This window comes from Notamacropus eugenii, chromosome 1 (genome assembly GCF_028372415.1).
Source record: "Notamacropus eugenii isolate mMacEug1 chromosome 1, mMacEug1.pri_v2, whole genome shotgun sequence".
Classification (NCBI taxonomy): domain Eukaryota; kingdom Metazoa; phylum Chordata; class Mammalia; order Diprotodontia; family Macropodidae; genus Notamacropus; species Notamacropus eugenii.
In genome coordinates this window covers 671,510,527-671,570,559 of record NC_092872.1, presented here as the reverse complement: position 1 = coordinate 671,570,559, position 60,033 = coordinate 671,510,527, and the positions used below count along the sequence as shown (strand labels likewise).

At 38.4% G+C, this 60,033-nt stretch overlaps 1 protein-coding gene across 3 annotated transcripts; it reads right to left on the bottom strand.

Moving 5' to 3' along the window:
* Positions 1-7,594: 7,594 nt before the first annotated feature.
* On the bottom strand, positions 7,595-56,229 carry THUMPD2 (THUMP domain 2 tRNA and snRNA guanosine methyltransferase). 3 transcript variants are annotated; one of them, XM_072635802.1, is made up of 10 exons: positions 55,990-56,229; positions 48,225-48,360; positions 35,836-36,206; positions 33,021-33,098; positions 31,254-31,306; positions 25,751-25,838; positions 23,522-23,593; positions 20,269-20,383; positions 10,771-10,879; positions 7,595-9,178 (listed from the first exon to the last, which is right to left on the bottom strand). In XM_072635802.1, exons 1-10 carry the CDS (start codon positions 56,137-56,139, stop codon positions 8,842-8,844), a joined length of 1,509 nt encoding a protein of 502 aa, XP_072491903.1. In that variant the 5' UTR covers positions 56,140-56,229; the 3' UTR covers positions 7,595-8,841. The 3 variants fall into 3 exon arrangements, with proteins under 3 accessions (XP_072491903.1, XP_072491901.1, XP_072491902.1); XM_072635800.1 differs by lacking the exon at positions 55,990-56,229 and adding an exon at positions 55,367-55,908; XM_072635801.1 differs by lacking the exon at positions 55,990-56,229 and adding an exon at positions 54,934-55,821.
* Positions 56,230-60,033: the final 3,804 nt, after the last annotated feature.

Below are 60,033 nucleotides of genomic sequence, written 5' to 3'. Positions count from 1 at the left end.
TCCTAGAGAGAGGTTGGGGCAAGAAGGGACCTATTTAAACAGGATGAGACAGGGTTATTGAAGATCGTTACATTTATTTATATTTGGCAGACTTGAGTCTCTTCACCTTAATTGGCTTTATTTCACTATCCCCTTGATTCCCTAGTAAAGTTTTCTAATACTTACTCTATCTCTGTTGAATTCCGGGAAGGAGGCATTTTGGTCCATGCCTGACCAAAGGGCATTGCCACATGTTGTTTGGGCCTAGACAAGTCATTCACTTCTCTCATCTTCAATTTCCTCATTTATTAGCAACCATTATAAAATGGTGGTGAGACTCAAATGAGATATTTGTAAAACACCTTGCAAACCTTAAAATGTGATATTGATGAGAGCTATCATCGTCATCATCATTTTAGATTGTCTAGTGCTCTGATCCGGGGCTCAGAGGAAGAGAAGGTGGCTAGTGCCATGCATTTGACCTCATTTGGTATGACTAGGGAAGCTTATTAACTTATTATTTGTATAAGAGGCTCAGGAGAGTTTTCACTTTTTTATTTAATTTATTTTTATTTTTATCATCATCTCCTCTTCCCCTATCACAAGAGTGAAGAGGGGGACAACTTGAATACTGGGGGCAGGAGAGGGAAGGATTAGTCCCAATTTCCTATACTTTGGGTTGTTGCTTGTCCTTTGTTTTAAAAGAGGATCATGACATCAGGGAGGTGATGTCATGACATGCAAGTGAATTGGATTTAAGTGAGGCAGGGCAATGCAAAGTCACTAACCTCACTTTCTCCTCTGGAGCCTTCTGGGTCCAGTGACAAGATGTAGATCAGGATGACTGGAGATGGCCCTAGATGCAGTGGGAGATCTTGGTCTTTTTAAGTTAAGGTCTTTAACAGGTCTCAGTTTGACTGAGGCAACACCCATTCAGTGATAAAGGCTAGATAAGAAATGAGGTAGAGAATATCTATACTATGGGAAATTCTACTGACCAAGGGAGCCGAAAGAAAAACAAAAAAATAAATAAATAATAGTATTAAGCAATAATAATTTGGAACTGTGAGAGGGATTCTCTGGTATGGAAAAATCTTCCTACGGCTGCAAGTCAGTAAATTGTCTGGTTGATCTTAGAGATTTGCAGGGAGAAGAAACATGGTTTCCCCACGATCACATTGCCAGCAGCCCTTGAATTCTGGTCTTCTTAACTCCAAGGCTGGTCCTCTGATCACCACACTCTAATGATTCCTAAACAATAATAAGAGCTGACAATAATATAGTATTTTAAGGTTTGAGCAAACTTTTAATTTGTTGATCTTTACAACAATTCAATGAGGCATTATAGGTATCACTATCCTCATTTTACACATGAGGGAACTGAGGCTCATGGATGTTAAAGTGACTCCTCATGGTTACACCTCTAATGAGTGTGGGAGTTAAGATTTAAAGCCAGAGTTTCCTGACATTTTTTCACTTTGTCTGTTTGAGACTCTCAGATGGCAAAAATAGATTCCAGAATTTCTGAATTTTCTGAGGGTAATGAATTTCTGGAACCTTAATTAAAAAAAATTCTTCACATAACAAAGTAACAAGAAGTACTTTGAAAGTTCAAACCCCCCCTTTTTTTTAACATTGCCCACTGATCAGTTGTTATTCTCACTGGTGGTGTCCATGGACTACATTTGCCTCCTCTTCTCAGTCTTTCTCTTTTACCCCAAGCCTCCTCATTTTCAGATTTCAGAGATGTGCCTTTCTTGTACCATTTGTCTTATATAACAGCATGGGTAGTTTTCTGACACCAGCAAAGGATATTTGTCTTTAGGCTTCTTATTGGTGTCTATCCTTGTCTCCCAAATTCTTCCTCCTACTAAATTATCATAATAATAACACAGGTTCAGATTGTCATGAATGCACTAAAAACTGCTCTATCACAGGTGAAGAAGATAAATTTAGCCATGATATATAGACAATTATGGTCACGTTACAATGAGTTTAGCTTTGTCTAGGTTAGCAGATGGTGGTTTTTAATTTCCCCAGTCTGTACTTACTTATCTAGTGTCTTTCAACTAATTTATCATCATCTCATAGGGTTTTAGAATTGCATGCAACCTTAGAGAAAACCTAGTCCAGTTATCTAATTTTGCAGATGAGAAAACCAAGGAGAAATGACTTGCCTAAGGTCACATGGATGGTAAGTGGCAAAGGGAGGATTCAAACCCCAGGTACTTTGAACTAGATAGAAACAAGGTAAATTATGTATCCTAATGAATGCAGGCAAATTTGAGTTTATAAATTTCACTGAGACTTGATGGAATGAGACCCAGATTGGAATATGGCTCGGAAAGAGTATACATGAATCATTCCAAAGGAACAAGATAATTAAAAGCTGGGAAAGAGCAGCATCACATAACAAGATGTTTTCTTGAGAGGAATCTAAGAAGTCAAAGGAGGAAAGCATAATGGAGAGAATTTAGATGAAGATATAGGAAGGCAGAAAAGAATGAATATTGTCATCTAAGTATACTATAGACCACCAGAAGAGAAAAAGGATACAGATGATGAATTCGGCAAACATCTCATAAATCTGATTCTGAGATGATATGTAGTACTAATAAGGGGTTTCACTTGTGTTAAAACTTGCTAAATCTCCTTCTTCTCAAAGCAGGATAGCTAAGAATTTCTTAACTTTGAATAAATGATTATTTTATCTGTCAAAATATGGAAGAACTGCTGAGGGAAATGCCACTTTTTCCAATAAAGAAGATTGTTGCTGGGAGGGAAGGAATGGGAACTGTGGGTTTAAATGTCTACTTCATCTTCGAATTTGTAGTAGATACTAGGAAAGTTGAGCATTGTTTGATGTGTACCCTAGACGGGGGAGAAGGTATTTCAAAGGGTTCAGACAAACACAGAAAGTCAGCCTTGGAGGAATTAGAATTCTGAAGAATGAAATTTTGAAGATACAAAGGGAGAGGAGGAGAAAAAAAGCATAGGTATTTGCTGGAGTTTATTGGGTAGGAGAGTGAATTTATAATAAAAATGGTGAGCCAAGTCATGCAGCAAGAGGGAAAGTAGGATAATCTTGCACTGGTACCTATGAAATAGAAAAAAAATCCAGAGGAAATAAGCTAGCATATTGGGTGAACAAGGACAAGAATTACATAGAATGATGAATGGATGGATTGTCCCCCTAATGGTAAGAAGTGCCCATATCATTGAGAGCATATCCATTCAAGTATGGTAGCAGAGATATATACAATGTAGATGAAAAGTAATTTCAGAAGGAAGGCACTACCAATGGAAGGGATTGGGACAGGCAACCTCCTGAAGGTGAGATTAGAGCTGAGTCAAGACAGGGAAGCTGGGAGTTAGAGATAAGGAGAAAGAGCATTCTAGGCATGGAGGACAGTCAAGAGATAGTGGGACATAACACAGTACATTGTGAGGTTGTTGATTACCAACCAGGGTGATCATAAAGGTGATGTAGATGGCATTTCAACTGGACTTTAAAAGATGGATAGGAATCTAGAAGGAAAAAAAGAGAAGCCATTACAACAACAGGGAACAATGTGAGTAAGAAGATGGAGACAAAAAAGCATAGGGTGTGTTCAGAAGACAGAGAGTCTAGCTCAGTTAGGCTGGAACATAGAGGGAGTGGGAGGAAATAAATAATGAGATAAGGCTGGAGAGGTAGAGTGGTGGCAGAATGTGAAGGGCCTTGAATGCCAGGCAAAGATGTTTTTGAGGTTCTTCTGAAGCTTTCTGAGAAGCTCTTGAGCACCATTCATGAGGCACTAGCCCTTGAATCCCATCTAACCTAAGATTCAAGGTGTTTTCTCATATGAAGAGCTACTGCACGTTAGAATGAATACATGATCAAGGCCTTGCCTTTGTCCAAATGTTTTCAGATTCCTGATGTTTTTTCTCTTTTAATCTTTTGAGATCATTGACTGTGTAGGTGGTCCATCTATTATCCGCCAGTCTTGTTATACCAACTTACTCCACTCCATCCCTCTGTCATCCTTGATCTGTACGACACTTCCACTTGCCATGCTATCCAACAGAGAGGTTTTGGATGTTGTTCTTTGCTAGCCAGGTGACCTTGAATTTTTGTTGTGGAGCAATAGTCTGATTCAAACATCACTGTGGGCATGCATACCTGCAGAGTGAAGTGTTTTTGCCCTGATTTTTATAGGCACCAGAAGCTTTTATGCTTTTATCCAGGCTTCTCTCTCCTGTCTATGTACCTAAAAATTCTGTTTCCCAATAATTGACATTTATGCAGGGCTTCACGAGGGTTTGATGATTCCAAAAGATTTTACGATTTTAAATATTCTCCTTCATTAATTAAAAACAAAAAGAAACTATTGATCAATTTCCTGCTATATTCAATAGATTGCCATATGCTGAAGGATATACAAGGCTTGCCTTTAAGGAGCTTATATTACCTTGATCTTCATATGGCCCCTGGGAGGGAGATGATAGTGTATTATTTCCCCCATTTTACAGATGAAGAAACTGAGGACTTAAACCCAGATCTCCTGACTCTTGAGTGCATTTCTTTTCTGCTTCTACTCCTGGTCCCGGGTGGGCTCTTAGCTGATTTCCCCAGGAAGACAAGACCTTCCCTATTGGCCAGGTTCTAGTAAACTCACACACATCCATCTATCCATCCATTCATCCATCCATCCATCCATCCATCCATCCATCCATCCATCCATCCATCCATCTATCTCTGTCTCTCTATCTCTATATCTCTGTTCTATAGCTCTCACCCACAGAGCTGTTAGGTTTGCCTTTGACTTACTGTTTTTATCTTTTCAGACTCAGAGCCTTTTGGTTCCTGCTGGAGGAGCCAAAGAAGCATCTTCAATTTATCTTTTAACCTTTACAATTTATCACTCTATTGTCAAATTCTGCATCTTCACAGGCGTTCAGTTCAATTATCATTAAGATATTACAGCTTGGGCCCACATGATCGTAGGAAATCCATCACAGCATGGGATAGAACTATTGTCAACTGCCCTGCCCCGCCAATCACCTACATTTAAGTATTTATTTTAAAAGTATTTGATGTATGTCAGGCTGATTAAAAAAATTAAATGGTCTTTCTAGTTATTTTAAATGAACATAAAATATTATTTCTTCATGTCAGGTTTGTGTAATATATATAAAATATATACTGTACCTATTCAAGCCAAGTATGAGCATACATGAAAAAAATAGTCAAAACCACAAAGGCAAAGGTAAGAGATCTGAAAATATATGTGCACTTTTAATTTCTAAGTAATGCTGTGTATATTATTCTGAAAGGTGAAAATGGGACACCAGCTTATAATTCTGAAATACTACAAAGAATCTAAAAAAAATTCTTTATTATAGGATTCAATAATATTTAAGATACAAGATGTTCCATTTCTGCAAAGTTTCAAAAGCACTTCTCATTCATTACATGTATAAGAAATGTTAGCACAAACTAAAAATGGGGCATTAGATGACAGAAGCATATTAAGATCCCTGGGACTGCTGTATTGGCTCTTGTCACTTACACTGATGCTAGCCAAGTCAGTGAAAAACACATTTTTCTACCTGCGGTTTGCTGCAACTTGGTTACACCCACACAGATGTCCACCCACACAAAATTGTTCCCCTAAAAATCAGACCTAGGAACAAATACATTGGAAAAAAAAGGATAGAACATATTGTCCAGAGTCTTTGGTTTGGGTGGTTTTTTTAAGTGACTAAAATTTGCAATTACAAAATGGGAGAGAGTAGAAAAATATAAATGCGAAATCAGAAGCAGGTATGTATGCCAGGGACATTGTGAAGAGAGTGCTTTGTAAAGGTTTAATGGAGCTAGGATTTTACTGGTGCGGGTATGCCCTCTGCTGATCACAGCCCATTTTTCCCTTAGTAGATGGTCAGACCATGACTGAAGAACCTATCAGTGTGCAGCCCACCTGGAGACTCAATTAAACTGTGAGGCAGCCTCTACAGTCTGGCAACTTGTCACAACTTTGAGAGGTAGTAGGGCCTGCTAGATTTTATGCATTGTTGACATAACATTTAAGAAGGGCCATTTTCCATGGCATGATAAGGCATTGGAGTAGAATTTTCTGGAAGTAAATTATATGCATGTGTGTGTATGTGTATGTATGTACACGTATATATTGTTGTTCATTCTTTGTTTTCAAAGAGGACCAATGATTATTATAGTGATTTCTTGACTTGCGTGTGAGTTAGATTTAAGTGAGATAGTTGTGCAAAGTTGTCAGCCTCACCCTCTCTTCCAGAGTAATCAAGGCCCTACGGCAAGACAAAAGTCAGGATGACCCATGATGGATGCAGCGGATGACCTTGGCATCTGACGTCTGACCAAGCTCTAAGCCCTCAACCACATCTGCTTCAGCTACTTTCATGGCCATTGGAACAAATTGTTCTCATCTGCCCATTCTGCTGGGGGAATTCTTCACATGCTTGGGATAGGCATTCCTCAAACTCACTGATGGATTTGAGGCCTGTTGGTTACCTGGTTAACCCACCTGCCAAGTTGGTTTTTACCAAAGTGTGGCTGCTTTGCATCTTGCAGCTTCTTGGAGCCACTGGTAAGAGCTGGGTGAAAGGTGGACACTGAAGGTGGATGGGTAGCCCTGAAAAGTGTTCTGCAAGTCTTCATGTTAGTCCTCTCTGAACACATCATACAGCTGGGTGGTACGGTGCATAGAACACTGGGTCTGGAGTAAGGAAGATCAGTGTTCAAATCCAACCTAGTTGTATGACCCTGGACAAGTCAATTAATATTTGCCTCTATTTCCTCATCTGTAAAATGGTGATAATAGCACCTACCTTGCAGGGTTGTTGTAAGGATCAAATGAGATAACTGCAAAGCACTTAGAATAGTACCTAGGACATAGTAGGTGCTACATAAAATGTTACATATTATATATATATATATATATATATATATATATATATATATATAACACATATACACACAAGTATGTACATATGCATATGTATATTTATTATATGTATGTATATGTGTATCTATGCACATAGATACATATATGTATCTACTTCTGGCAGCTGGGGGGCACAGTGGGTAGAATGCAGGGCCTGGAGTCAGGCACACTCATCTTCCTGAGTTCAAATCTGGCCTCAGATACTTATTAGCTCTGTGACCCTGGGCAAGTCACTTAACCCTATTTGTTTCAGTTTCCTCATCTGTAAAATGCGTTGAAGAAGGAAATGGCAAATCATCTCTGCCAAGAAAACCCCAAATAGGGTCGCAGAGCTAGACACAATTGAAAACAGCTCAACATTTACTTACACACGCATGTATATGAATTACTATTCTTTGACCTTAAATTGCTATATATAGGTGTGTCAAACCTTACAATGCTATTGTTGTTACCTGCACCACAACAGGGAAGGAAGAATTCGTCATTCTGCACGTGTTCCAGTAGTTAGACTACTGAACATATTCATGAATCAGGGAAAATTATTATCACTAAAAGCAAAATTTCCTCATTTCTCATAACTCCAGGTCTCCTCTGAAATGATGGGAAAGTGAGGAAATGGAGTTCTTTACATAAAAGAGGTGACAATTGCATGATGCTTTAAAAATAAGTTTTATTTTTTATTATCACAAACATGTTGATGCTGCTGACATTTGCATGATCAATTCACTGACATTATCCTTAATATCGGTGATACAATATACTGAAAATGAAAATAATTCTCATTCTTACAAAGAAGGAAAGTACAGAGTATATAAAAGACTAGATTCATATCAAAACAGTTTCACAGAATATTTTTCCATTTGAGAAAATAATTTCTGTATTTATAAAATGAGCTATAATACAAAATATCCACTGTGCTATATCATATTTGCTTGCAATATACTTAATGTGAACTACTAAAAATCTTTATTCTTTTTCTGATGAAATGCCTGCCTAATAAACACAGCTTAGGGTAGCTGTGCCTCCTATTTTGAGAGAGCACCAGTGCCATTTCTTTAAATTTTATCATTTATAATGCCATTTTAAGATGTTTTAGTAATACACAACACTAACTCTCTTTAATAAGCAAAGCAGTTTGAAAGCAGACATTTTAAAGTGAGGATCTATGAATGAATGAAAAAGCATTTATTAAGCATTTACTATGTGACACTCAAGTGTGTTCATCATGGGTGACTCATATACAAAAGTGAGATTGTCCCTGCTCTCAAAGAGCTCACACTCTTGTTGGGGAGGAGCATCAACAGGGCAGATGGCAAAGCCCAGCAGGTCCTTAAGTTACATTAACAGGTCAGATGCAGCAGGGGTGGTGTCAGGAGGTGTAAATGCAAAGAAGAGGGAAGATGAGAAGCGAGGGGAGAGAACAAGAATTATTAAGCACCTACTATATGCCAGGCACCCATGGTAAGTGCTTCACAAATATAACCTTAGGAGGTAGTGGTAGGGTAGATTGTAAAGCCTGGTTAGTGGTCCTCTAATTCATTTGGAAGAACAGAATTGTGATTCCTATCTCAGTGAAGTCATGGGAGCATTAAAGTATTATAGATTCTGGGTGACTAATTGGCGGAGGAGCTCAGGGAAAGCAAAAGGTAAAGATGCCCTGGTGATTGTGTTTTCTCGCTGACTGGCCATTTGGGTAAGTGCAAGGAAGCAGTGGAGGAGGCAAGGAGGGAAGAGAAAAGGAGAAGGTTATCTTCAGTGGTGGTAGGTCTTTCCACTGCACAGGTCTATAGAATAATTTTAATGAAATTCACTCATGTGGACTGTGTTAACAAAGATCATTGACTTTCTATCAATGTACATCTGAAATAAAACTGCTAAATTTATAACCTGAAACAAATTAGGAAGGCTGCTGTAGTCCAGAAGCATGAATTTTCTTATATTTTGATATGAATGCCCCGGTTCTTCCAAGGCTAACTTTGTGGCATTCCATCTGTACCAGGGTGCCAAAAAGTGGCCTTCTGCTCAAACAGTCATGTCTATGTTCTTGAAACGAAGATGAAACATTCTCTTGAATTCCATTTTTTTCTTCAGCATTCACAAACTCTACACTTTTGAATTCATTTGTGTTGTCCTTACTAGAAGTCCATATAGTGTTACTTTCCTTATAGTCTTGTAGGTACCTGTGGAGGCCTTCACTAAGCAGTAATACAATAGTCCCTCCAACACAAAGTACTCTGTAACAAGAAGATAGAATTGGTATGAACACTTCATTCTTATTTGGATAAATAAAACCTAGATGACTATATTTAAAGGATTATATGTACTCTCAAGTTAAAATTTAATTTTATCAACTTGAATCCTACGATGTAGCTAATTAGTTAAGATCTTTTGTAATGCAGAGTCATTAAAAAAGTTACCAAATTCACCAGCATGAAATCCACTTTAATTATCTATTTCCACTCTACAGAAAAGGCAAGTCAAATAATTAACCTGCATCCCAATAAATGCACATGCAAAGTACAAGGCAAGTCACATGATGCTAAAATACTATGCAGGAATACAACTGAAAAGATGATAGGATAATAGCATTAACTTAGCTCTCTTCCGTCTGACTTCCAATCAAATCACCCAAGTGTAATCACTCTCTCCACAGTCACCAGTGAACTCTCTGCAGCCTCAGACCCCCACCCTCTCTCCTTACAGGTTTCTGTAGCCCTGCTCTGCCTGGCGCTCCCATCATGCTGGGAATATCTTCCTCCTCTCCCTCATCCTACACATCCAATCAGTCAGCACATTTTTGTTTCTACCTCAGATATGTTTCTGAGCCCTTTTCTCTGCTCACACAGAGAAAGCTAGTTTGAGCCCTTTTCACTTCACCTAGATGACTTCAATAGCTTTCTAATTGGTTTTCCTGACTCATTTTCTCACCACTCTAGTCCAACCTCCTTAGTGTGGCCAAAGTGATTTCTGGCTCTCCATTCCCTGGAGCATCAAGGATAAACTGTGCAGGTTAACTTTTAGTTCTTTTGCCATGTAGCCCTTTACAGCATGGTCCTGGAGACCTTGGCCTCACTGGACATGGTCCTGGCCTTCTTTCTAATTCTCCCAGCTCCTGCCTCTGGGTTTTTGTGTTGGCAGTCCCCCAGGCCTGGAATGTGCTCCTCTACAACTCCACTTCGGAGAATCCCTTCAAAGATATCTCTCAAGAACCATCTTCTATGTGAAACCATTCCTGATTCCGTCTTCTCTACCCCCATGCTACTACCATACCCTCCAGTCTGCCCTGTATTGAACTACTTCATGTTTATTTTCTTCACATCTATTCAGTATATACCTAACCTGTTCTCTTCTTCATTAGAATGTAAGTTCCTTGTCAGCAGGAATTGTTTCATTCATCGTGTTTACATTCTGTTTACATGGCCCAGTGCCCAGCACATTGGTTGGTCAGCTGTTCAGTCATGTCTGACTATATATGAACCCCACAGACATTACGATCCGTAGGGTTCCTTTTCCTTCTCCAGCGGATGAAGGCAAAAAGGATCACACAGCTTAGTAGCCTGAGTGCCTGAGGCTGGAGTGAAACTCAGATCTTCCTGACTCCAGGCTCAGCATTCCATCTATTAAGCCATCGAGCTTTAGTTAAGTCATATTTAACTTCAAAATTCTAGAAAATGGCTATGGCAGACTTAACCTAGAACAAATAAGGAGACTACAGAATGAGAGATCATTTTGCTAAATCTTTTTAAATGATACACATTAAAATGACCATAAAGTCTAAACAGAGTCTCCAAACACAACACAAACAGTGAAAATATATTAAACTTGCCTTTCCATTTCATGAAGAATGCTTTTTATGTCTTTTCCCAATTTAAATTTTTTTCCAAATGGAACATCAGAAACGATAACATCAACACTTTCAGAAAGTAATGGCAATTCTGCAAAATAGAAATCAAAATAATTAATTCACAGGACATCACTGTTTATTTAGAATCCAAACAAAAATAAAATTCAAAGAAGAGACTTTTTTTTCAGTGTTCATGATTTTGTGAAAGGGAAAGATTCTTAAATGACTCCAGAATCATCAAAAAAAGATGATTTTGGAATATGATTTTATATGCTACTTGTACAGTTTCTGGTAGAAATGATATGAATATTGGGAGGAGATGGGAGAGTAACTATGTCATGATGGTATATATGAGACAGGGGAGAGGAAAGGCATACTCTGGCATGTATCTCCCTCCTTTCATAGGTCTATAATATTGCATTTACTGTGATGCAGTAATATAACATAATATAAAAAACAAAAGGCACCAACAAAATATAAAAATATAATGTCAGAAGTGCCAATGTTTAGAATGAATTAAGACTTAGAGGTAAAGCTGAGAGCACTAAAAAGTTTTTTGTTTTGTTTTTTAAGGTATATTAGGGAAGAACAGAGAATCAAAGCAAGGATAGGACTGTTGCTTGGGGAAGATAAAATGATGAAAATGGATGAATGAGCAAGAAGATGCTGCTCAATTATAATTTTTCTTTTGGCTGCCAAGGAGAATGCGCATTGGCCTAGAAAGGACAGAACAAATATGATTAATGGGAAAGTGATATCTGAGATAAGTAAGAGACCCCCCCCCCCCCACCTTGCTGCATAGGATGAATTCAATGACCAAGTCTAGTTAAAGAAGTGATATATAAAATTATGATTGTTGACCTGTTGTCAGTGATCTCTGAAAGACTATAAAAAACAAAAACACCACAGGACTAAAAACAATCATATATTTCAATTTTCTGAGAAAGAATGTATTCAAAATATGGACCAGTAAGCCTGACTTTGATTACTGGCAAAATTCTGCAGCATGTTTGCCTTTTTACCTCCAAAGTCTAGCACAGTACTTGACATATGGTAGCATTTAATAATTGCTTTCTGATTGACTGATCAGCAAGATATCTGAAGGGCTTTCAGGTGGAGGAGGGATTATATTAGTTCTGTGTGGTCCTAGAGGGTAGATCTAAGAGTCAATGGACAGAAGTTTCAGATTGCAGTTAAATATAGGAAAAAAAATTTCTAACAATTAGAATAATTTTAAAATGAATGAAATGTCTTGGGAGATAATTGAGTTCCTCCTCACTAGTGCCCTTCAAAGGAAGGCTGGATGGTCACTTTTACGAGTGCTACAGTGGGAATTCTTAGTCAAATTCAGGTTGGACTAGATGGCCACTGAAGCTCTTTCCAACTCAGATTTTGTTATTTTGCTTGAGCAAGGTAAAAGGTTCCACCACAAAAGAATTCTAAGACATGCTGCATCAGCTGCTAAAGCATGAACACTGGGATTCTACTGTTATTATTACTATTACTAGGCTCTTCTTCCATGATGACTGTAACTTGTCTCTAAACAGAACCTTGGTGACTCTTCGATCTCATTCTATTCAACTCAACAAAACTGAATAAGAAGGAGGCATTTAAACCCGATTTTACGTCCTACTTAAAATTCTAGATGACTAAGTCAGAAATCAGAGTAAAAGGAAAAATAACAGGCTTAGTGACTGCTCAGGTAAGTCCACCAATGCTTATCCTAGTAGAATAGAATAAGGTTATTACTTTATTCAACAACTGCTTAAGTCTTTGAGCACCTGAACCCATAAAGTGCAGAGCATACAGAAATCTCTCAGAACAAAAAGTGCTTTCGCTGTGAGGTCATAAATCACCTGTGCTGGATGATACACAGTTTGCTTGTAACTAAGGAGATACAAAGTTGAAACAGAAACACAGAGCCCCATATATAAACTAGCAGATAAGTAGGAAGCATAAGCTGAGTGAATTAAATTTCTGGGACGCAACAGGATCTACAAACTGTGAAATGTCAAACAAACGAGTAAAAAACGTCCTCTCTTTTCCATGACTGCACGATGATTCAGAGACAGGAAAAACATTTACATTTCAGAACGATGATACATGGGGTGTGGAGGGGAGGGACTTCATTCTTCTCCCTCTCTTGAAGGAAAAATAGACTAGCTAACTTCTGCAACCTTCAGATTAAGGCTTCTGATGAATGTCCAGACTCACCTTTATTCATTTAACATTCAAAATTCAACAAACATATGTGAAGCACCATGTTCTTCATGTGTATCATGTGATAAAAACAGAGAAAAAGGGCTTATGAGTCTTCAAAAGCTTACTCCTATCTAATTGGGAAAATAAGACGTACAAACAGAACCTAGGGGCTGAAGAGAGGTAGAACATGCTCCCAGAGTTCAGATGAAGAAAAAAGGACTGGCCAGGGGAGGGAAATCTGGGGAGGTTTCATGGCAATGACAGAATGACAGAAATCTCAGAACTGAAGGGATGTCTCATCTCTGGAGACCTCTACTACTGGGTGTCACCAATTACCTCCCAAGATTTTTCCTTAGATTTAAGCGTTGGGAAAATTTCTTATTCCTTACAATGAGCTTCAATTTTGCCTTCCTACAACTTCTAGTCACTGCCACGGCAATGGCTTTCTAATTGGTTTCTCTGTCTCTGCGCTTAAGTCTTTCAAAGTTGTTTGTCTTTATAATATTACTGTTAGTGTATAAACTGTTATGGTGCTGTTTACTCTGCCTCAGCAGGCACAACTTTTCAAAGGTTTCTTCACCATCTCTTATAGCACAAATAATACTGCCATTAATTTCACATCCCATAACTTGTTTAGCTATTTCCCATTTGATGGGTACCCCTCAGTTTCCAAAAAACAGTATAGCAAAAAACAAACAACTACATATTGTACATATTTATGTATATGCTTATTATCTTCCCAATTAGAATGCAAGCTCCTTCAGAGGAATGACTGTTTCATTCGCTACACTTATATCACCAGCACCTAACACACTGCTAGACACGTATTAAGCACTCAGCAGATGTTTGTTTGTTGACTGAATCCTGGATTATTCCTAGTTTGCCTTCTGGTGCCAAGTAGAGGCAAGAAAAATGGAATGAAGATAAACTAAGGTTTACAACATAGGAGACTAAGTGAATGGTGGTGCAGCAGACAAAAATGGTAAAATCAGTAGGGAGAGCGAGTTTAGCAGGAAAGATAATGAGTTTCATCTGAGATTCCTCAATTTTGATGTGCCAGAGGAATGCCCACGTGAGTGGAGTGAACTGACAGGGATGCAGGTCTGGAACATCTAAGAGGTCAAGGTTAAGGATTGAATTTTGGAAGCCATCTGCCTAGAAGCAGTAATTTATATGGTGGGAAAAAACTGGCAAATTAGAGAGTATAATGAAATAAGACAGCCAAGGACAGACCCTTGGGGAACAAACCCATTAACAAACCCAGCTCCATGAGCTGGTAAAGAAAAAAGAGAAAGAAGTTGTCAATAACAACTGAGCTGGGCCATAAAGGACGACAGGTAACATTTCAAAAGGCAAAGATGGGATTTTGGGGAAGGGAAAAAGGGGAGACTAGGATAAGGCAATACAAGGAATAGAAAAAAATGAAGGTCTGATATTTGGAATTAATAATAGCATTGACATAGCACTTTAGGGTTTACAAATCTCTTTACACAGGTTAGCTCATCTGATTTTCACAACAATCCTATGAGGTAGATGTTATTATCATACTTATTTTAGAAATAAGGAAACTGAGGCTGTGGGAGTTGAAGTGATTTGTCCAGGGTCATGCAGTTAGTATTTGAGGCAAGACTGGAACTCAGATCCGCCTAGTTCCAAGTCCAGTACTATATCCACCATGACACCTAGCTGATTTCCTGGGATGTGGCTGGGGGATAACAGCCATTTGATATCTGAAACTGAGACCAAAATACTGAGTCAGTTTTTAAAAGATGACACCTGTTTTTTTCCCCAAAATGCAATGTTCACAAAATTAATTTCCTGTGTGACATTGAAATATCCTACAGTTGTGGAAGGGGGAGGAATCATTTGACTTTTTAAATTAAATTTGATAGTTTATAGATCCTAAACCTTAGGTATCCCCAGTAGAATTAGTGTTACCTACATTTCTAGTTAATGAGTAAACTGTAGGTTGCGATAAAGATTATGTGAGGGGATACGTGTGGGATAAAGCTGGAGAGGCAGCCTAAGGTGACATTATGGAAAGATTTACTAAGGAATTTGCAATCTTTGATTTTTAGAGCTGGAAGAGGGACAGTAGGGATAAATTTGAAAAAGTAATTTCAGGTCTCTGGACCAACGGTCTCTCGATCTGTAAAATCTACCTCTAATACTCCTTCCAGGTCTAAATATCTTGAGTACACAAATTCCTCAGTAAAGTCCTGTATAACATGTCTTACTCTACTTTCTGAAGGGAAGAGCTAGGGCTCAAAACTACATCACTTATATGGCTGCCTCCATCCAGGGCTCCTTCCACATGGCAGTAAGCCTCAGGAGTTTGGGTTTTATCCCTTCCCAAAAGACTGTCCCTTGACAAAGGTGGTTTCACTTGAAATCAATCCAAGCCACCGAAAGCCCATGTCTTTCCTATTTACTTATTTAACTCAAAATACAGGTAGCCCTAATCACTCTAATTTCACTGAGGCTTAGAATCTATAAACAATTAAATATTTAATCTGTTAAACACCAAGAAATATATCAGTAAAAGCCTTCCTCTCCTTTTCATGATGAAAAGATAATTCAGTAACACAAAATATTGCAAATTTTGAAAACTTGTTGCATCATGGGGGAAAAAAAGCCAATCTAATATTTCAATAATTAATTCATTAACAATCCAGGTGTCAATTTCAAATGCCAAATTTTGTGTACATACATTAGATGCAGATTTAAATTTTCTTCAGTTCATCTCATCAAATCATCTGTGATACTACATAAACTTGAAGTCAGATCTAGCTCTTTCAATCACTCAATTAGGGCTTTATCAAGCACGTTGAAAGTGGATTTTTGGGAGAACATAACTGACTCTTATTTTGTCCTGTATTTGTTATTTTTCTTTTTCTTTCTGTGTGATGTCTCTTTGACACAAATGTCTCCTTCAACACCTCCCAAGAAGATAACAAAAAAATAATTCAGAGAATCTCAATAGTTCAAGGAAGTCATTCCTTTTCTTTATGTAGTAGGCCCTTACTATATGCAGTAGGCCCTTAACAAATGTGTATTGACTAAGAAGGTAATAGTTTTCTTTGGTCTACTGTAAATGGCTGTGCTAACAAGGACACATCTTTTCCTCAGTAACAATTTAAGCTTCGTCTTAAAGTTTTCATATGTACCTTCTCAGGCCTACATGCCCAACCTGATCCTACCAATTACTTTGTAAGAAATATGCCTCTTTTGCTACTCTTTCTCTGGGTTGTGTAGCTCAGGAGAATACATACACACATGTCATCTGCAGAGCTATCACCTACCGATGGTTTATAGGTGTCACACGTGAATGGATAACCTGTAGTCTATCCATCTATCTATAGCTTATGCTGACTTATTTGGGCAGCAGTGGGCAAGGACCCTGGACATTCCTGTGACATGCACTTGGTCTGTACCAAGAATTCAAAACAAGGGTAAAACATACATTTTTTGCTGTAGTTGACTTTTTGGAGAACTGTTTTTGTAGCTTTCATTGTTTCCCACTAGTGTTAATATGAGCTATATTTCTTACGTTGTGGGAGGAGTTCTCATGAGATTATCTTTAGTCACTTCCCAGAGCAGCCAAAATGATTGTTTTTTTGGTACTACCCAAGAAACTAAATAGTCTTCCCAGAGATGTAGGATGGACTTAGCTAGAATTTTAAGTCTGAGTTTTATATAATCAAATACTGATAAGTCTCTCTATCCCAGGCATCAATGCTTATGGTTTAGAACAGGAAAAGATCAATTAATATATATTTTGAAAATAATAAAGATAGGGATGTACCGTTTTGCATGATAAAACTGATAATGCCAATGAAAGGCATTTTGCTGAAAAGAATCACTAGCTGGTAATGTTTTCTGATATGTACAATTTGGTTCAGCTTTCAGAAGAAGAGACATCATAGACTACTTATAAGGTTCCTCTTACATATGGAAATATGTATTTATGTGTATATGTCAACATATACTTATACATATGTATATACACACCATATTTATATGTGTATATATATACATATACGTAAACATATATCTCTGTGTGTATATACACATATTTCCATTTGTAGGAGTGCTATAGCGTCTGGCCCACAGTAGGCACTTAATACATGTTGAAATTTGATTTATCCATCTTTTTATAATTTCCCATACAGAATCTGCCTAGTGAATTCTGAAGGCTGTCTGCTGGCTCTTTTTTATATTTTCTGGCCATTTATTTCAAAACAGTTGAACTGTTTTATCCCCTATTCTAATTAGATCTACGTCATGGCTTTCCAATACTATTTGAGTTAGATGATTATATTTGGCTTGTTCTTTCAAATTTCTGAGTTATTTTCTTCAAGCTAACAAGACATTCATATATACAGGGTGTGTCAAAAGTTTTAGTGCAATTTTCAGCTCACACACACACAAACATGTATGTACACAATGCACATGCACATGTGTCCCAAAAGTCTTAGTGTAGTTTTAAGGAAATTGTGCTAAATCTTTTGGGACACCCTGAATATATGTATAAATGCATGATTAGTCTGGGGAAAAAATGCAGGGGTTTGAAAGAGAAGACCAGATGTTATCACCTGTCTCAAATAGCAATGGAAAGACACAGAATAGATTTAAGTAGAACAGGGGATAAAAGATAAACAGCCTGATTATTTCAAAGTTTAAGTATCCAGAAAATATCAAAAAGAACTAGCAGACAGCCTTCATAGGGCACTGGGCAGAAGCTCTATGGAAGATCACTAAAAGTTATGTCAAACCAACAAGCGTCAATTGTCTCCTAAGCACTAGGCATACAAAGAAAAGCAAAAGACAGTCCCTGCTTTCAAGGACCTCACAGTCTAATGGGGAGACAACATACAAACCACCATGCGCAGAAAAGACCAACACGGGATAGCCTAGGGACAATCTCAGGGAGAAGGCACCAGCATTAAGAGGGAAAAAGAAAGGCTTCTTACAGAAAGTGGGATGTTAGCTGAGACTGGAAAGAAGCCAGGGAAGTCAGGTGTTGGAGATGAGGGACAGCATTCTAGGCATGGAGACAGTCAGAGAAAATGCACAGGTGAGAAAGTTGTAGGGATGCAATCTGGACAAGGAGACAGGGAAGATCTATTCATGTTGATGAAACCAGGAATCCATCCAAGTAGTGAAGTGATTAAATAAATCATGAATGTCTTTCTGGGCCAATATACTGCAATTATCACTCTTGTACTTATTATTATTATTAGGAACTTCTTTGTTTTGTAGATTCAGAGACAGCAGAACTGAAGTCAATAAACAGAAATCACAGAGAGGTGCCATGTCACTAACTATGTGCTGGACAGCTCCATCTGGAGGATGGGAGCTCTTAAAAAAAACAAAACAAAAAACAATAGTCTGAGGTATTCATAAGTGGAAAAGATTGTTTTGTGGATCAAAGAACTATGTGAAAGCTCAAGTCACTTCCTTTCATCCTTATCCAAAGCATGAATTTTGTTTACAAGATCCCTGAGAAGTGGTTATTTAGATTTTTTTGCTTGAAGACTTTCAGCTCTGGAAAATTTACTAATCCTGGAGGAATCTCATTTCATTTTTGACAGCTCTTAAAATAATAATAACAATGACAGTAATGACAATCAGTATTTATATAGCATTCTGAGGTTTGCAAACCATTGTAATAATATTATTTCATTTTATCCTCACAACAACCATTGGAAGTAGATACTGTTATCCTTATTTTACAGATGAAGGAACTGAAGCTGAGAGTGGCTGAGTTTAAGTGATTTGCCCTTAGTCATACAGCTAGCAAATGTCTGAAGCAGGATCTGAAATCAGTTCCTCCTAATTTAAGGTCCAGCATGCTATCTTCTGTACCATCTAGTTGTCTCTAATTGTTAAGTCATTTTCCCTTATATTGAATCAAAATCTACATTCCTGTAATTTCTACTTACTGGTCCTAGTTGACTTTATTGGGGTTTAATAGAATAAGTTTAATCACTTTTCTACATGAGAACCCTTCAAGTATTTGAAGACAGCTATCATGTCCTTTTAAAATCTTTTCTTCCCTTTCAATATATGATTCTCAAATTAACATCCCTAGTTCCCCCCACTAAATGTCTGTACTGCTTATTTCTGAGTCCCCTCAGCATCCTAAGCATCTGCCTCTCCATGGGATCTAGCTCATCAATTTTTCCTTTAAAAATGTGGTGCCCAGAACTGGACATAATACTTGCGATGTAGTCTGAGCAGAGCAAATTTCCTCTAGGACTATCAAATCAGCATTGGTTTGGTTGTCACAACACAATGATTCATACTGAGCTTGCAGGCCATTAAAAGCCTTATTTTTTCCCACATAAATTATTTTCCAACTAAACTATTCTCTTCCCATCTTGTGTTTGTATAGCTGATTTTAAAAATTCAAGCACAGAACATGGCAGTTATACCTATTAAATGTCATCATTGCCTTCCAGTCTTTCATGATGTTTATGGATCATGATTTCATCATCTAGCATATCATCTATCCCTCTTTGCTTTGTGTCATCCATAAAATTAAAAAGCGTGCCTATGATCTATAGCTTTATCCAAGTCAGTGATGAAAATGATCAAAAGGGAAGGGTGAGGGAGTGAAATCTCGCTTTACAGACAAGCAGTCAGGGACAAGGCTGAGGAGAAGTCTGACCTGGGGCGAGGCTCGAATAGCTAACCTCTACAGGCCCTTACGCCATTAACATTCCATGAAACCTCATTTCTAGCTCTGCTGCTGTCAAGTATTTTATTATTTATACGCTTGAATATGCAACTGGTTTGGAAATTTCTTTTTACCACAAAACTACTGTGAAAGGGGAAGAAAGATTAAATACATGAAATGTCCTAAAAAGACATTCAACGAATTATTGGCTTTTCCTTTTAAAATCATTTTAAGTGATGTGTGATTTTAAGAAAATATTTTCAAATCCACTCAATGTATTTTAAAACAGTGTTGGATATATGTAAGGGGCCTGAGCCTGCTCTTCTGAATAAGTGTGTAGGAAAAACTGCTGATCATTCAAATGATATTTCACAAGAATAAATCATCTGAAGAATATTATAATCTCTTTTCTTTTAATAATTATAATCAACACTGAGGTGAATAAGTATAAATTCCACTAATAAAATCCTTTTGATTCCTTAAGAAATATGCTTTCCTAATTATAGAAAATTAATTTTGCTTCACAATGTCCTGACACTAAACATGTACTAGGCTATATCCTAATTTTGATTATATTTGCATTTTAAATAGCTTACCTGTGACAGAGAACTTAAGTAATTCTATTGTGTCCATGAGATCAGCAAATTTCAGATTGTCACAAGCAGCCAGTAACTGTGAGTCACTTACATCAGCACCCAAAAAATAGGCATTCTGTGAAGGAAAACAGATTTTTGAAGAATAAGTAAAATTATGAAATATTTTGCTTATCTGGGCAATTCTATTTCCATTTTCTTAAACAATGAAAGAGGAAAACACATGTTTAGCCAAATTTAGGATGTTAAAAAAAAATCTGACGTTAATGTAAAGAAAAAACTCATTCTGATGTGTTAATGCTGCTATGTTAACAATATATTATAAAAATCTTCATTGGTCAAGTAGCGAATCTAGAAAAGGAAGCCATAGGCACAAAAGGCATCATGGCACCATCTTCAAGAACAGATCATGCCACAATAACTTCCTTTCCTTTTTTAATAGGGTTATTAGAATGGTAGATAGAGGTGTCAAATATGAAGCAGAGAGACCTAAACCAGATTAAAGTATAACTGGAAAACATTTAACAGAATAAAAATAATACAATGGAACACAGATAATGTTATTATGTGGTTTTATAAGTCAATATGTGGCTGTAGGGATATTTATGCAGGGTTTAGTGGCCCTGATTCTATTTGAATTTGATACCACTACTGTAGTATTAGTCTACCTAGACTTAGCAAATTATCAGACAAATTATCTGTTCCTGTGGACAAGATGGCAGTAGACTTGGCAGTAGACTGGTATGATTAAGTAGTTTCAGAACTAGTTGAATGACCAGACCCAAAGAACAGCCATAAATAGTCCCGTGTCAATAAAGAAGGTTTTTAATAGACTGCTCTGGTGACAGGGGCTTGGCAGGAGGGTATATGGCATTTTTATCAATTATTTGGGCAAAGACAAAGAAAGAATGCTCCTCAGATTTGTACATGACATAAGGCTGGGACAGATAAATACCAAACTGGACAGTTGGGGTTCAAAAATATGACAGGCTAGAATGTTAGGCTGAATCAAATAGAAGCAGTTTGTCTGAAAAAGACTGCAGGTAGAGAGGCCCTATTGTGTTGTGGGTAACATGCTCTGAAGTCAGAGGGGGCCTGGATTCCCATTTTCACTCTGCCATTTACTACCTGGGTGACTTTGGCTAAGTCACTTACCCTCACTTGGGCTTCAGGTTCCTCAGGAAAAGAAAGGAGCTGGACTAAATCAGGGATTCTTCATCTGAGGTCTGTTATCTAGGCTTTTTTTTTTTAATCTCCATTTCAATGAAATTGGTCTCCTCTGTAATCCTATGTATTTAACTATTTAAAAACATCTTTCTGAGAAGGGGTGGTGCATAGGATTCACTAGACTGTTGTCAAAGGGATCCATAACATAAAAGAGGTTAAGAACCCCTGGTTGATGGACCCTAAGTCCTTTTCTGCTCCAATTTTGAAATTCTATGGTTCTCAGGACAAGCCAGCAGTGTGACATGGTAGCCAAAAGGCAAATACGATGTTACTCTGCTTTAAAAAAGCCACTCTGCCAAAGACAAGGTGGGTTCATAGACTTGCTGTATTCTCATCTGCTCAGACCTCATCTGAGGTACTGTGTTTAGTTCTGGGCACCATATTTTAGGAAGCACATTGAAAAGCTGGAAAGAGTCAATAGCAGGTCAACCACGAAGGTGAAAAGCTTTGAGACAATGCTATTGTTTGAAGCAACGAGTGTTTAGCCTAGAAAACACAACTTAATTCATCTTCCACTAAACTGCCAAAGTGATATTCTTAAAGCACAGCTATGATCATATCACTTGCCTGCTCAGTAAACTCCAGTGGCTCCTTATTACATTTAAAACCAAATGTGAATTCCAACACTAAGTATTTAAATCCCTTCACGACCTGGTTCTAACTTACCTTTCCAGTCTTATGACCTCACTCCCTTTCTCACAATCATTACTCTAGACAAACTAGCATTCTTCCTGTGCATTACACAACAACATACCTTGTCTTGCAGCCTTTGCACTGACTGTCCCCTGTGTCTACAATACACACCCTTCTCCTTTCCACCTCAGAATATTTAGTTTCTTTCAAAACTCAATTCTGATGCCATCTCCTCCATGAGGCCTTTCCTGAACCCCCAGGAACCTCCTCTTCAAAGTACCTTGCAGTCATTTTGGGGGCACATTACTTCCCCTTCTAGAATGTAAGTTAGTTGACAGCAGGAGCTGATTCCTTTTTGTCTTTGTGTCTCCAGTGTCTAGCCCAACTCCTGGCACTTAATGGCCATTTAAAAAGCTGACTGACTGATCAACACGATAGTTATCTTTAAGTACTGTCATGTGGAAGGAAAAGTACCTTAATGCCACCATTACTTACATAAGTATCTTATCCTATAATATTATAAACTCCTGGAGGTAAGGAACTACTACTTAGAATAGTAGTATTTTTCACATAAGTGTTTAACAAAGGTTTGTTGAAATTAATTTTTGAAACATTTGTACATTTTTCTAAAACCATAAAAGGAATAGATAATCCAATAATTTATTGGTTTTGGGATGCATTCTATTCATGCCTTGCTTCCATAAGAACATGCTGTTGCACTATAATAGGTCCAATGAAAGGTACAAGAGAAGCAGAATACAGCAGCTGCCCAAGACACTTATAGCTGAGTGAGAGATAGGCTACACGTATGCAAAACAACCAAAGAATTACAGAGCAGCACCTACATGGGGTTACAATAACACGGCACATAATTGTTTTCCTAAGGTAATTCATCTAACTATTTATTCGTTTCTTTAGAGATAATATTCATTTCAGTTCGTATTCTACTGCAGGGAAGGGGAGGTACCTTAGGAATGACCAGTATGCTATAAGTACGAGCCGCGGATTTGGAGTGAGTAGACCTGGGTTCAGTTTTTGTCCTCTTGCATACCTGTGTCACCTTGGGCAAGCCAGCGAGCCTCTTTGGTGATGAGCTTCCTTATCTGTACAGTGAAGGTGTTAGATGAAATGACCTCTAAAGACCTCACTCTAAATCGAAAGTTCTATAATTTAAAACAAAGTGAGTAATTTACCTATAAACTGAGGAGAACTGTATTCACATAAATATCCTTGGTGTAATGGACAGAGGGCTGGCCTCAAAGTCAGTCAGGACTGGGTCTGAGTTCTGTCTCTGACATACATGCTGTGTGAGCCTAAGTCAATCATTTAACTTCTCAGTTCTCAGGCCCAGGTGGCTCTAGCTCTAGTCACAACCCCTCCCAGCTTTAGAACTTACAGGCCATTCTTTGGCAGCTTCCAACAGGATTGTTCCAAGTCCACACATTGGATCTAAAACTACTGCACCAACCTACAGAAAGAAAAAGTGATTTGTGACAGTCATAGTGGAGAAGCACCCATGTTTATGTCACTTGTGGCAGTATGCAGATAAATAGAAAGTAACTTTTGGGAAAAATACTAATAATGAGAAAGGCCTCAAGTAGGTAAGGGGCACTTTAACTAAGCTTTGAAAGGAGTCAGGCATTCCAATAGTAGAACTGAGGAGAGAGGGCATTCCAGGCATAGGGAACAGCCTATGCAAAAGCACAGAGTGGGGAGATGGAATAGCATGCATATGTAATAGCCAGCAGGCCAGTTTGACTACAATGTAGCTCAGGTGTGCATATCTGGGTGTGTGGAATAAAGTGAAATAAGTCCATAAACAGAGCAGAGCCAGACTACAAAGGGTTTTAGGAGGCAGCAAGGTGGTGCAATGGATAGAGTCCTAGGCAGGGAGTCAGGAATACATGAGTTCAATCTAGCCTCAGACACTTTCTAGCTGTGTGACCCTGGACAAGTCACTTAACCTCTGCCTGCCTCAGTTTCCTCATCTGTAAGATGAGGATAATAAGGGCACCTACCTTCCAAGGTTGTTGTGAGGATCAGATGAGATAAAATTATAAAGCAGTTACCACAGTGCCTAGCACACAGAAGGTACTATATAAACGCACGCTGTTATTGATTTTGACAGCTGTGTAGAAGATGGGTAAGGGAGGGTGGAGGATAAAGGCAGGCAGTCTAATTAGGCAGCTGTCATAGTGGTCTAGGTAACAAGTGGAGAGAATAGGAGAGATGCCTTTGCACTGGCAGCCAGTCCTCCATCACCTGGCCTCCTCATCTTCCCCTTTGGGTACTAATCCCCCTTCTGCATGAGGTCCTTTCTAATGTCCTCCCTCCTTCCACTGCTACGCCCCCCTCTGAGATGACCTCCCATTTACACTGGATTTATTTGAAAGCATAGAGTTATTTGCATGTTGTCTCCTCCATCATAGTCTGAGTGCCTTGAAGGCAGGGGCAATGTTTTTGCTCTTGCTGGTGTTTCCAGCTCTTAGAACACTATCTGATAGTGAGCACTGAATATGATGTGACTGACTTAGCAACTAACTGGATATGGGTTATGAAGGAAAAGGAAAAACGAAACCTCACAGAGGTGGAGAACATGGGTGGTTAGAAGGATGCAGAACCTTTGAAAGAAACAGAGAAGTAAAGAAAAAGGGTAGGTATTGAGGAAAAAAAAAGATAATGAACTCTGTTTTGGACATGCTGAATTTGAGATGCCTGTGGAAGGAAGGCCCAGCAGGAGATATTCAGCCTGCAGATGGTGGCAGACTGATGTTCATGAGAAAGATAAGGGTAGAAAGTTGTATGCAGTAGCTAGGTGGACCAGTACTAGAGCGCTAGACCTGGAGACAGGAAGACCTGGGTTCAGATCCCTCCTTAGACTTAACTTAAGTCATTTAATATCTGTTTACCTTAGTTTCCTAAAATGTAAATGGGGAATAATAGTACCCACCTAGCAGGGTTGTTGTGAGTACTAAATGAGATAATGTTTGTAAAGCACTTAGCACAGTGTATGGCACACAGTAGGTACTATACAAATGCTAGCCATTATTACATTTGAGGAAACTAAGGCAGACAGAGGTTAAGTGAGTTAATCAAGGAATTATAAAGGAGTTACCATGTAGCAATGAAGACCCAGTTGGGATTAGGTAATAAATTTGAAGTAGGCCCAGTCAGTACCATAGAATAATTTCCTCTGAGGGTGTTCAGTAGCATGAGAAATAGAGAAGAGAGATGGAGGAAAGGATGAAATAGGGAGGGAAATGATGTAGAACTGGTTAGTGTAAAGGAGGGTATTTCTTTTTATATCAGGAAAGTCAAGGAACATAATAGAGTATATAATTTCAGATACTAAATATTAATATTTTTGAGAAATAACAGATGACATGAGAAAGTCTGAAATTGTCTTTACTCTTGCCTGCATAATAATAGGAATGAATATTTTAAATGAGTTTGCTAAAATCTACAACCAAAATGATTTTTAATTAGGTGGCAGAGATGAGGACCAATGTGGTAAATTTTATTTCCCCATTAAGTATCAAGGTATATTTCTTGTGCCCACTTTTGAAATTTTTAATTTTCAAATCAATGACAATTCTCATTTACAACGAAGACATTTTTTCCTTACCTTGATTTCAGCAAGAGATGCCATTGTCCAAGCTATAGTAGAACGAAGTCCTGCCATCTTGATGTAAGCTCTGCTTGCCAAAGGAAGCCTATAAAAAAATATGGTCATATGGTCAACAAGACTAGATGTCAAATTAATACACACTAATGAAAATGTGAAGGAAAAATGATGTATTCTCATATATTCACAGACATGCAATAAAATGTTTAAGATAGTACACTGTTTTTAACTTTAAACACATTTGTTACCTGGCAGAGTCAGTCTTGAGGCATTCTAGATAAGTGAGTTTTCTAGGCAACTGAAATTAATTAGATAGGCAGTATGGCAGAGTAGAGAGAATATTGAACTAGGAGTCAGTAGCCCTGCCTGGTTTCTTGTTCCAGAACAACCACTTAAAAGTCATAGAACCCTGGGCATTCACTTGCCTTTTCTGCAGATAAGTTTCTATGACTGTTTTGAGGATCACAGAATCTTAAAGTCTGAAGGGCCATCTGACACCATCTACTCCAGTACCCACACATATGAATAGGAATCTCCATTCATATAATAAAGGAGGTTTCTAAAGACTTTGCTTGAGGACTTCCAATGAGGCTCAGAGAATCATAGACTTATCCAACTCCTTCATTTTTCAGAAGAAACTGAAGCCTAGAGAGGTTAGGAGACTTGCCCAAGGGCATATAGTGTCCCCAGGAGCTGGAATGTGAACCCAGGCCTCTGACTCCAAATCTAGAGCTCTTCTTATACCCCCATCCCTCCTGGGACTGTGCCTTGTACTTCTGAATGGCACTAAACATCACAAAGTCTTTCTTTTTATCAAGCCTGATTTTGCATCTGCAAATTCAACTTGCAATTCCTACTTCAGCCCTCTGGACCAAGCAGAAGGAGTCTAAACCCTCTTCCATGGGACACCCCTATCTTGGAGTCAGTTATTGTGTCTTCACTAAGTATATCATCTGGGCTGACGTCCCATGGTTACTATTTAGGTTCAGCCACTTGATCAAGTCCAATGCTTCCCAGCCGTGCTGCCATCTCTCTCCCATCTGCCCACTTTTCCCGCAAAAGGGCCTACTCTCTGGGACACAGTACTGCCCCGGCCTCTTCTCTCTCATCTCCATGTCTTTAACACCTCAGAGCCTCTCGCAGACTCCCTGGTTTCCTTCAAAGCTTACTTCAAGTGCTGCTTTCTGTATGAAGACTTTCCTGATCTCCCCGGAAGCTTTGCCTTCATCTCAAAAATGACCTTTCATTTTTTTGGATACATGTCTATATGTTCATGTTGTTGCACTGATAGAACATAAGCTTCTTGGGGGCAGTGACAGCTTCATTTTTGTCTCTGTATCTTGAGGACCTAGCGCAGCACCTGACCAGAGGAGTTATTTAACGCTTATGTCTTGATTGATTATTCCTGACAAAGTCATTCTGGCTCTCTTTAGTCACCACTTCCTTTTCTGGATTTCCATGAATTAATCCTTTAATAATGAATTCTAGAGTGTTTTCAGGTGTAAAATTCTTAGCCACAGAGTTAGCCATTATTATTATTATCATCTTAAAATAAAGTCTGAGGCAGAATTCAAACTCAGGCCTTCCTGATTCTAAGTCCAGCACTCTATTACGCCACCAAGCTGCAAAACACTTGAGAGTAATAAAGCAATTATGTCGCTTTGTATTACCTTATAAAGTCCTGCACAATCTAAGATATTATTATTGTTTTTTCTTTCAATAAACTCTATTTTTAAAATTTAAAAATTTTTGGAGGAAATCTAGAATTATACATCTTCCTGTCTTCCTATGCAGGACTCACTTCACCTAATTTGACTTTTTTTGGATAACTTGGTATAATAATTGTGAACATATGACATTGTCCTGTCCCAGAGATGAACTGGGACATCTGACTGAGTAAGTACTGAACTCTAGGAGTTGCTCTGAAACTTGTTTTCTTGAAAACATGCTCCATGCATCAACTTGTTTATATTTTTATCAAAAAGAAAAATGAAGGCTATGGAGCTGTATAGCTTTAAGGTATATCATGGATTTCTGCAAAATAAATTCATGACCCTAATAGAGTAATCTCCTAAATGAAGTTACTATTGCCCAGAAAAATCATCATTTTCCCCTTTCCTCCTCCTCACTGTTATCAGTGTCTGCTGGATTATCATATTCAAAACCTGATCTACTCCTTCTGCATCACCAAGATGGAAAACCAACAGTACCTGTATGTCAGTTTTAATTCATTCTTCTATGTCACTTAAAATAAGTTTGTTGATTTAATGTGAAGAAATAGTCCTCACTATTCCAGCAACTGGTGCAAGACTGTTTTCGGGAGGGTTTACTGCAATGTCCATTAATTCTTCATTAGAAGAAAAAAGATAACTCTGTAAATACAGATACTAGGATACAATTTGCTCCAAGCTTTTCTTAATGTTTAGGATTCAAAACAGGGAAGAAATAGGATTACATAAACTACAGTCCAAAGGATTTGATATCTCTCTCTGGCAAAGTTCTAGAATAAATTAGTAAATGACTGGCTTGGGAACTTTTTATAAAACGAAGTGGTTGCCCCTGGGAGTAGCATGTTCAACACATCATGCTGTCTCTTTTCTCTTTTAAATGGGTTGTTACAAGAATGATGCTGATAACATATTTTATTGATTTAAACACAGGTTATAATTGAACATGGGCTTCACTCCCCCAAATGAGATCTTTTAAAGGAAAATATATATAGCAGCAAAAGATAATCATACAAAATTAGTGAATAAAAATCACATATTTACTATAAAAAATATAAAATTAATGAAGGGCACGGAAGCCCCAGGCATGACTTAAAACTACCCAACACAGGCCCAAGGGGAGGCTCCTGGCATCTCAGCTGGCAGGAAGTAGGGGTTGCTGGTAAATGGAGAGACCCTCGCAGAAGTGAGAAACATTTTTTAAAAAGACTTGTTGTTACCATTCAGTTGTGTCCAACTCTTTGTTACCCTCTGTGACAAAGATACTGGGGTGCTTTGTCACTTCCTTCTCCAGTAGATCAGGCAAACAGAGGTTGATTTGCCCATGGTCACACAGCTAAGTGAGTGCCTGAGGCTGAATGTGAATGCAGGTCCTGCTGAGTACAGGCCCAGTGCTCTATCCACTAAGCTAACTACCTGTCTTCAAGGCAAACAGAGATTAAGTGACTTGCCCAGGGTCACACAGCTAGTGTCTGAGGCCACATCTGAATTCAGCTCTTCCTGCCCCTATGTTCAGTGCTCTATCCACTCAGCCATCAAGCTGCCTCTTTTAAAAGATTAATAGCGACTAACAGAAATTGTAAATTTCTTGAGAGTGTAATTAAAAAAAAAACTTATGTGCCTAGCATCTGCATGGATGGCAGATAGTAGCTGACAAACATTTGCTGAATTTAACCAAATTAATTCTACACACAATATCTCTGTTTGAGCACAAAAAACTACAGACAGGGTAGACAAAAACACAATTGGAGCATAACTGTAAACCGTTCTCAGGTTTTCTACAAGTTTGATTTGGTTTGATTTGGGAGAAAACATGAGGCCTATATCAAGACCAATGAGGTAATATACCTACAGTGAATTAAAAATATCTGGGAACTCTGCATGACTATTTGCTGTGGATACTATAGGCAGACTTCAGCTACCAGGAAGGAGACTTAGCTAGGTCACAAGTCTCAAAGTCTACTATGTGACCCAGTTTTTCTGATCAGATGAAGACATATTTGAATGAATAAACCCTTGTGAAAAGAAACAAAGATTTAGACAGCAATAGTAAAAATAGATGAGCTCTATAAATTGAAGTCAAACATGAAATGCGAGTTTGGGAACACTGGATTTTATGCAATTGTTGAAAAGAACCTCAGAGATAGACGAGACCTTTGAAGTCATTAAGTCCAACACAATAAACCTCCTCTATAGCATACCCAGCAAGACATCATTTGGCTTCTATTTGATCTTTTTTGGTTGAAAGGAACTCAGTATGTATTTGATTTTTAAAAGATTCTAATTTGGGGGAATTCTTCCAAAGACTAGGTCTCCTGAGAACTTCTATCCCAGGGGTGGGGAACCTGAGGCCTCGAGGTCACATGTGGCCCTCTAGGTCCTCAAGTGTAGCCCTTTCACTGAATCCAAACTTCATAGAACAAATCCTTTTAATAAAAGGATCTGTTTTGTAAAACTTAGACTTAGTCAAAAGGCTACACCCACGGACCTAGAAGGTCACATGTGGCTTCCAAGCTGCAGATTCCCCACCCTGTTCTATATAAAATAATCTAATACTTCCTCATATGCTAATAACAGCCATAATATCTTTCCAAGTTTTCTCCCCAGTTAACTTAATCAGTCTGCAATATAACATGGTTTAGGAATTTCCTCATTATTCTGGTCACACTTCTTTGGAAAAAGCATACCCTGTTAACCTTCTAAAGAGTGGTGCCCCAAACAGAATCCAGTGCTCCAGGTGACAATCTGACAAGTACACTTGGATGACCACCTTTCCGGTTTTGAATATTATTTCTATTAATATAGCTAAAGATTCCCGTGACTTTTTTTGGCAGCCAAGTCACATAGCTAACTTTAGAAAGAAGTAAAATTTAAAATTCATCTTTGATGTTATGAGATTGTTCTGTATGGTGCCTATGAAATCAAATTTTTCACGAAATTTTCCTGTAACCATATCTTGTGTTCTGCGTATCATTTTAATCCATAAGTTGAATCAATGAGTAACTGTGGGTGGCAGGGCAAAACCATTCTTCCACACCAGCCCCACTTTCTCTGGATGAGTTCTGTAGCTGTCCAACAACAGAGTGGGCGTGTCCTCTTCCAGAGAGCCCTCGGCTCTTCACCCACCCTGACTTCACTCTGGTGGCGTCAGGTATAGGACAATACAAATGACTGGAAGAACTTTCCAATTACTTGTACTACAAGTTATTATTATCCTTGTTTACATTTATAGTAGCATGACGGTTTTCTACTATATGACTAGAGAAACATTATATTTAGATTTTCTAAAGAGCTAAAAATTTTCTCCAGACTTTCCAAAGAATTATAATGCATCAGATTTGGCATTAAGGGTCCCAAGAATTGCAATATATGCTCCATTTTAATAAATGCTTGCTATCTCTGTAAGCATAGGTATATATATGTATATATATATATATTTCTATATATATATATATATTTCTTACCTAGCCTGAGTCTATAATTCTCTAAATTAATGAATTTGAAATACTTTAGACTCTAGTTATAATTTGTCAGTGTCATCAATGTAATTCATAGCTTTCTATTATCCAAATTTTTATACTCTAAAATAACAGACAAAATAAAAACTATGTTACCAGAGTATTTTAGAGGCATATACAAAAAAAGAAATAGAAAGCTGTAAGTTCCATCTAATCAAATTAGTCTTCCTTGCTAAAAACAAAACACATGGAGTTGTTGACTTTAAAAATGTTCATTAACTTACAAAAATCCTGAAGCACAAAAACATAAGCATCTACCTGAAAACTGGAATCCCCACCACGGAGTAAATGTCATTTAGATGTATAAATATCTGAAAGAGCAAACACAGAAATTAGACTGAAAAACAAAACTCCACTATTTGGGCTTTGGGGTAGCAACCTGAATGCTTTAGTTTTGTGCCCATGAGACCTATATTTTACGAGGAAGGTCTCAGGTCTTCACAGTATAATGAAATATCTTATTCACAATTTTTTTCTTAAGTAAAAGTTTCAGTTACATTACACAGCCATTTTATAGGTAAAAAGTATATGCTGTTAGAAATTCATATATTAGTGTAGGTGGCAGCAATTCAATATAACAAACATTTAAAAGGCACCTACTGAATGCAAGGTACCTGGGACATGGCTTAGATCGAGTTCTTAAGGAGCTCACTCTCTAATGGAATAGGGCAACACACATAGAAAGCTTTCTCTTTCCCCTGTACAAAATGTAGTTAAGTGCAAAGTGGAGGTCTAGGCAAACGCTATGAGAAATCAGTGAAGGGAGACATCCCAGTAGACTGGATCAGGCAAGGCTTCATGGGTAAGACAGCAACTATGTTGAGCCTTAATGTGAGGGACAAATGAAACGGAGGAAAGTAAGGTCCATTCCAGATGAGGGGTGGAGAGAAATAGCATGAGAATAGAGTGAGAAGAAGATAAGGTGAGAAAAAGGAAGGGAGCTTCATTTCCTTTAGCTGGAACAGAGTATGTGAAGGTGAATTGCATGAGATAAAGCTGGGAAACGAGGCTGGAATTAAGATTACACAGAAAGAGTCTAAAATGCCCAGGCAGTTTCTTTTTCTTTTTCTTTTGGTAGGCAGTGCAGAATCACGGATGGTAATTTAGTAAAGGAGTAATAGGATCAGGTTATGTGAGTAATATAAATAGCGTGAAGTTATACGCCCACCCAAGTCTCAATAAATGTTTAGTGAACGAATGTGGGGTGCTTGAGGGCTTAGGTCTACTTGAGGAGATCTCTGCATAACTGAGATGGACATTCCTAAGTAAGAGGTCCTAAAAGGCTAAAGTGGCTCCTCAGAGCCTAGCACAAGCTTGGTGTAAATCCCCAGGTCACTATGAGGTTTCTCCATAGTTGCTGGATAATCAACAATCTCTTTGAAACTCAATGGGTACAACATTCTTTTCAATGTCAGCTTCCCTTTATCCTTACCCTATTCTTATACTCTGTTTAGGTTCTCTTTCTGAGCTGAAGTGGATAATCTCTCTAGCTCTTACATTCTTTCCTTCCAAACTATCACCAAACAGGATTCTTCTTTATAACCAGTAGTCTACACCCTGGCTTGGTCCAAAGGATAAGTTTTTAGTTGAGTGAGACATCACTCCATTTTAAGCTGGGTGTGTCAAATAACCCTTTGGATTAATGAAACATAAAAAAATTACCTGATCGTGATAATTTTATTTGATAATGTCACAACAACACAAAAAGGTTTTTCCTATAGCTAGCATTTTTTAATGTCTATTGGGGGTGCTGAGTGCTCCAAATGGTCTCTACTGTTATAGTACCAGTCCCCAACTTTGAAAAACAGATCAAGTCCATATCTTATTGGGGCACTTTTACAATGAAAACCACCAAAGTTAACCACATTCTCTGTTGCTAATGAAAACAATTTTTTGCTTCTCTATAGCTGTGCTTTTTAAAAAAATATGTCCTAAAGTACAGAAAATAAAATTATGAAACTACCCAAGTGTCAGTTTAAAAATAAAATCTAAAATGTAGCAAAAAAAATTTTAAATGTTAATTACCTCTAAACTGGGGTTTCTCAAATCTGCTTTCCAGCCAAACTGTTTTATAAGAGCAATTCCAATTACTCTTCCCACCTCCTAGAAAAGTAGTAGTTAAAGAAAAGATTTAACTTTTAAAAATGAAGATAATAGCTTAAAGATATAGCCAACAACTAATGGGAGGTGTAAGAAAGGTTGGAATATGTGATGAAAATATATGCCAAAACATTTCCTATCTTAAATAAGAGTTGCATAAGAACACACACACACACACACACACACACACACACACACACACACACACACACCCCTACATGAAACTGCTATTATCTAACAAGCCATAATCAAAATTAATTTTGTTCACCTAACAAATTAATCATTTGATAAATTCACTAGCAACTTTTACAATTCCTTCAAAAAATGATTTTAAAAGGTACTTCCTTTAAAAAGCACAGAAATATAAATCCTTACAAATCTGTTTATTTTGATGCAACAGCCTTGTCTTTTGGCTTAGTAGAAAGGTGTGCACACAAGGTACCACAGTTCACAAAAAGAAAACTTTTTCACAGATGAGATCTCAAGATTTTGAGCTATAAAGGACCTGGACGTCATCTAGTTTACCTCCTCATTTGATATATTAGGAAACTGGAGCCTTGAAAGTACCATAAGAGGCCAAGATTGCACAGAGAGTTACAGAAGCTGAATTCTAATCCAGGTCTCCTGACTCCAAATCTTATCCTCTTTCCATTACAGAATATAAAAAGGAGCTGTGAATGTATCACTTAGTGAATAAATGATGGGGGCAGCATGAAGGAATGGAATGAGCGCTGCATTAGAGCTGGAGAACCTGAGTTCCAGTCCTAGCTTGGCTACTTACTACTTGGGTGACCATTTAAACTCTTGGGGCCACATAGCTTTTCTATCTGGAAAACAAGTGGGTTGAACTAGGTGATATCCGAAGTTCCTTCTAATTCTAAATCTATGGTGTTTTCCATACTGGCAGTTTGCTTCCAAATACATGAAAGACTAAATCATAGTATGGCAAATCTGATTAACTCTGGATGTCTAAAAAATTGATGGGATTGGCCCATGCCTGGTTCAGCTCTAACACTTTGTGTCCACCATGGATGTGCTTAGTGGTGCCACTGATCCAATTTGATGGTCATACATATAAAACATTGTCCGGTTGCCTGCTAGGCCCCAAACTATACCCTCTCTCCCACTGATTCTTGTAAGAACTCAAGGTATGGAAAGGTGACACTATTTTGTGTCTTCTCAGTAGTACTAGCGTTAGGCAGCTAACATTAACATCTGGCATGTCATTTAGCTTTAAGATTCAGATAGCACAGCATCACTTACCAGGTGTCTTCAGGCCTCTCACAATACAACACCAGTGTATACATTCCACTCTAATTATAATACCTGGCAAATATGTCAAAAAGGCCTTCAAAAGATCACAATTAATGGGAGGAGACCAGTACATTAAAAAGATCATACAAGGTGCTTTTCCCATCATCAGGGTATTGAGAGCCAGCACTAATATAGTGTTTTAAGATTTGCAAAGCATAATTAATTTTATCCTCACAACAACCCTGTTATATAGATACTATTATTAACCCCATTTTACAGATGAGGAAACTGAGGTTGAGAAAGGTTAAGTGACTTGCCTAGGATCAGAAAACAAGGAAACATCTGAAGTAGGATTTGAATTCAGATTATCCTGACTCTAAGTTCAGTGTTCTATCCACTATGCCACCCAGCTACTAAATTATTGTATAAATAATTTATGTGTTGTATAAATACATATAACTTTACAGCAAAAAATTGCTAGGAGTAATCAAGAGTGCATATTTTATTGTAAAGAGAAAGAGGGTAATTAGAACGGAGGTTTTGGGGGAGCATGCTAAAGGAGAACTGATAGAAGAGTTCTATGGTTCAGAGGATATTCCTGGGGGAAAATCTGAGTATCTCAGGATGTAGAAAAGTCAGCAAGACTGTGAGATGTTTGTGCTATTAATAGTTGCTAAATACTATCTGAAATGGTGTCTGTCTGTCAGAGATCTTGGTCCTGTCTCTGAGGATATAGAAGGTTTAACACTTCTAGCTATTTCCTCCTTAGCCTTGCAAAAAGATAGGCAACAATGCCTTGGAAGACTTAATCCTTTCATCTCTGGAACTGAGGTCCTTGGGCACTCACTGGGAGACTGCTATACTAACTGCTGAATGAATGCTTCATGTGGCTCATTGCATCAGGTCAGGGCAGCTCCCACTTCCATCTCCTCACAAATTGCCTTACTATACACACCATTCTCATATGCTCCTCCTCTCCACATTCCATATTCTAGTTCTGGAATCATAATTCATCCTAGAAAAGATGAATCAATCTACACTATCACTCTACTCAGCATCTTAGGAATTTCTATTATCTTCCTCTATTGGAACATAAGCCCTTTGAACAGAGCAGGGGCTTTCTTCTCTTCTGTATTTTGTACCCCCAGAACTTAGCACAGTGCTTGGCTTAATATACACTTTTTTCATTCAAATTGTATGAAGCTGAGCTTCTAAAACCAAGATTCTCAAATACTAAGGATATCCTTAAATTAAAGGTAAGTAACACAGGCTTTGAAAAAAAAAGTTTAACTACTTAGGATATATAAATTTCCCACCCTTTAAACAAAGGGGGAGGGGAGGGAAGCTAAGCAATTTAATGCAAAGAATTAAATATGTGTATATACATATAAACATATATGTGTGTGTATTTAACCTTATCTTCAAATCTAATTTAACTTTTTCCTCAAAAAGGAAACTCTGAGAAGGAGGGGAAATGAAGACCTACCTCTGTGGTAAATGTTTTTGCAATTGTTCCACTACAGCGACAAGAAACTCTGAAAGTGAATTTGCCCAGGTGATGTTCAACTTCTTTCTCCCCATGATTTTCAGTTGTCAGATCTTTAAGCTCCTCTATCTTGTCATTTTTTTGCTTTTCCAGCTGACATTCTGTATCCCCTGGCATTGTTAGTGTTTGTTCTATCTTTAACTTCTTGGTAATGATGTTTTCATTTCCTTCTGTCTTCCTTTTGGAAAGTTTGGACACTTCAGGTGGAAGTTTTTCTTCCAGTTCAAGAAGATGTTTCCAAATTGAAATAGCACGTATCCAACACATGGGATCCCCAGTTACAAGTCTTTGAATTTCATTAAATATTTTCCCTAAATACAAATATCTTATTTTAACTCATATTCACACTTTAAAGATAGCACAAAACACTAACAAATATGGTACAAATCAATTTCTTGAAGCCAGATATACCACTGACATGGTTAACCATCTTATTTTTTTCTGGGATTCATATTTTGCCATTAGGACATAGTACAGGATCAAGATCTAAAATGCTGTTAACTTTTGGGATACGTGACTTAGGTTAAATGACAGATTCTCTGACATTAGTTCACTCATGAATTAGGTTGTTTGATATAAAAAGTATTGACATTTTTTTAATCAAATATTTAGATTCTACAGCACAAGTTGATTATACCAAAATATTTTAAGAATAATGAAGGAGTTTAGGAACTCTATGGCTACACTAGGAATCTTTCACCTAAAACAATTCAATAAAGAAAGTGAAAGTTTTCATAAAAGTACAGAGAAAAATCTAGAGAACACGTGTGAAGTTTTAAAATGTTGACAGTGCCATAACACTTCAGTAGGATAATTTATTCTTGTTAAAAAAATTTATTTTCAGTTCCAAATTCTCTCCTCTTCATCTCCTCTCTCACCCACTGAGAAGGCAAGAAATGCAGTATCCACTGTACACATGAAGGCATGCAAAACATATTCCTGCATAGTCATGATCTGAATTTTTTAAAAGCAAGAAAAATAAAGGAAAAAATATGCTTCAATCTGCACTCAGAGCTCATCAGTTCTCTCTCTGGAAGTAGACAGAATTTCCTATCAGGAGTCCTTTGAAATTTTGGTGGATCTTTGTATTGATTAGTGTTACCAAGTCTTTCACAGTTGATTATTGTTACAATATTGCTATCACTGTGCAGAACGTTCTGCTGGTTTAGCTCACTTCACTGTGCAACAGTTCACATTAAGTCTTTCTTGGTTTTTATGACACCATATCCTTCATCATTTTTACAAACATAATAATAGTATTCCATCACATTTATATACCAAAACTTGTTTGTTCAACCATTCTCCAACTGATGGCTATCCCCTTAGCTTCTAATTCTTTGCCACCACAAAAAGAACTGTTGTAAATATTTTTGTGCATATGAGTCTTTTTCGTTTTTTTTTTTTTTAAATCTCCTTGGGGTATAGACAATATCAAAGTTTTATAGCCCTTGGGGCATAGTTGCAAACTGTTCTCCAGAATGGTTGGGTTATTTTACAATTACAACAAGAATGCATTTGTGTATCTTTTTTCCCCTCCAGTGTTATTTTCTTTTTCTGGCATCTTAGCCAATCTGATGGGTATGAGACAGTACCTCGGAATTATTTTAATTTTTATTTCTCTACTTATTAGTGATCTAGAGCATTTTTATATGATCATTGATACTTTTGATTTTTCCTTTGAAAACTGCTTGTTCTTATCTCTTCACCATGCACCAACTGGGGAATGGCTCCTATTTTTTATAAATTTGGTTCAGTTCTCTACATGTTTGAGAACTGAGGCCTTCAACAGAAATTTCTTGTATTTTCCCCCCTTTTCCTGCCCCCCCTCCCTGTTTTGGCTATATTGATTTTGTTTGAGTAAAAAAATTTTTAATTTTATGTAATCAAATTATCTCTTTTACCAACTACAAACTTTATCTCCCAGTCATGACCTTTTCTCCATGCATGGAATTTCTTCCACGATCCCTTAATTGCTTATATCACCTTCTATGTCTAAAATATGTACCCATTTTGAGCTTGATACATGGTGTGAGATGCTCTAGGCCTAGTTTCTGTCAGACTATCCAAGTTTTCCCAACAGTTTTTATGCCCTAATAAGGTTGGTTTTTGTGAAGATGCTATGCACAACAGAGAAAAAGTTATGCTTCTTTCTATTCCCATTCAATATTCTCCAGGGTTCTATCATATCTAACTTTTCTAAAATTCTATTCATCTCAACTTCTTTCTTATTATTTTATGGTTAGCTTTATCTCAGGATCAGAGGGGACTAGAGATTCCCCACTAGTATAGCTTTACTACTTCCTCTTGTAACTCATTTAAGTTTCCCTTCAGGTATTTCGATGCAATGTTATTTGTTTCATATATGTTTACTACTGAAATTAATTCACTGTCTAATCTACCTTTTAGCAAAACGTTGTTTCCCCAATTATCTTTAATTAGGTGTTTCTGCTTTTGTTTAACCTGAGATCATGATTGCTAACCCTGCCTTTTGTACTTCAGTTTAAACATGACAGATTCTGCTCCAGCACCTTATTTTGACTATGCGTCCTGTCTTGAGTGTGTGGCTTATAAACAACATGTCAGATTCTGGTTTCCAATCCATTTTGCTTCCTTTTCCATTTTATGGGCGAGTTCATCCCATTTATATACACAGTTATGATTGAGGTGTATTTCCCTCCATTCTTTTCTCTTTTATTTATCCATCTTTTATTTATTTGTTATTTATTCTAATTAAATATTTTATCTATTTATTTTTTATCCACCTTTTAAAGTCCTCAAAAGTCTGTTTTGCGTCTGACCAATTCTTCCTAATCTACCCTCCTTCTTATTACCACTCCTCTTTCTCTTCCCTTTTCCCTCCTATTTCCCTGTTGAGTAAGATAAATTTCTGTGCCCAGCTTTGTGTAACATATATTCTTCCCTCTTTGAATCAGTTCTGATGAGAGTGAAGTTCAAGTGCTGCATATTCCTCCTCCACTGTAAAAATTCTTCCTTATACGTTTCTTTTATGTCAAATAATTTTCCCTATTCTTCCTCTTCCTTCCCCCCTACTCCTTGTGCATCCCTCTTTCTCAATCTTCCACTTCTTTTGAGTTTGTCTCAACATAGAAGACTTACTTATACTGATATCCTCTAAGGAGACATCTTAAAACTAATGATGATAATAATGTTCCCAGAAATTACATGCATCATCTCCCAATATAGAAATGTACAGAATTTAACCTTAGTAAGTCCTTTATGATTTCTCACTTATGTTGTGTGTGAATCTCAAATATTCTATTCAGTTCTGGACTTTTCCTCAACAATACCTGAAGTCCTTTTCTTCATTAAATATCCATTTCCCCCTGCTGTTAAGATTATAATCAGTTTTCCTCAGTAAGTTATTCTTGGTTGCCATCCTAGCTCCTTTGTCTTCCAGAATATCATACTCTAAGCTCTCTGTTCCTTTAACATGGAAGTTGCTAAATCTTTTGTTAAACTGACTGTGACTCCATGACATTTGAATGATTTCTTTCTGCTGCTTGAAATACTTTTCCTTTACCTGGGAACTCTGGGATTTGGCTCTAACATTCCTGGGAGTTTTCATTTTGGGTTTCTTTCAGGAAGTGATTAGTGTGTTCTTTCTGTTTCTAGTTTACTCTCCAGATCCAAGATATCAGAGCAGTTTTCCTTGATAATTTCTTGAAATATGATGTCTAGGTTCTTTTTTTGATCATGGTTTTTGGGTAGCCTAATAATTCTTAAATTATCTCTCTGTGATCTACTTTTCATATCAGTTGTTTTTCCTATGAGATATTTCACATTTTCTTCTATTTTTTTCAGGCTTTTGATTTTGTTTTATTGGTTCTTAATTTCTCCTGGTGTCATTGGTTTCCACTTGACCAATTCTGATTTTTAAAGTTACTTTCTGCAGTGAGTTTTTTTAATCATTTGGTCAATTCTTATTTTTAAGGAGTCATTTTTTTCATCATTTTTCTTTTTTTACTAATGCTCATTTCACAAATTTTAAAATAGTCTTTGCCAATCTAGTTGCATTATTTTAATTCAAATTCAATTCTATTTTCATAATTTTCTCACATTGCTCTCATTTCTTTCTCCAATTTTTCTTCTACCATGCTTATTTGATTAAAAACATTATTTTTTCTCTTTTAAAATATTTTTCTTTTGTACTTGGTGGTGCACTGGATAGAATGTCAGATCAGGAGTTCAAATCTAGCCTCAGATACTTACTAGCTATTTGACCCTGAGTAAGTCAATTAACCTTGCTTGCCTCAGTTTCCTCATCTGCAAAATGAGATGGGAAAGGAAATGGTAAGCCACTCCAATGTCTTTGCCAAGAAAACCCCAAATAGAGTCACAAAGAGTTGGACACAACAAGATGAATAACTACAAAAATAATTTTCTTTAGCTTTTCTAGGAATTCTTGTTAGGCTTGTGCCCAATTTGCATTTTTCTTTGAGGTGTGCTTGCAGATGTTTTCAAGTCATTGTCTCATCTGAGTCTGTCACCAGAGTAGATTTTTATGGTTAGATTCTTTTTTTATTGTTATTGCTTCCTTATTTTTCCAGCCTATTTCTAGACTTTGGACTTTATGTCAGAGTTGGGCTCTCCTTGCATCTGGGTTAAGGGACATGTGTGGCCTGATCGCCTGACTTTCACGGTCTCTTGCTCTCATAGTTAAGTCTTGAGACTTTTAAGTTTTTGCTGCTTCCAAGGTGGTGTGAGTTTAGGGAGAGTTCTAGTTACTAGTCTCCTGGTTTGCATTCTGGTCTTTACCCAGGTAGACTAAGGACTCACAACTTCTATCATGCTACATTACTGGTCAAACCCCACTCCATCATCAAGGACCTTTTTGTGTCTTCTTAAGTTTTCCTGGGCTGGAAAAATGACTCATTGTGACGTTGGTTGGTTTTCCCACCCAGAATTTGCTTTAATAGGCTTTTAAAAAGTTGTTTAGAGGAATATGAATGAATAGCTGAGCAAAAACTCCACCATGTTGGCCCCACTCTCCAAGAAGCCTTGTTCTTAACAATAACAAAGAACTCCTACTCTCACTCAGAGAGGTCCTAAGTTTCACAGAGAAGGTATCTGTTCATCTTTAAAAAGAAATGCTGAGGAGTTCTGCACAGGCAAAGAGACATATGCAGCAAGATTCAATTTTATAAATACTAGAAACTTTTCCCATTATTAAAATTAACAATCAGATTGGATAATTAAACTATACCAACACCTTTGTATTGAAGTTTATTTTCCTGGATGGTGGTGGGGAAGAGGTTCTAGGTAAGTGAAGGTTAATGTTTCAAGGGTCCAAACTTTTTATGTTAGCCCTTTTTGTCAGCTCACATTTCTCTACTTTTGTAAACAGATTTCTTCGATTTGGAGATGACTATCTATATGAATGTCAACTGCCATCAGAACTCTGGCCAACTAGTACTCTTTCTTAACATAAACTGAGTTTAATATCTTTTCTTTTTAACTAACAAGCACTTATTTTTCTTTCCCTCCCTTCTCCTCCTCTTCCACATCGCCCTAAAAAAAATAAAAAAGAGAACAAAACGAAACAGCTCTGGGTTTGCTTCCTCATCTACAAAATGGGATAATAATACATTCTCTCTATCTTGTAAGGGGTTACGAAGAGCCAGGGAGATCAAGTATAAAGGGAGTTTGTAACTTTTAAAATAAGTGCAGGTTATTATTATGGACTAATGGGCTGGAGAATCAAACCATTTAGAATGATGTTTCTATGGGAAAATATGCCAGGAATTCCAAACAACTGTTTTACAAACAAACTTAGCAATTGGAACTATTCATAAACTACTGTTAAAGTTAATAATCTTGAGAGAAGGCAAATAACTCTGCAGGGAGGATACAGTGTTCCTGCAAGGGTCAGCAAATGTTAATTATCCTTTCTGAGGCTGTTTAAAGTTAATTCTTTCTTTTAATACTGATCATCAAGCCCTGGTATCATCAGGACCTGGAGCCTGGATATATTTGTGAACAGGTTTAGAGAAATGTTTGAGTGGAGGCAGTGGAAGAGAAGAACAAGAGAGAGAAAAGAGAAAATTGATCAGTTCATGTCCAAGAAGAGTGAAAAGGGGCATATGATGTGTGAAATGTGGAAGCCTGGGCACCTCCAGTGGAGGGTACTTGCACAGGAATTTGTGGTAGTGTGGGAAAAGTGAGTTTTGGGACCAAAAGAGCCAGTGCTGACCTCATGGACCTCTGGGTTCTGTGGTCCTTCCTTGCAGGAGTATTAGCATCTGGGGAGGCAGAGAAGACACTCTGGAAGGTGTAGTTAACTCAATGCCTGGAAGTAATCTTCAGACTCAAAGTCTGGATGTGAGAGTGTACAGGCATCATTCTTTGCCAGCTGGTGGCTATCTGGATATGAAACATAATTTCAGTTTTCTTGATGACTTGGGGTAACCATTATGATCAATGGAGGGAAGTATGGTACAATGGAAAGAATGTGGAGTTGGAAGCAAAGAACCTGTGTTCAAATCCCCAAATTATCACTTTATACTTTGTGACCTTGGGTCAGGTTTTGGTTTCTTCATTTGTAAAATGTGGGAGGTTAGACTAGATGACCTCTAAGTCCATTCCAGGTCTAAATCTAGGATCCTATTGTTGGGGCTGAAAACATACTTACACTGAGGTTCCCTATCTTTGATAGCTTTATTTCTTGCCATTTGAATCATTCCTGATATAGCCAAGTAAACTTACTAGCTTTGTGAATGAGTAAGTCACTTATTTTCTGGGTCTCAGGTATCTTATTTGCAAAACAGGGATGATAATAATATATGTATTACTTCTCTCACACGGCTGTTATGAAGATCAAATGAGATAAGGTATGTAAAATGATTGGTAATTAGAGAATGGAATTAATACAGTGTTTAAGCACAATTAATTACTGAGTTAAAAGTCTTGGAAGTAATTTTCTCATACCTTTAATTTAAAAAAACACATTTTAAAGAATATTTATTAACACCCTTTTGATTTTCTAAAAATATGATATTCAGGGGGCAGAGACAAGATGGCAGAGTAAGAGTAGGGATTTGCTTGAGATCTCCCAAACCCCTCCAAATAACTGTAAAAAATGACTCTAAACTAATTCTACAGCAGCAGAACCCACAAAATAACAGAGTGAAACAAATCTCCAGCCCAAGGCATCCTCGAAGGTTATCAGGAAGAGTGTATCACACCAGTCTAGGAGCAGAGTGTACTCCAGTGTGGGCCATGCTGGCATAGACAGGGCTGGAGCAGGCCTCAGGGATTGAATCACTGGGAGTTGTGGTAGTTTCCAGAATTCTTGGCCCACAAAAGCCAAAGACGGCATAGAAAGTCAGTGGGAAAACTCTGCTGGACCTGGATGAGAGAGGAGCACAATCTGGCCCCAGCCCTGGGACAATGGAGGTGGAAGCAAGCGGTGCAGCAGTGGTAGCAACAGTAGTGGTAGCTGCTTCCAGAGCTCCTGGCCCACAGACTGTGTGGAGATCTTGTAGCTGATCAGAGGGGGAATGCAGGGATCTCTTTGCTGGTGCTGAGGTAAGATTCTCTTGCTTTGCCCATGCCTGGATCTGAGTCACAGTCCTGGGGTGAGGTGGACTGCTGGTGTGGCAGACTTGGTGGCTGTAGTGGAGAGGGAATTCTCACAGTTCCAAGTTAGAAAAGAGTGCTTGTCTTCACTCAGAGACCAGAATACAGGGAAGGAAAGAGGTAAACACCTTTCCTTAGATGAACTGAAAATTTATAGGCCCCTAGAAGTATCTCTGAAAACAGGTGCACAAAACCCCTGAAGTTTGGGACAGGATAACCTACACATTGGAAGCAGAGTCTTACCTTGACAAAGAGTTAGAGAGTCACGTATTTGGCTGGGAAAATGACAGCATAAAAAAAACTCAGACTATAGAACCTTACTTTGGTGACAAAGAAGATCAACATAAAACCAGGCATAAGGTGGAGTTGAATATAAAGGGATGGTATCTAAAAAATAAAATTGAGGGGTGAGAGAGGAATATATTAGGAGGAGAAAGGGAGAGATAGAAGGGGGTAAGTTATCTCATATAAAAGAGGCAAAAAAGAGTTTTTACAATGGAGGTGACGAGGTGGTAGGTGAGAGGGAATGAATGAACCTTACTCTCATAGTATTTACTTAAGGAGGAAATAACATGCACACTCAATTAGGTATCTCACCCTATAGGAAAGCAGGAGGAAGGGGATGGGGGCGGTGATAGAAGGAAAGGCAGATTGTGGGAGGGGGTAATTGGAAGCAAACACTTTTGAAAAGGGACGGAATCAAAGGAGAAGATAGAATAAATGTGGGGCAGGAGAGAATGGGGGAAATATAGTTAGTCTTTCAAAACATGACTATTATGGAAGTGTTTTGCATAACTACACATGTATAACCTATATTGAATTGCTTGCTTCTCAATGAAAGTGGTTGGGGAGGGAAGAAGGGAGAGAATTTGGAACTCAAAGTTTTAAAAACAAATGTTAAAAAATTGTTTTTACATGCAACTGGGAAATAAGATGTACAGGCAATGGGGTACAGAAAGTAAGAGAAAAGAAGGGGTAAGAGAAAGTGAGGGGGAGGGGAGTAGAAGGGGGAGGGTGTGGGATGATAGAGGGGAGGGCAAACTGGAGGAAGAGGTAATCAGAATGCATGCCATACTGGGGTGGGGGTAGGGGAAAGATGGGGAGAAAATTTGGAACTCAAAATCTTGTGGAAATGAATGTTGAAGACTGAAGTAAATAAAATTTTAAAAACAGAAAAAAAAATGTGATATTCAAATTATTTTCTTATTTCTGCAATATTAACCACTTCAACCTCCTATGGCTTCACCATACTTTTACCTTTTTGTTTCAACTTTATGAAGAATTTTGGGGGAGAAATCATACAGTTTTAAGTAGTTTGAGGAGAGTGCATTTAAATAGTCAAATTGTATTTTGCAAGTACTAGCTTAAGTGAAATTTCACTGTGGTTATCCATTTACCTTTAGATCACTACGGCTTTAATTACTTGAGAGCATCAGCCTTCTGGATGTTGTTCATCCACTGTTTTCAAAGAGGACCAATGATATCATGGATGATGTCTACACTTGCAGTGAACTGGATTTAAGTGACGGAGACACAAGGCAGCCTCTTTCTTCCAGTCATCAAAGTCCAGTGACAAGACAAAAGTCAGGATGACTGGCAATGGCCTGGAATGCAGTGGATGGTGTCCTCAACATCTGATTAAGCTCTAAGTGCCCTATGGTCGTGCTTCAGCTACCAGACTTCTGGGTACCAGATAAGTGAAGTTTACTGTCCTGCATTTTATTCAGTTATTTCATTCACTAATTAAAATCTGCTCAGCTGAGTTCAATGGAACTGTTCTAGGCATTAGGTTAATAGGATTTAGAGCTGGAAGGACCCTTAGGGGATTATCTAATCCATTCACCTCATTTTACAGATGATGGAACTAAGACTCAGAGAACTAAGTGAAGTCATGGAGGTGAGAGAGTCAGAATCTGAATAAAGTTTTCTGACTCCAAATCCAATGTTCTTTTCATTTCACTCTGGTACCAGCAGTTTTAGGATATAATATACAAATATCTTTCACATATTTCTAAATATAGTCAGGTGACCATATATATATTTTTTAAAGCAGTGGTTCTCAAAATGTAATCCAGGAATCCTTGGTGATCCCCAAGATCCTTTCAGGAATTCAGTAGCATCAAAACTATTTTTATAACAACACAAAGACATCTTAACTTCTAATACAATAAATACTGATAGACAAAACCCACATAAAAAAACTCTTTGGGGGTACCCCAAAATTTCAAGAGCATAAAGGGGTCCTGTGATCAGAAAGTTTGAGAACCACTTATTTAGAAAATATCAGATTTTAATATGAAAGATAACAATTTCATAATATGGAATGAGACACTGGTCAATCTTTGAGGATCGATAGGGAACACAGTGCAAAAAGAAGATACAAACATATAATAATTAGGTTAAAACTCATAGATACTAAATGATTAATATGCCCACAGAAATGAACTCATGAATCTTAAAAATGTAGGGAAAAACAGATTTGACATAATGTCTGTTAATAAACTATCTCCAGAAATGTATTTTGTAGTAGGCATTTAAAAATGGAATATCTTTTAATATTTTGCATATCTATGACTTTGTCAGTATGCATATATAAGGGTATAACAGCTCTACACCTTAGTAGATGACTTTCAAGACTTGCTGTGGCCAAAAATCACATTGCACTGCTTCTGAACTGCTGATAATTCTCTCTAAAATGAGGTGTAGAATATATAGGCGGGAAAAAGTCTTTGGGAATGATAGATGTTTTTAAGCGATTCATCACCCTCTTGTCTAGACTGCCTAAACTCCTTCCTAACTCATCTCCTTGCACAAGATTCTCCCCTCTTCTAATCCATCATCCACATAACTGCCAAAGTAATATTCATAAAGCACAGGTCTGATCATGTCACCCCACTTCGTGCCTTGCATATAGCGGGCACCTAATAAACTTTCAATGAATTCCACTGGTTTCCTATTTCCCCTAGAATCAAATGCAAATCCTCTGTTTGGCATTTAAAACCTTCACAACCTGATTCCAATCTAACTTTCAGGATTATTACATACTCCCCTTCAGGCATATATGCAAAATTATGCTGATAAGCCAATGCTATGAAAAAGGAAATTAAATTAGGTTGGTAAGACTTTACTCCTCTTCATGTCCTTTATGGTCCTACCAAACTGGCCTTCTTGCCATTCTTCACCCACGGCACTACATTTCCAATCCTGGTGCTTGTGGATCCAGTTCTATATAGATCCATACGCCCACAGTGCTCTCCCTCCTCATCCCTCCTCCCAGGCACCCTAGTTAGTTTCCCTCATAACTCAGTTCACATGCCACTTCCTATGTTAAGCCTTTTCTCATCTCCCCCAGTTGCTAACGCTTCTCTCACCCTACGCTATATTTGTTTTTTGTATAGTTCATACATACTTATATAATCAACATTTATTGTATGAGAGTGACTGCGCTAAATGTTGTATGTGTCCATGCTGCCTCCTTTAATGAAATGTAATATTCTTGAGGGTAGTGACAGTTTCATTTTGACCTTTGTATTCTTAGTGCCTAGCATACTGCCTGGCACATAGTAGGCACTTAGTAAATGCCTAATGATTGACCAAAAAGCTTTCAGCTAAAGGAAGGATCAGAATTTTATCAGCTTTGTTCTAGAGAGAAGCAACAGTATCCATGAGTAGAACCTGAAGAGAGGAATGTAGTCTTCAGACAAGTTAAATCTTAATTGTGAAAGAAAAAAGTTACCAACAAAATAGAAATGGCTACCTTGGGAGGGAGTAGATTCTTCTTGAATAAAGATCTTTAAGCAAAGGAGAGTGACTCTCTGTTGGCTTATGATGCAGAGGGAATTCTTTACTGAGGCATGGAATGGACTAGATGGACTCCAAGGCTCCTGTAACCCATCTTCAGTGAATTCAAAATTCTGAAAACATCTGACCTCAAACTGGAAGCCTCCTCTAAACTAGTGCCACATTAGTTCTTAGGCAGAGGCCTCTTGGCACCCATCTCTTGTGCTCCTTCTTTCATCCTGAATACACTTGCTGCTTAACCTGTGCCCTATCAGTAAAAAAACCTGTGGCAACTGGATGGATCCCTCTGATCTGTGTCTTATGGATGAGGTCTAGTAATTACAAAAGAACAGTGAAGAAAGCACTAATGTCTGTATTCTCTGAAGTGGAAATGGATAGTTGTGGCTGACCCTGAGGTTTCTGACCATCTGCTTCTGTAAAAATAAATTTGATCATACATCTCAGTGACAAAAGTGACTGGGTTATCTGGGCAAGGGCTCCTATGATTTTTATAGCAGGGATAGCTTCCCACCTTCTCCTTCCACCTTTCCCCTTAATCCTCCCAATAATATTGAAGAGGTCTCAGAGTCACAGAATCTAAAAGCTGGGACTTCAGAAACCACTGGGTTTAACTCACACCTTCCCAAGAGTTCCCTCAACAACCCACCCAGATGACAGTTATCCAGCCTTTGTTGAAAGACCTTCAGGGAAGGGGAATCCACTCCTGGGATTCTGATCTCTCAATTCCCAGGGGCCTAGTTGGGGGAAAGAGGAGGATGGACCAGCTAGAAAGAATGACCTCATAGGGTCACTATGGGAAAAGAGCTATACAAATAACAAAAGTTAGCATTCACAAGTCAGAGGAGTTATACGTTGGAGGTGAGGCATTGTTTTAAAACAAAAATCTTCAAGCACAGTAGATATGTGAAAATAAAAGTCTAAATATTTCATACCTTTACTTCCAGAAGAAATGATAAGTGGAGGTTGTCTTTTAAGCAGCAAGAACAGTCTTTCAGCAGATTTTAGTTCCTTCAGCATTGTTATACCAGAATCAGTAGTGAAAAAGACCTTCCCTGAAAGATACTCAACCTAAAGAAAAAGAAAAATACAGATGTTATTACTCTGGTACTTGAAATTTTGCTTTTTTTCTTAGGTACACATACAGCATCAAGGGGAAAAATTAATGACAGACAATTAAACAATATATTTTAAGAGAGAAAAATAACATGTAATTCACCTTTATATAGTGTTTTAAGCTTTGTAAAGCACTTTCCTCACAATAATTCTGCCAAATAAGTAGTACCAATATCGTTATCCTCATTTCAAATATAAGGCAACTGAGGCTTTGAGAGTTTAAGAGACTTCTAGTAATACAGGCAGCATTTACATAGTGGTTTGAAATTTGCAAAACGATTTACAAACATCATCTCATCTCATCCTTACGAGGTACTGTTATTTTTTAGTTCTGTCATTTTTCAGTCATGTCTGATTTCTCTGTGGCCCCATTTAAGGTTTTCTTAGCAAAGGTACTAGAGTGGTTTGCCATTTCCTTCTCCAGATCATTTTACAGATGAGAAAAACCAGGCAAAGAGAACTAAGTGACTTGCCCAGGGTCACACAGCTGGTGTCTGAGACCACGTAAGACACCAGGAAGATGAGTCTTCCTGACTCCAAGTCCTGCCCTTTGCACTATGGCACCACCTAGAGGCCAAAAAATGCATCCCCCCCACCCCTACACTTTAACTCTTTGTGATCTGGGCACTTAAGTTTGGGGAGCATTAGTTTCCTCTTCTGTAAAGTAAGTGTTTTAACATCCATAGCACAGTGAAGGATCACATGAGAAAAGAGACATGAAATACTTTACAAACTATGAAGTGCTATATGTCAGTTATTACTATTAACAGCTTTCAAACTCATGGCATATATTGCCGATTTAAAAATATTTAGAGGGACCATATTAAATATTTTACTAGAAATAAGCTGATTAAAGATTTGCTGGTTCTGTAAAACACTGTAAAACATCTATTTTGTTAGTTAATATATTTAATTATACAAAATTCTGAAACATTTTCATACATTCTAAAAGAAACTGATCATCATCATAATAGCATTTAAATAATACTTTAAGGTTTGTACACATTTCTTTTGATCCTCATGTTATTAATATCTCATTTTACAGATGAGGAAACTGAGGCATACGGAGACTAAGTGACTTGTCCTGGATCACACAGTTAGCGTCTGAAGTTTCAAACTCAGACTTCCTGACTCCAAGTCAGGAATATTTACAATTTTCTCATTTGATCCTCACAACCAAGCCTGGGAGGTAGATACTATTATTATCCCCATTTTATAGCCGAGGAAGCTAAGACAGACAGAGAAGAAGTAACTTGTCCTGGGTCATATGGCTAGTAAGTGCCTTCGGTGGGGTATGAACTCAGTTCATCCTGACAACAGGCCTAACACCTGCCTCAAAACACTTCTCAGATGGAAGAAGAACAGAAGTTATTCCAGAAGTCCTCAAAGGGATTGTTTGGAAGAAACAGATAAAGGTTCCAAAACAAAAAGAACAATATGAGGGTAGACTTAGAAATGTGGAATACATTCTTATAAAAAACAAAAATGCCAGAAAAATGACTTCCTTCGGTCAATGTCAGGTCTATGATCTGAGCCTCTTCTCTTTGGCAGCTGGAAAAACTAAACCAAGTGGTGGCAGGAATGCATCGATGGCAATAGAAAGCAGCTGCTAAGCTTAAAGCTTCCGAACTGATCATTTATTTTGAGTTACAAGACTTAAGTAAAAGGTGCCAGTTTAGTGTATTTTCATCCTAATATTTGCTGCTTGAAAATTTATTTATGTAGATAGAATTTGTTTTCCTCCATTTGGGAATACAGCCAATAACCATCAAAGCCCAAGCCAAGCTGATTTTCTGTCTAGCACTTTCAAAGATGATGTAACAATCCTGTTATCCAAGTGCTACCACTATGAGACAGCTGGCATTTTTGCTTTTATCCTGAAAATCACAGATTGAAGTCCAACACAGAAAATCAAATGGAGATACCTGGGTATTCATGGTCAGGACTTGTGACTTCATAGGTATAATGAACTCTGGTGTGGAATCTGCCTCCCTTGATACAGAAATGAAGCCTGTTTTCACTGAATGTCCTAAAGAGGTGACTGGGGTGCCAAATTACATGGCTTGCTGAAGGTCACAAAGTCATTATGAATCAGAGGCAGGACCTCCACTGTAAGGCAAGTCCTCTACTGCTTTCAAAGTTTCATAAATGAAAAGGTACAACATGGTCTGAAGAGGTTTAATATGGAAATGTTTTGCATGATTGCACATATGTAACCTATATCAAATTGCTTATCATCTTGGCGGGGAAGAGAAAGATGGCAGGAAAAAATCTGGAATTCAAAATTGTTTTTATTTTTATTTTTTTTTAACAGAGAATTTTATTTTTAATTTTCAGTGTTCTACAATCACTACCATATAACTTAAGATTTTTTCCCTCCCCCCCCTCCCTCCCAGAGACGGCATACAATTTTATATAGGTTCTACACATACATTCCTATTAAATACATTTTCACCATAGTCATGTTGCATAGAAGAATCAAAATGAATGGGAGAAATTACATAACAAAACAAAACGTAACACAAAAGGAGATGATCTGCTACATTCTGTGATTGAATTTCATAGCTCTTTCTCTAGATGTGGAGGGGATTTTGCCTTAAAAGACCATTGGAAATTTTTTAGGTCCTTGCATTGCAATGAAGTTCCAGGTCTACTGGAAAATGCTCTAGCATGCTGTGGTCGTTGCTGTGCACAAAGTTCTCCTCATTCTGCTCCTTTCATTTAGTATCAGTTCATATATGTCTTTCCAGGTCTCTCTGAAGTCTTCTTTTTCATCATTTCTTACAGCACAATTGTATTCTATTACATTCATATACCATAATTTATTCATAAATTATAATAATGTATTTATTATTAATAAATAATAATATTTATTATTATCAACCCAATTGATGGGCATCCCCTTGATTTCCAGTTTTGGGCCACCACAAAGAGTGCTGCTAAAAATATTTTTGTACAAGTGGGACCCTTTTCCATTTTTATGATCTCTTGGGGATATAGTCCTAGAAGAGATATTGCTGGGTCAAAGGGTACGCACATTTTTGTAGCCCTTTGGGTATAGTTACAAATTGCTCTCCAGAATGGTTGGATCAGCGCACATCTCTATCAACAATGAATTAATGTTCCAACTCTCCCACTTCTTCTCCAACATTCATTGTCTTCTTGTTCTGTCATGTTAGCCAGTCTAATAGGTGTGATGTGGTATCTCAGAGTTGTTTTGATTTGCATCTCTCTAATCAATAGTGATTTAGAGCACTTTTTCATATGACTATCTTTAATTTTATCTGTAATTTCTTCTCTGAAAACTGCCTGTTCATATCCTTTGACCATTTATCAACTGGGGAATGGCTTGTATTCTTGTACATTCAACTCAGTTCTCTATATATTTTAGAAATGAGGCCTTTATCACAGACACTAGTTGCAAAAATTCTTTTCCAGTTTTCTACTTTCCTCCTAATCTTGGTTGCATTGGGTTTGGTTGTGCAAAAACTTTGCAATTTAATGTAATCAAAATTATCCATTTTGTACTTCATAATGCTTTCTATCTCTTGTTTAGTCAAAAAATCTTCCCTTCTCCATAAATCTGATAAATACACTATCCTCTGCTCCACCAATTTCTTTATAGCATCAGTCTTTATGCCTAGATCAAGTACCCATTTGGACTTTATTCTTGTGTATGGTGTCAGGCATTGGTCTATGCCTAGTTTCTGCCACATGGTTATCCAGTTTTCCCAGCAATTATTGTCGAACAGCGAGTTCTTATCCCAGCTTTGAGTTTAGAGCAGAATATGTTGTACTTCAACTGATATAAGAAAAGCAGGGGTTGTAATCCTAATCTCAGACACAGCAAAAGCAGAAATAGATCTAATCAAAAGAGATGAGGAAGGAAACTATACCCTGCTAAAAGGCACTATAGACAACGAAGCAATATCATTACTAAACATATGTGCTCCAAGTGGTATAGCATTCAAATTCTTAGAGGAGAAGTTAAGGGAGTTACAGGAAAAACAGACAGCAAAACTATACTAGTGGAGGACCCCAACCTCCCCCTCTCTGAACTTGATAAATCTAATCTTAAAATAAACAAGAAAGAAGTTAAGGAGGTGAATAAAACTATGGTTAAGGTGGATTTGATAGATCTCTGGAGAAAACTGAATGGGGACAGAAAGGAATATACCTTTTTCTCAGCGATACACGGCACATATACAAAAACTGACCATGTACTAGGGCATAAAAACCTCACAATCCAGTGTAGAAAGGCAGAGATAGTCAATGCACCCTTCTCAGATCATAACACAAAAAAATTCTATGTAATAAAAGGTAAAGATAGATAGACCAAAAATTAATTGGGAACTAATTTAATCCTAAAGGAGGAGTGGGTTAAACAACAAATCATAGAAACAATCAACAACTTCATTCAAGAGAATGACAATAATGAGACAATCTACCAAATTTTATGGGATACTGCTAAAGCAGTTCTTAGTGGAACCTTTATATCTTTGAATACCTACATAAATAAAATAGAGAAAGAGAAGATCAATAAATTGGGCATGCAGCTAAAAAAGCTAGAAAAAGAACAAATTGAAAATCCCAAGTAAATACCAAATTACAAATACTGAAAACCAAAGGAGAGATTAATAAAATTGAAATTAAGAAAACTACTGAACTAATAAATAAAACAGAGTTGGTTTTATTAAAAAAAACCCCCAACAAAATTGATAAACCTTTGGTCAATTTGATTAAAAAAAAGAAAGAAGAAAATCAAATTACCAATATCAAAAATGAAAAGGGGTAAACTCACCTCCAATGAGGAGGAAATTAAAACAATAATTAGAAATTACTTTGCCCAACTTTACCCCTAAATTGTCCAATTTTTAAAAAAAATATAAATTGCCCATATTAACAGAAGAGGAAGTTGAATACTTAAATAACCCCATCTCAGAAAAAGAAATCGAACAAGCCATCAGTGAACTCCCTAGGAAAAAAATCTGCAGGGCTGGATGGATTTACAAGTGAATTCTATGAAACATTTAAAGAACAGATAATTCTAATACTACATAGACTATTTGGGAAAATTGGGGAAGAAGGAGTCCTCCCAAATTCTTTTTATGATACAAATATAGTTTTGATACCTAACCCAGAAAGAGTCAAACACAAGAAAGAAAATTATAGACCAATTTCTCTAATGAATATAGATGCAAAAATTTTAAATAAGATTTTAGCAAAAAGAATACAGCAGCTTATCATGAGAATAATACATTATGATGAGGTAGGATTCATACCAGGAATGCAGGGCTGGTTCAATACTAGGAAAACTATTAGCATTATTGATCATATCAACAACAAACCTAACAGAAACCACGTGATTATCTCAATAGATGCAGAAAAAGCTTTTGACAAAATACAACACCCATTCCTATTAAAAACACTGGAGAGCTGGAGAGCAGAGGAATAAATGGAACTTTCCATAAATTAATAAGCAGTATCTACCTAAAACCTTCAGCAAGCATTATATGCAATGGAGATAAGCTAGATGCATTTCCAATAAGTTCAGGGGTGAAACAAGGATGTTCATTACCACCACTATTATTCAATTTGGTACTAGAAATGTTAACTCCAGCAATAAGAGAAGAAAAAGAAATTGAAGGAATTAGAACAGGCAAAGAAGAAACTAAGTTATCACTCTGTGCAGATGATATGATGATATACTTAAGAGAATCCCAGAGATTCAAGTAAAAAACTACTTGAAATAATAAACCACTTTGGCAAAGCTGCAGGTTACAAAATACACCCACACAAATCTTCTGCATTTCTATATATTAGTAACAAAGTCCAACAGCAAGAGATAGAAAGAGAAATCCCATTTAAAGCTAGGGTAGACACTAGAAAATATTTGGGCCTCTACCTACCAAAACAAATCCAGGGACCATACGAACACAACTACAAGATACTTTTCGCACAAATAAAGTCAGATCTAAGTAAGTGGAAAAACATCAGTTGCTTGTGGGTAGGCTGAGCCAATATAATAGAGATGACAATTCTACCTACATTAATTTACCTATTTAGTGCTACACTATCAGGTAATTATTTTCTAGAACTGGAAAAAATAATATCAAAATTCATCTGGAGGAACATCAAGGGAACTAATGAAAAGAATGCTAGGGAAGGTGGCCTGGCTCTACCAGACCCCAAATTGTATTAGGAAGCAGCAAGGATCAAAACCACTTGGTACTGGCCAAGAAACACAAGGGTCGACCAGTGGCACAGGTCAGGTACTCAAGACGCAGTAGTCCACGAACATAGCAATCTGCTGTTTGATAAACCCAAGGACCCCTGCTCTAAACTCAAAATTGTTTCTAACAAAACCAGTTTAAAAGTAACTTTAGATGTGATTGAAAAGAAAATGAAAGGCTACTCATATGTGAGCTCCTACTCCTCAGTTTCATGAACTCATCCCCTGCCTTCGCTGAGCTCCCCCTCCCCCAATGACTTGCAGTACTCGGGGGCTTCCCACTCCACCACCATCACCTGGGCGGCCTTCCTCTGGCACTGCATCGGAAACTCCACAAACACGGGATGGAGGTGATAAAGGCTTAGTGCCCCCGGGTCCTCGGACCTTATGGGTGAGTAAGGTTAAATGAATTAAGGACCAAAGAATTCAATGGGCAAAACAGCGCAGTCCTGGTCTACCTGCCCTGAGAAAGCAAGTCTGACCATGGACCGCATCGCTCCGGTGCTCAGTAAACTCCGGCGACTCCCTGCTGCTTCTGGGAGCACGCAGAAAATGTCTGGTTGGCCTCATAGCCCTGAGCAGCCAGCTGTGGGCTGCCTTTCCAGGCTCCCGCTCCGGAACAGGGCCGTCCTTCCAGGCACTTTCTCTGGACTCCGCCTGGGGACCCGCCTGGTGTCCTCCAAGCCCACATTACAGGGTAACCCTTCCTTCCGTCACCTACTGACTCACTCGGCTTCCTCGGGACACATCTACTTTCTCGTCTTCTTCCCCGCTAGTCTGTGAGCTCCTGGTGGCCAAGGGCCGTCTTCTGTCTCGCATTTGGCAGAATGCCTGGCACTTAATAAATGTTTACCGATTGGATTACAACCCGTGGTCCCCTGGAAAACTGGGGTGCAATACAAAGTGCTCTGGGTTGCGAGTTCAAGTCCTACGTGACTTCGGGGAAGTCACGCCCCCTCCCTGGCTTCAGTTTTCTTTTCTATAAAACGAGGGAGTCGGCCCCCCCGGACTAAATCTGGTAAACGGGGAGTTAGATCTGGGGTCGGGAAGGCCGGGGCTCCGGTCCGTTCTGACCCGTGTACACTGGGTGAGCCCTGTAATGCCATCTGTAGAATGGGGATAATAGCAGCTCCTCCCTCCCCGCTCCTCGGTCTCTGGGAGCGGGCGCTGGTTACCGGGCTTCCCCTCCGAGAGCCTGGAGGAAGCCGGTCCAGAGCTCAGACCAGGAGAGGGGAGGGGCTCCGGCTCGCGCACCGAGGCCCCGCCCCAGCGCAGCCCCGCCCATTGAAGGGCCGGAGGGGGCGGGGCTCCGCTGCGCAGCCGAACCGCGTCCCGGGAAGGCGGGTACTCACCTCCGTCGCTGATAGGCGGGCTCGAACCTCCCGCGTGAGGAAGGGCTCCAGGCCACGGCCCACAGTACAGAAGTACCGAGCCCCGGCCCGAAGCGGCGATGAGGGTTCTCCCGGGGATGGCGGCCTCTCCTCGGGCGCCGGGGTAGACATGACTCCGCGCGGAGACGCGGCCCGGGCGCCCAGCGGAGGGAGGGGGAGGGCCGTGCGACCCCGACGCTCTCGGGTCACGTGGCGCTCTGTGCGCGCGCCGGAAGAGAGGAGGGAGGGAGGAGGAAGGGGGGAGGAGGAGCGGAGAGGGGAGAGGCAGAAGGCTAAGGGCTTCTCCGTAGCGGTATTTTCAGTTTATAGTAAAATTAAGTAAGCATTAAGTATGCCAGACGCTCAGGGGTAACAAGGGCCTTACCCTCTAGCAGATTCCCTTCTACGTGGGGCTGAGGCACAGATGAGCATGCGCATAATACTAAGTAAGGCTTGCAAAGGCAAAAGCAAGATCCGGGAGAACTGGAGAACACTTTAAGTGGGCAGACAAGGGGGGCTGGCACCTGAGCTGGGCCTGGGGGCAGACACGCGGAGGAAATGCATTCATTCCACGTTCTGCGCCAGTGCCCGCGAGTGGCAAGGGCAGTGTCGGGGAAGTCCAGTGGTGCAGGGGGCTGGAGGGCAGAGGGCATCGTGGGAAGTAACTGGCAAGGACAAGTCTGACGGGACGTGATTGGGAGTTCGAATTCAGATAGGTTGGATCTGAGGTGTGAACAGGGAGGTTTCCTTGCCTAGAATTCAGGACGGAAACTAGAAGGCATAGAGGTCAGTTAGTCTGCCTTTCTTCTACCTCCAGTTTTACAGATGGAGAAACTGAGGCCTGTAGATGTTATGTGGTCCCCAAAGACGTACAAGGATAAGTTACAGCTTGGCTACAAATCAAGTGACTGTGTGTGTGTATGTATGTATATATATACATATATATAAAATAGACTATAGAAATGGGAACAAGTTATTTATGTGTATATGCACACACATAAACCTGTGCATGTATACATGGATATATGCATATACATACACATGCAGATATACGTATATGTACATATATATGGAAGCTATTTGTATAGAAATGGGAATAAATGAAAGATCACTGTGGCGCTATAGAAAAAGAGAAGAGGGTGGTACAGGACAGATGCCTTGGAAGAAACGTGTCCTTAGTGAGAGATTGATAGATGATGAACCAGCAGAGGAGACAAGAAGTAGATGTCTCAGTACCCTCAGTTGTCTCTTTCTTCTGGAAGGTGGAGCAATAAATTCCTCCCAAAGCTTCCCTTTATAGATAAATCAGATTTTTCCAGTTAACTGCATTTTCCATCAGCTGTCCTACTTGGTTTTGACTCCCCTAGCTCCATGTCTTCCACATTCCCCACCCTCCCACCCTTTTGCCCAAACCTCTGGTGTATTATCTTCCCCATTAGATTGTAAGATTCTGGAAGTCAGGGACTATTTTTCTTTTGCTTTAGTGTCCTTAATGCTTTACACTGTGCCTGGCACACTTTCTTGACTAGGAGAGGATGGTGTCAGAGATTGCAGGAAGATGGGGGTGGTCAACAGTGTTGAAAGCTACAGGGGTTGGAGACTTTCATGGGATTTAGAAAACAAAAAGATCACTGGCAGCCTTAGAGAAGGTAAATTTCATAAGAATAATGTGTTCAGAGTATGGTTTACAAGGGGATGAGGAATGAGTGGGTAAGAAAATGGAGGTCACAAGTGTAGACAATTAAGATTTTAGCCATGGAAAGGAGGAGAGGTGTAGGACATTAAATTGAAGAACAGGGTCAAGGGAAGATTTGTTAAGAATGGGAGAAGGCTATCTATGTTGTGGGGATCAAGTGAGATAATATTTGTAAAGTGCTTAGCACATAGTGCTCTATAAATTGTTACTATATATTATATCCTTGCATATTTGTGGACAGAAGGAAAAAAGCCAGTAGATAGGGAGAAATTCAAGATGAAAGAGGGAGAGAGGATGATTGATGCTTCAGGGTTCTGAAGGAGACTGGAAGGGATAGGACAAAGGAGAGAAGAATTAGCCTTGGCAAAGACAAAGGCTGTTGATTCTCTGAGACTGCAGGAAAGAAAGAAAAGATCAAAGAAGATGTGTAGAGGTTTTGAGGCAAATAGTAGAGATGAGGGAGCCCGCAATGTGTGGCCTGGATTTTCATGGTAAAGTAGGATGTGAGACCACCTGCTGAGAGAGGGAGGAAAGAAATTGGGGCTCCAGAGAAAGAGGAGCTGGCTTAGAACAAGGCTAGGCCCAGCTTTCCCTACTTTGACATAGAAGACCAGTGTTAGCTTTTAAGAGTTAAGTAATTTTGTAACTTTATTATTTTAAACTTGTGTATTTCCATGTTCTGTTAGCTAGTAAAAGTTCTTCTGAAACTTAAAGAAGGCCTATTTGTTGATTTTAGGGAGCAAGCAAGAGAGGATTAAAAAAAAAAAATTCTATCCCATTACTTATAGAAGAAGTGGAAAGACTAATGATAGCTTGTATTCATGTGAGAGGTGGTAGGACTGAAACCGGTGCCTGGTCTTAGGCAGCTGTCAGGACCTAGGCATGTGGCTGTCACTCAATGTCATCCATTATGCATACCGCTCAATACCAAAGGGCACTATGGACTATCTGCCAAGCTCTCTGTGCCTCTTTCAGACCCTTGGAATAGCTGGCTGCCATTCAGCCTTCAGCTCTCCTCTTTTATAAGTGGTGTCAACACTCTTGCATTAGTCTAGGTTTTGGTTCTGCGTCATCTAATTGAACACCAGGGCTTGAGCTTCCAGCCTGCTTAGAAAACCTCCCCTTTAGGAGAGAATGTGGAACTCAAAACTTTTAAAAATGAATGTTAAAAAAATTGTTTTTACCTGCAACTAGGAAATAAGATATATAGGCAATGGGGTATAGAAATCTATCTTGCCCTACAGAAAAATAGAAGGGAAGGAAATAAGGAGGGTGGTGGTGATAGAAGGGTGGGCAGATTGAAGGAAAGGGTAATCAGAATACATGCTGCCTTGGAGTGGGGAGAGGGAGGAAAAGGGGAGAAAATTTGAAATTCAAAATTTTGTGGAAATGAATGTTGAAAACTGAAAATAAATAAATTTTAAAACACCCTTCCCCCTGCCACCAATTCCCCTGTATCTGGTTCATAATGTATGTCATGGAAGGTCACTTAAAAGATTTTTTGTTGTTGTTCCAGATATGTGATTTCACCATTTAGGGAACATCTGGTGAGAATACATTTTTTACCAATACAAATAGTCAACTGTTGTGCAGCTTAAAGGTATTAGAGAATTTCCTGGAATCCTGAAAATTTAAGTAACTTGCCTAGGGTCTCTCACATTGCCCTAATATATTAGAAGCAGGATTTGAAGCTTTTTTTTTGCTGGCTCTAGGGCCAGCTCTCTATTCACTTTGCCACATTGCTTCTCAGGACATTTTGTAACATAACTTAATCTGAAAATTAGCAGTAAACTGATTCCTGTGCCAAATCCCTAGTAATAGGAAGGGCAAAATCCTAGAAGTTTAGGCACCTTGTTCTAGGCCTGAGGGGTTAAAGATAAGCAAACAAACCAGGGCTTTTTCACTTATAAACCTACCCTAGGCCCTATCTTCACCCCCAATTTGGGGGTTCAGCTTCATGGTAATACCTGCAAGAAGAGTTCTCTGCTTCTCTTCTGATTTATCATGGTTTATGCAAGCAGGACAGCATCTGACATTAAGTTTGCTCCTAGGTAGCCAGATTTCCAATCTCTAATCTCTAGTTTTCCTTCCTATCTGACCAAGAGGCAAGTATATCTAATTAAGTTTCTGTCTGTTTGACAGAAACTTGGCAGTCTAAGGAGGTTTTCCCCACCATAAGATATAAGCTGTATGGCTCTCACAATTCTGTCATTGGAAAATCATGGGTTCCTGCTACTATTTAATAGCATGAAGCTGCTATTTTCTCTTCATTCTCCTCAGATCAAGATCAGACCCTTTTGAAATCTCTTGCTTTCTATGTCCTGCATATG

Bases quoted from the DNA above. Each gene is read 5' to 3' on its own strand.
- THUMPD2 (XM_072635802.1), bottom strand. From the start codon at position 56,139: ATGTCTACCCCGGCGCCCGAGGAGAGGCCGCCATCCCCGGGAGAACCC. The intron at 25,839-31,253 runs GTAGATGCTTAT...ATTTTTTTATAG, and splicing joins GTGGGGATTCCAGTTTTCAG to GCTTCCTTTGGCAAGCAGAG. The intron at 10,880-20,268 runs GTAAGCTATTTA...TCTATTTTGCAG, and splicing joins ACTTAAGTTCTCTGTCACAG to AATTGCCATTACTTTCTGAA.